Genomic DNA, 69,897 nt, shown 5'->3' on the forward strand with positions numbered 1-69,897 from the left:
ATGATCATATTGAATTCATTTATATGATCCGCAACACGTCCACCTTCAGACATCTGTAGATTGAACAATCTACGCATCAAATACACCTTGTTCATAGCCGACGGTTTTTCATACATATTTGACAGCGCCTTCATCAGATCTGACGTTGTCTTCTCCTTGATGATGTTAAACGCCACGTTTCTGGATAGCGTCAACCGGATCATCCCTAAGGCTTGTCGATCCTTGAGCTTCCACTGTTCCGTGGTCATGGTATCCGGCTTCACCCCCAACAGAGGTTCGTGAAGATCTTTCTGGTACAGATAATCTTCAATCTGCATCTTCCAGAAACCGAAATCGGATCCATCGAACTTCTCAATTCCAATCTTTGAACTTTCCATCTTCACAGATCGTGGTGAGTTTCGCCTGGCTCTGACTTTCGCCTGGCTCTGATACCAGTTGTTAGGATCGATACCAGTTGTTAGCTCTTATATCAATTGTTAGGATCGCACAACAACGCACACACTCGATCTAGATGAACACAAAGAATGGGATAGTGAAATTGCAAGGAGAACTCTGGCTAAAAGGATTTTTCTTTTTATTGATTACTTCAGGTATGTACAACAAGAAAGAGTACATTTTCAAAGCTCTACCGGACCAGATATATATGGTATAGTTTACTTACTATATATAGCTTTATCAGATTTAGCCATCTACTATATATAGCTATTTACCATATATAGCTTTACCGGATATAGTTTTACCAAATATAGCTTTACCGGATATAACCGTTAACCAAGCTATAAATAAGTATCAGACTCCATAACCTAACATTATACACATAATCAAAGAAGAGTTGATTTAGTGTCTAAGATATCTGTTTATGGGAAGTCTCGTGATTTTATGGTATGTGTCACAATCTGTTTATGGCTCTTTCCTTTTGAATCATTATTGACAACAAGTTCCAACAAGGTGTATTTAATTATGGCTTGTAACCCTGAGGTGTTTGAAAACATTTTTCTAAGTTTCTCAATATTTTAGATATTATGAAACTACATTTCTTTTATTTAGAGTGACTTTATAGATTTGAGTGGTGGTTGATGTTGATGTTAATAGTTTTGATATTGTGATACAACCGACTTGTCTCTACACTAGGTAGAGTCATTTGGCACGACCTTGCCTCTACTCGAGGTCAAAGTCTCTCAATTCAACGTTGCACTATACTAGGTAGAGTCAGGCTTGACCTTGTCTCTACTCGAGGTCAAGGTCTCTCAATGCAACGTTGCATCTTATCTTCTCATCATATATAATTCATGCAAAATAAATATACATGTAACGATCCAGGCCCACCGCTAGCAGATATTGTCTTCTTTGGGCTTTCCCTTAAGGCTTTAAAACGCGTCTCCTAGGGAAAGGTTTCCACACCCTTATAAGGGGCGGTTTTTTCTCCTCCCCAACCAATATGGGACATCACAATCCACCCCTTTCGGGNAAGTTCGAGATGGGTTGAATTGGTAACCCAACCCAACCCGATTGGGTTGCGAGTTGTCAAAAAATAAAATTAAGTTTTATTCATCAAGAATTTATAATTATTCAGATACAATTTAACTAAAATANAGCGTCATCGCTGACACTCATTTCTTCCTCCAATTCGATGTGGGACCACCCCCAAATCCACCCCCCTTTTGGGGCCAGCGTCCGTCATCGCTGACACTCTTTTCTTCCTCCAATCGATGTGGGACCTCCCCCCCCCTCAAATCCACCCCCTTTGGGGCCAGCGTCCTTACTGGCACACCGCCTCGTATCTACCCCCCTTCGGGGAACAGCGAGAAGGCTGGCACATCGTCCGGTGTTTGGCTCTGATACCATTTGTAACGACCCAGGCCCAACACTAGCAGATATTGTCTCTTTGGACTTTTCCCTTCGGGCTTCCCCTCAAGGCTTTAAAATGCGTTTGGTAGGCGAAGGTTTCTACACCCTTAATAAGTGGTGGTTTGTTCTCCTCCCCAACCAATGTGGGAATCACAATACATGATCAACATGGCGATAACTTCCAGCAAGCACCTAGAGCACAGAGCTCACAAATTCGTGCTCACAAATTCTCTTTCTCCTTTTCGCATGAATTAAACCCATAGGTATATAGCTGAAGGTTAAAGCATAATTGCAAAACTCTATAATTTTCATAATGCTTCATATTATGCATCTTGATAACCATATATCCTAAAATCATTTCATGCGAAAGCTAATCTATACACTAGCATGCATGCAACAAAGCTAATCCTATAAGCGTTTCTTCCTAATTCCGTGCAGTGAATTATGTGATTGACGTGTGCACTTTCGCTTATGCCTCATCTTATCTTTTATGCCCACTCTGTGTAGTGTGTTAGATGATCCATTGTCCTCCTTAGTTGCATCATGACACTGTTCTAGGTTCTCGCGTGGTCGGATGGACGCCACTTGAGGGTTGTCGCTTTGCTTGTAGCAACGTAAAAGTCACAATCTATTCTCTTCATAGTAAGGTTGTGACATTGTGCAGTCATAGAGCGGGTCTTCCGAAGCATTAGTCTGTCTTCCTATTTGAGTTTTTTATATCTTGTTTTGTAGTTGTATCTCAAACTCATTTTCCCATTCGTAATTAATTTGAATATGGTCCTCCTACAATTCAATCTTAATTCAATTTTAATTTTAATTTTACTCCATTTTTTCTTAATTTCAAACAACAAAAAGGGAGTCCAAAAAAATCTGTTGAGATATATTATTTATGGAATATATCTTAGATATTATATCTTAATATTCTTCCATTTATGATTTGATTTAGAGTATATTTTATTTTATTATCAGTATTTAATTATTTTATATTTTCCTCATTTGTACTTTTTGTATCCTATTTAAAGGATATCAATATCAATGATAATACACACCTTCCCAATTATATTTTCTATCTCATTCTTAACACAATCAAATCAAGCGGAATGCGCCGAGAGAAACCGCTAGACCCCAAATCCCAAGCTGAGCCGAAGTTAGAGATGTTGTGCGCCAAAAGCGGAACAAATGTACTCACAACACCAATGAATGGAATTACACAAAGAGACACTAAGATATTTACGTGGTTTGGAGAGAAGAAGTTCCCCTACATCCAGGGGTAGCAACCAATCACTAATAATCAAAGTGTTACGAGTGAATACCTCACTATCACACTACAAAAACTCTCACCAATATGTTACTCAAGAAATACAATGTGACACACAAAACTCTCTCAAACTTTGATATCAAATTCCCATATCAACAACCTTCTAGACACCCCCTTAATATAGGGATAATTCATATAGAATATTAATAAAAATAACTGTTGCATTAAAAGACGATTTATAATCAAAATAAATAAGATATTAATTAAAATGGTTATAAATTAAACCACCAAATTAATATTCTTATTTAATAAAAAATAGTTATATTTTGAATGAATTTAATTACTAAATTAAATAAAAAAAAAACTAGGTGTGGATCAGGACTAGGTAGACTGGCCAACCAGGGTAAGGGGAGTCTTCGAGTAGGATTATGGGTCAGTTTGTGGATTCGTTATGGGTCAGTTACAAGATCAAATCGTGTATTGGGTCATTTTAGTACTCGATCAGGTCGTGGATCAGGCCCTTTGGGTACGATGTGTGGATAGTAGGTTGGGCGGTGGATAAGTTCTACGTGTATGAAATTGATACAAAACTTGAAATGAAAGCGTACTTTTGTATATGTATGCATTTTTCGATCCCGACAATAGTCACTTATGGACTATTTTGAATAATTAAACTATTTTTAGTACACCATTTATTCACCTAATAACATTTCCATAGAGTTATGATAATGTTGATAATGTGTGAATTATTTCTTTTGATCACTAGTGTGTATATATAGCGAAAGAAGGAATCATTTAATATCTAAAAAAATTGGTGTAAGATACTACGCATCGGTTAGAGAGAGGAGCTTATCTCTAGTAGATGCATTTTAAAATCGTGAGACTAACAACGATACGTAATGAGCTAAAGTGGACAATATCTTCTAGTGGTGGGTTTGAGCTGTTATAAAGGGTATCAGAGTCAAACACCTGGGTGTGTGCCAACAAAAATGCTGACCTCCAAGATGGTAGATTGTGAGATCTCACAGAAGGAAACGAAACATTTCTTATAATGGTGTGGAAGTCTTTCTCTAGTAAACGCGTTTTAAAACTGTGAGGTTGATGACAATACGTAACGGATTAAAGTGGACAAATATCTGCTAGCGGTGGGTTTGGGCGGTTACAAATGGTATCAAAGTCAAACATTTAGCAATGTGCCAGCGACAACGTTAGGCCCCCAAGGGGGTGGATTGTGAGATCTCAGGTCGGTTGAAAAGAGGAACGAAACATTTCTTATAAGGGTATGGAAATCTCTCCCTAATAGACTCGTTTTAAAACTGTGAGGCACAATACATAACGAACCAAAACAAATAATATATACCAGCAGTGGGTTTGAACCGTTACATTTGGTACAGATATTAGAATATTTAATCATTTGGTTTTTATTATTAATAGCTCTTCCCTTTTGGAATCTATTATTCCATATAAGAAAATTGATAGTAACAACCACAATTTCCATTCAAAGAAACTTGATTAAGGCTTGTAACCACACAAGTTCTCTAATTCTTATCTTGTAACGTAAAGTATTCAAATAGCCCATAAAGAAAATGATGTTTGGAAATAATTTCTCTTTGCTTTTTTGGTCAAATTTCGAACTTTCAAAATATATATATTTTCTAGGGGTTTACATGGTCCGAATTGGGTTGAAAGATTTTTTTTTTTATCCAACCTAAAAGTTCGGGATTGGTTGGATTGGTAACCCAACCCAACCTGGTTGGGTGGCCAGTTGTCAAAAAAATAAAATTAAGTTTTATTTATCAAGAATTTATAATTATTCAGATACAATTTAACTAAAATATATTAAAAGTTCACCAACAAACACATATCAATATATAATTATTCACAAAAAAAAAAAAAAAAAAAAAANATCAAATCAAGCGGAATGCGCCGAGAGAAACCGCTAGACCCCAAATCCCAAGCTGAGCCGAAGTTAGAGATGTTGTGCGCCAAAAGCGGAACAAATGTACTCACAACACCAATGAATGGAATTACACAAAGAGACACTAAGATATTTACGTGGTTTGGAGAGAAGAAGTTCCCCTACATCCAGGGGTAGCAACCAATCACTAATAATCAAAGTGTTACGAGTGAATACCTCACTATCACACTACAAAAACTCTCACCAATATGTTACTCAAGAAATACAATGTGACACACAAAACTCTCTCAAACTTTGATATCAAATTCCCATATCAACAACCTTCTAGACACCCCCTTAATATAGGGATAATTCATATAGAATATTAATAAAAATAACTGTTGCATTAAAAGACGATTTATAATCAAAATAAATAAGATATTAATTAAAATGGTTATAAATTAAACCACCAAATTAATATTCTTATTTAATAAAAAATAGTTATATTTTGAATGAATTTAATTACTAAATTAAATAAAAAAAAAACTAGGTGTGGATCAGGACTAGGTAGACTGGCCAACCAGGGTAAGGGGAGTCTTCGAGTAGGATTATGGGTCAGTTTGTGGATTCGTTATGGGTCAGTTACAAGATCAAATCGTGTATTGGGTCATTTTAGTACTCGATCAGGTCGTGGATCAGGCCCTTTGGGTACGATGTGTGGATAGTAGGTTGGGCGGTGGATAAGTTCTACGTGTATGAAATTGATACAAAACTTGAAATGAAAGCGTACTTTTGTATATGTATGCATTTTTCGATCCCGACAATAGTCACTTATGGACTATTTTGAATAATTAAACTATTTTTAGTACACCATTTATTCACCTAATAACATTTCCATAGAGTTATGATAATGTTGATAATGTGTGAATTATTTCTTTTGATCACTAGTGTGTATATATAGCGAAAGAAGGAATCATTTAATATCTAAAAAAATTGGTGTAAGATACTACGCATCGGTTAGAGAGAGGAGCTTATCTCTAGTAGATGCATTTTAAAATCGTGAGACTAACAACGATACGTAATGAGCTAAAGTGGACAATATCTTCTAGTGGTGGGTTTGAGCTGTTATAAAGGGTATCAGAGTCAAACACCTGGGTGTGTGCCAACAAAAATGCTGACCTCCAAGATGGTAGATTGTGAGATCTCACAGAAGGAAACGAAACATTTCTTATAATGGTGTGGAAGTCTTTCTCTAGTAAACGCGTTTTAAAACTGTGAGGTTGATGACAATACGTAACGGATTAAAGTGGACAAATATCTGCTAGCGGTGGGTTTGGGCGGTTACAAATGGTATCAAAGTCAAACATTTAGCAATGTGCCAGCGACAACGTTAGGCCCCCAAGGGGGTGGATTGTGAGATCTCAGGTCGGTTGAAAAGAGGAACGAAACATTTCTTATAAGGGTATGGAAATCTCTCCCTAATAGACTCGTTTTAAAACTGTGAGGCACAATACATAACGAACCAAAACAAATAATATATACCAGCAGTGGGTTTGAACCGTTACATTTGGTACAGATATTAGAATATTTAATCATTTGGTTTTTATTATTAATAGCTCTTCCCTTTTGGAATCTATTATTCCATATAAGAAAATTGATAGTAACAACCACAATTTCCATTCAAAGAAACTTGATTAAGGCTTGTAACCACACAAGTTCTCTAATTCTTATCTTGTAACGTAAAGTATTCAAATAGCCCATAAAGAAAATGATGTTTGGAAATAATTTCTCTTTGCTTTTTTGGTCAAATTTCGAACTTTCAAAATATATATATTTTCTAGGGGTTTACATGGTCCGAATTGGGTTGAAAGATTTTTTTTTTTATCCAACCTAAAAGTTTAAAAAAAAAAAAAAAAAAAAAAAAAAAAAAAAAAAAAAATTAATGACTCTAGCATGGGCCAATGACTCTAGCTTGGGCCCATTCAGTTGAGGTTTAAGAGCGAGCCCATGGGCCATAATTAAGATTAAGGAGGCCCAATATAGGAGCTGGCACGGCAATACGTGTGAAGAAGCTATGGAGAGGGAAGAAAAAGTCTGGTAAACGTGGGTTCCTTGATCAGCGACGGAGAATACACAGCGTTGTCTCCGCTGCAAGACACCAATCTCGGGACACAGCTTAGACCAATTCCCTTGTCCTTCACTCCTTGCCCTATGGGCTTGTTGAGAGAGAGAATCCTCAACTATGATCTGCATATATACCTCGAATGACAACCCCTCCTTCCCTCTTGTCCCTCACAATCCATTCCNGTAAACGCGTTTTAAAACTGTGAGGTTGATGACAATACGTAACGGATTAAAGTGGACAAATATCTGCTAGCGGTGGGTTTGGGCGGTTACAAATGGTATCNCTGATCACGTCGTCCTTGATCTTTTCCTGGTACTTATTTCTCTCTCTCTCTCTCTCTCTCTCTCTCTGATTTTACAGATATGGTATAATTCATCGTCGTCTTGTTTTGGATTTGAGTGCGTATTTGTAAATTTCCCACTTACCCTTCAGTTTGATGCTTTTTTTCTTCTGGGTTCTTCTATTTTTGAATCTTGGGCTGTGTTTGATCGTGGTGCTTGTTTAAATTTGGGAGTTGGGGTTTGTTGATTGTTTAATACGATTGGTCAACGCTATCTATAATCTTGTTTTTATCAAGATTATGATTTCTGGTCTAAAATTGGTAGGAGAAAGGTTGTGTAAGTGGAGGGTGGAGTTTTGTTTTGTGGGAATGTCATTGGATGTTTAGATGATAATGTTTTTACATTTCTTTGTGATTATATAAACGCTTGAGCTATCTTATCCGTCATGGAATGTTGCGACACTTGTAATATTTTGATCCTCTCCATAATTTATGTCCTTTTTTCTTGCTAGAATGTGAAGATTCTAGCCTACTTCTGCTATTTTGTTTATTGTATTCGGGTATTTGTTTGCTTCTCATTAAACAAATGAAAAAGTTATTTGGGAAAACAAAGTTGTAACGTGTATGTACAAGCTTTGAATGAGCTTTGTACTTAATGGATCTATGTGTCATTTTATGTTCATGAGTTTGTTTACCTTTCTTTCCCGTAATTCATGTTGTTGTTCCTGTCTTGGTTGCTTGCTCGTCAGGTGAATGAGCTTACCTTTGCTTTCCGCTTACCTTTGCTTTGCTTTCCTGTAATTAAACTAATGTTGTTGTCTTGCTAGAGGTTAATGAGCAGCTTGAGCTTGACCTTCTTTCCTGTAATTAATTCATCTTGTTGTCTGGTTCCATTAATTTTTTTTGTATCTAGATGACTGTAAAAGCTGATTTTGATTTGTGTTGAATTCTTGCCTTCCTAACTAAGTTTTAGATTTTAGGTAATGTATGCTTGCTAAACTCGGATTGGTTCTCGTCCCGGTCGGATTAACTCTGGTTATTTGTGAATGTTTTTCTGTTGTATTTTATTCTACACTTTCAAACTAGAAGAAGAATTTGTTGGTTTAGCTGTGAAATTGGCGTTTGGAAATTTTGGTGTTTAGTTGTGCAAACTAGAAGGAAGAAATGACTGGAAGTTAAACTCAGGCTTAGGCTAGTGAGGATCGAAAATTTTCAGGCAGCCTTGTTACATATGAAACTCTTAAGACTGTTCTTTTTAATGGATCATTGGTTTATTAGGTCCTTTTCTTTAGCTGTCATCTGTATGAAATATGGAAGAAATAATGATTGCGTGTGGAAATGAAGGCCAAATGATTGAAGTGATACCCCATTGGTTCCTGTGGTTAGACCTTTGTGCACAATGTTCAAATCTATGCTGAAAATAGCCGATTAGCTCGCAACTTTTTGAATGTGTAATGCAGCAAATGATCCTTAATGTTATATTAGAGCAATACAGAACTGACATTTTTGCTTCACTGTTAGATAACTTTTTTATGTATATTTGATGTTGAGCCTTCTTACTGACTAGTACTTGCGAGTTACTGAGTAGATGACTTACTTTCGTGAAGCAGGAAACATTAAGGGCTGGAAAGTTAAACGAGAGGGTTTTAAAGTTGTTCGTGGCAACTGGAAAAGATGAAGTTCTTTCGCTCATCGAGGCATTCAATATCCAGCAAATTGTCACCCCTGTTCTTCCTACCAGTAAGAAAAATCTAGATATTACCGATGTTCTGTTGCTCGATTTTGTGATCGGTTTATCCATTTATCTTCCTTACACTGAATACTTGATGCAGGGTGTTCAGAAAAATTCTAGGATTCAGTGATAAAACTTCTGCTGGTTCTTTTAAGGAGACTTGCCAATCTTTTCTTATCTTTTTTTAATTATTATCACAAATCATTGTTTTTATTTTCTTGAGAAGTTTTAAAGATGTCCCAGCTTAATATTATGGATAGCGAGGTCGACATTGTGGTCGGAGCGCTCCACTCTGATCTGACTTCATTTATGAATGAATGGAAGCCTATTTTCTCCCAATACCACTTGATTATTGTCAAGGATCCTGAACTCAAAGAGGACCTCATAATTCCAGATGGCTTTGACCTGGATGTCTATTCTCAACAAGATATAGATAGAATTGTTGGTGCTTCTAATTCAATTAAATTCTCTGGTTACTCTTGCCGATACTTTGGTTACCTAATGTCCAGAAAAAAGTATATCATCTCAATTGATGATGACTGTGTTCCAGCCAAAGATGATAAGGGCTTGTTAGTAGAATTTGTAGCGCAGCACATATCGAACCTTTCGACTCCAGCCACTCCTTTCTTCTTCAACACACTGTATGATCCATTTAGGAAAGGAGCGGATTTCGTCCGTGGTTACCCATTTAGTTTAAGGAGTGGGGTTGCTTGTAGTCTGTCATGTGGACTGTGGTTGAATCTAGCAGATTATGATGCACCAACACAAGCCCTCAAGCCAAGTCTGAGGAACACACGCTATGTCGATGCAGTCCTCACTATTCCAGCAGGAGCCATGTTGCCTGTGAGTGGAATCAACATTGCGTTCGATCGAGAGGTGGTTGGTCCTGCTTTATGTCCAGCTTTGAGATTGGCCGGGGAAGGAAAGTTTCGGTGGGAAACCATGGAAGATATATGGTGCGGATTATGCGTTAAGGTAACATGTGATCACCTGAAGCTTGGTGTGAAAAGTGGGCTGCCATATGTTTGGAGAAATGAAAGAGGAAGTGCAGTAGAGAGCCTGAAGAAAGAGTGGGAAGGGGTGAAGCTAATGGAAGAAGTTGTTCCCTTCTTTCAAACTCTTAGGTTACCAGAAGCAGCAGTTACAGCTGAAGCCTGTTTCCTCGAGATAGCGAAGGCAGTGAAGGAGAAGCTCGGTCGCTCGAACCAAATGTTTGCTCGTGCTGCTGATGCCATGGTCGAATGGGTCGAGATTTGGAAGAACGCTGGATCGGGTCCTTTGCCTGTGGACAATTAGGAGTTGATGAGTGAGTTTGGCCTCCTTCACTTCCCCCCCACCCCTTCCCTTCAATGAATAACAGAAAGCTCCCTCTATTTTCTTGCTGTAACAATGATTTGAGAAGACTGTTGAAATTTCGTAATGGCGAAGAGAGAACTGTTTCACAGTTATTTTACTTTCATGTTTGATATATCTCAGCATCACTGAAGGCTGTTGTTTTGTTGTTTGATTGGCTGTGGACAATGGATGCTTCGTATGAAATGCTTGTGATTGAATACGGTTCTGGCCATACTAATTTCTTCTAATATGGTTCTTAATCAATTTTTGCGTCGAGTCCAAGCTTTTTGCTAGCCGACATTGTCCTTTTTGAACTGTCCTCTTTAAACAGTCTATTTTGAACTGTCCTCTTTGAACAGTCTATCCCTAGTAGGGACGCATTGTCCTATTGTCCTCTTTGAACAGTCTGTTGCTAGTAAGCATTGTCCTCTTTGAACAGACTATTGCTAGTAAGGGCGCATTGTCCTCTTTGAACAATCTGCGCATTGTCCTCTTTGAACAATCTATTGCTAGTAGGGACGCATTGTCCTCTTTGAATCGTCTATTGCTAGGAAGGACGCATTGTCCTCTTTGAATCGTCTATTGCTAGGAAGGACGCATTGTCCTCTTGTCTATTGCTAGTAGACATTGTTCTCTTTAAACCGACTATTGCTAGTAGACATTGTCCTCTTTAAGCAGTCTATTGCTAGTAGACATTGTCCTATTTGAGCAGTCTATTGCTCGTAGACATTGTCTTTGAGCAGTCTATTGCTAGTAGACATTGTCTTCTTTTGTCCTCTTTGAGCAGTCTATTGCTAGTAGACATTGTCTTCTTTGAGTAGCTTATTGGTAGCAGACATTAGCTTCTTTGAGCAGTTTATTACTAACAGATATTGTCCTCACTTTATTGCTAGTAGACATTGTCCTCTTTGAACAGCAGATATTGTCCTCTTTACGCAGCCTATTGCCTATGCTAGTAGACATTGTCCTCTTTGAGCAGCAGATATTGTCCTCTTTACGCAGCCTATTGCCTAGCAGATATTGTTCTCTTTGGACAGCCTATTGCTAGCATATATTGTCGTCTTTGGACCGCTTATTACTAATAAATATTGTCCTCTCTAGGCTTTCCCTTCAAAGCTATAAAATGCTAGGAATATGTTTCTACACTCTTTATGAATAATGTTTCGTTCTCTTCTCCAATCGACGTAAGATCTCACAATCCACTTCTTCCTCTTCGTTCTTGGGTTCTCGGGAGACTGCTCAATGTCTATAGAATCCCAAACTTTAAATTTGTAGGCATAAATTATAGTTTAAATGTTAATTACTTCCACGTCACATGAGCAGAAGTTGGAAAAGGGTCTATTTTCGTAATTGTATTTTCCACAAAAGTAATAAAACGACGTTATTATTATTTTTTTTTTAATTTTAAAATTTCTAATTTCCTCGGTGTTTCTTCGTGGGCTTCTCAGGCGGAATCTTTCGAGTAATCGTTGCCGCCCAGAACCACCAAGATACCATCAGCCGTTCCTTAGTGGTTCGCACAGCGGAAAACGCCAACCAAATTGTCCGGCATTTTATCTTTTTCACTCATTTTAGCTTCCTCTCTCTCTCTCTCTCTCTCTCTCTGTTTACAACTTAGCTTGCTCGGCATCTTCCACGAATTTCTTCTTCTCTTCATTTCCGATTCTGATATCTTAATTTTATCCAAAAACAAAGCAACCCATCTTCCATGGCTGCCAATTTCGCCATGCTTAAACCTTGTTCCTCATTTTCAACCCCATCATTTGTTCAGACCAAATTTCGTACACATAGATTGTTATGCACTGGCCCATCTTCCTCTTATTATCCACGATGTCAAGGAGGTTTGTTGTCAGCTACCTTTCGTTTCCTGAAGTAATTTTTGGGTTTTTCCTTGTGGGATTTCTTTTTTGTCCTTCCTTATCTTGTTTGGCTTCTGGGTTCTTAGGAGCTTATGGTTTACGCCTCGTTAAATGTGCTTCTTCTAATGGTAAGGAGCCTGATTCGTTGGATGATGGAGTTAAAAGTGTGGAGCAGTTACTTAAAGAGAAACAGCGAGCAGAATTGTCTGCTCGGATCGCTTCTGGAGAATTCACAGTGGAAAAAGCTGGGTATACAAGTATTTGTGTACTAGATCCTACGAATTGATAGCTCTTTCTTAATATATGGACTGACATAATGCTTGATTATTATGTGTTTTTGTTTTGGGAATCAAGTTTTCCATCTGTGTTGAGGAGTGGGTTGTCAAAGATGGGTGTTCCTAGTGATATTCTGGATTTACTATTTGGTTTCATCAATGCTCAAGAACAATATCCCAAGATTCCTGAAGCTAAAGGATCATTAGATGCAGTTCGTAGTGAGGCTTTCTTCATACCTCTGTATGAGCTTTATCTCACGTATGGTGGGATATTTAGATTGAGTTTTGGGCCAAAGGTTTGTTCCTATTTAGTTCTGTAAGTTGCAGTAACTTATTCCACATTGTTATTACTTGTAAGGTATCCCTTAATGTATGATATCTTGGTCTTCTTGCAGTCGTTCTTGATTGTTTCTGATCCTTCCATTGCTAAACATATACTGAAGAATAATCCAAAGAATTATTCTAAGGTACTCCTGTTTGTCAAGTTAGTAAAATTTGTTGGTTCCTTCTTTGTATGCTGATGATAGTTGGATGCACAGGGTATCTTAGCTGAAATTCTTGACTTTGTCATGGGGAAGGGACTTATACCAGCTGATGGAGAGATATGGCGTGTACGAAGACGGGCTATAGTCCCATCTTTGCATATGAAGGTAGGGTAACTCTTACTTGCCCTTTCCGCGTGTACTTACTCTTTTGCGTAGATATTTGCTCATAAGAATGACTGCAAGTAATAAAGCAAATCATTTGTGAGATCCCACATTAGTTGGAGAGGGAAACGAAACATTCCTTATAAGGATGTGGAAACCTCTCACTAGTAGATGCGTTTTAAAACCGTGAGGCTAACGGCGATACGTAACGGATCAAAGCAGACAATATCTATTAGCGGTAGTCTCGGGCTGTTACAAATAGTATCAAAGTCAGACATTGAACGGTGTGCCAGCGAGGACGCTGGCTCCCAAGGAGGGTGGATTGTGAGATCCCACAGTGGTTGGAGAGGGGAACGAAGCATTCCTGATAAGAGTGTGGAAATCTCCCTAATAGACATGTTTTAAAACTTAGAGGCTGACGACGATACGTAACGAGTCAAAGCGGACAATATTTACTAGCAGTGGCCTCAGGCTGTTACATCATCTCAACCGCGTGTGTGTTCAATTGATGTAAGTGTAACGATTGAAGCTCACCGCTAGCAGATATTGTTCTTTAGGCTTTCCCTTTTGGGCTTCTCCTCAAGGTTTTTAAAACGTGTTTGATAGGAAGAGGTTTCCGCACCTTTATAAAGAATGTTTTGTTCCCCTCTTCAACCAATGCGGGATCTCACAATCCACCCTCCTTCGGGGCCCAACATCCTCCTTGGCACTCGTTCCTCTCTCCAATCGATGTGGGATCTCACAATCCACCCCCCTTCAGGGCCCAGTGTCCTTGTTGGCACACCGCCCAGTGTCCACCCCCTTCGGGGCCCAGTGTTCTTGTTGGCACATTGTCCGGTGTCCACCCTTCGGGGCCCAGCATCCTTGCTGGCACACCGCTTGGTGTCCATCTCCCTTTGGGGCCCAGCGCCCTCGCTGACACACCACCCAGTGTCCACCCCCCTTTGGGGTTCAGTGTCCTCATTGGCATACCGTCCAGTGTAAAATTAAACTAAATGGAGTCTCGATTATTCATTACAGTAACTGTGAGGATGGTATGAGATGCTATTGCTTATCTAGAATGCTCTCTGTACAGAGGGAGGTACATTGGAATCTAGGTGTTGGGAGAGTAAGGGGAGGTCTCGAATCTTTTCTCCGATGTGTACTCTGTTTACAGTTGATACTAGCGAAATCTTTCGTCTTCCTAGCCCTTAAGAAACCCTTTTCATGTAGCACTTAAAAATTAAGCCATCCATTCATAACATATACACTTCTGTTGATCTTTTCATGTAGTATGTAGGAGCTATGATTAATGTTTTTGGAGAAGCTGCAGATAGGCTTTGCAATAAGCTAGATGATGCAGCATCTAATGGTATAGATGTGGAAATGGAGTCCCTCTTCTCCCGTCTGACTTTAGATATCATTGGCAAAGCAGTTTTTAACTATGACTTTGATTCACTTACAAACGACACTGGCATAGTTGAGGTATCTCTTTCCATTTCTTTTTCCTTTTGTGAATCCTGATGTTCTTTGACATCAGTATGTCAAATTATTCTGGTTTTTGTAATGCTTATATTCCATTTAGAACAGGCTGTTTACACTGTTCTAAGAGAAGCCGAAGATCGCAGCGTTGCACCAATTCCGGTATGGGAAATTCCGATTTGGAAGGATATTTCTCCACGGCAAAAAAAGGTCTCTAAAGCCCTTAAATTGATCAATGAAACCCTCGATCAACTAATTGCTATATGCAAGGTAAGGTAGCAATTGCAGGCCTCAAAGTTGATCAGGATCTGAACTCTCATTTGACTCTAATGTTTCTCACTCATTTTCAGAGGATGGTTGATGAGGAAGAGCTGCAGTTTCATGAAGAATACATGAACGAGCAAGATCCTAGCATACTTCATTTCCTCTTGGCATCGGGAGACGATGTACGTTCCTTATAGTTGACTAGTCGATGAAAATTGGAGACCCAACTAATTGACAACTTTCTGGGCTATTATGTGTAGGTTTCAAGCAAGCAGCTTCGTGATGACTTGATGACTATGCTCATAGCTGGGCATGAAACAACTGCTGCAGTTTTAACATGGACCTTTTATCTTCTTTCCAAGGTAATCGATTTCTTCGCATTTAAGAGGCACTATGTATATGTCCCTCTCTCGGTCTGTACATCAAATTTTATCCAACACATAAACACATAAGATATATTCTGTTAGTATATTTGCTAACGACCCAGATCCACCACTAGTATATATTGTCCTCTTTAGGCTTTCCCTTTCGGGCTTCCCCTCAAGGCTTTAAAACGCGTTTGCTAGGGGAAGGTTTCCACACCCTTATAAATGGTGATTTGTTCTCCTCCCCAACCAATGTGGGACATCAAATATTCCAGAAGTACATTGTGTTACAATCCAATTCAAATTGTTCACCATGAAATCATCTCAACTTTAGCCGTGATTTTTGGTTGCAGGAGCCTAGGATCATGGCCAAGCTCCAAGAGGAGGTAATGACGTCTTCTTCTATACATTATTGTAGATAAAGAACAAAAATCCTTATCTTTCATACTGGTGTAATTTTGTTAGGTTGATTCGGTCCTCGGGGATCGGTTTCCAACTATCGAAGATATGAAGAACCTCAAATATGCCACACGAATAATTAACGAAGTGAGGTTTCATAGCTGTTCAATTTAATATATTATTGTGAATGTATTCCATATTGTTGAGTGACTTTCTCCTTCTGCAATTACAGTCCTTGAGGCTTTACCCACAGCCACCAGTTTTAATACGTCGATCTCTTGACAACGATACGCTCGGAAAGTACCCAATAAAGAAGTAAATAGCAAATCAACTGTTCATTCTCTACTCATAGCTTTAGTATTACATGAAGTTTTATTTATCTTCAATATAAACTTTGTTCTATTTCTAAAATCACATAACTAGCTGTTTTGATGTTAGCATTAAGAGGATAATGGGAAGTAATGGCTTATATTTGCAGGGGTGAAGACATATTCATATCTGTTTGGAACTTACATCGCAGTCCAGAACTTTGGGAGGATGCAGATAAATTTAATCCCGAAAGGTGGCCTTTGGATGGACCCAATCCGAATGAGACCAATCAAAATTTCAGGTTCGATACGTACGTATTTATGGTGTATTAGTCAAGGGAGGTAGATTGTGAGATCCCACATCGGTTGGAGAGGAGAACAGAGCATTCCTTATAAGGGTGTGAAAAACTTTCCCTAGTAGACACGTTTTAAAACCTTGAGGAGAAGCCCAGAAGGGGACAATATCTACTAGCGGTGGACTTGGGCTGTTACATCTACCGCCCTCCATTTAGGTCACACGGAAGAATATCCCAAATTTGCATCGATTATTAATGGAGTGCAATTACTATTCAAGCTGACAAACGAATGATACAAGTTGGTAGATAAGAATAGTAATTTATATCTCAAGCCAATCTATTGATTTATTCCTAAACTTGTGAAACAAAACAGCAGATAGGATGATTCAATTAGATGGCTTAGCATTAACGATAGTTTTGCTATGCATCTATTGTCTTTTATGAGTACTAATACCTACAACGATCGATATTATAGGTACTTGCCGTTCGGTGGTGGACCACGGAAATGTGTGGGAGACATGTTTGCTTTGTACGAGGTATTTGTTCTAAATAGGATTTAAAAGGTTGTTCATTTGCAGCAGCAACAAAAAGAACAGAAAAACAACAGCTAAATATTCGTTTTCCAATATACAGGCTGTTGTAGCACTTGCCATGCTTGTTCGGCGATTTGACTTCCAAATGGCACTTGGAGCACCTCCTGTATGTTTCTGCCTGATATGTTTTTTTCCTTTACTCGTGTTCTTCAAGTCTTCCTTTATGTTGTACGAATGGTGTTCTGGACTCGTATAGCTTCATTCTCCGTAAGAGAACGTAGAGCATTCTTTGTAAGGATGTGCAAATCTCTCTCTAGTAGACGTGTTTTAAAAATTTTGGGGGAAGCCCGAAAGGAAAAACGTAAAGAAGACAATATCTATTAGCCGTGAGCTTGGACTAGCTTGTTTTTGAGTTAGGATGTGAAGTCTTAAACCATCACTAGTTTCCTTTTTAGGAACAGTTGAATGTAGGAGAGTAACAAGATCTGTTCTGGGTCTTACCACTGTGTTCTTGAGTTGTTTGATGGTTCATGAAACTAAGATCATCCCTACAGGTAAAAATGACAACTGGAGCTACGATTCATACGACAGATGGATTGAAGATGACGGTTACACGAAGAATGAAACCTCCAATCATACCCACATTAGAGAAGATGCCTGCAATGGTCGGTGATTCATCGGTCGGTTTCTTGAAAGATGAAACAGAAATTGTTCAGGAAGGAGAAGTTTCTTCTGCTCATTCCTGATAATACTAGCAGTGTCTCTCCATGGTTGAAGTTACTCTACTCAAGTAAGAAGATGCAGGAACAGAGGAACCCGAAAACCGATGACTAGTTAGCGAATCATCGATTGTATATTGAATGATTTGTATATGTAAAAAAATGAGAGAAAGAAACTGTTCTTATTATACTTCTTGAATGTTATAAATATAGATGTATTTCCCTGTCTAAATCCAGTGATTTGGCTACAAACTCTGAACCAAACTCTGAACCAAACCAAACCCAGTGTTATCAGATATGATCTGTTTTAGTCCGTTACGTATCGTTATCAGCCTCGCAGTTGCGTGTACTAGGGAGAGGTTTTCCAACTGACGTAAGATTTCACAATCCACCCTCATGCAATCTAGCGTCCTTGCTAACACATCGTCCAGTATCATCCACCCTCATGCGATCTAGCGTTCTCACTGGCACACCGTCCCAGTATTATACACCCTCATGCGATTTAGCGGTAGCGTCCTCACTAGCACACCGTCATCTCTGGCTCAAGATCTCCAAGCTCTTGGGCGAAAAATTGCTTTGACTATTATTATACAAATTATAGCATTTTTTTTTATATTAAAATAATGTAATTTGGAAACCATTTTAAAGTTAAGAATAGAAACAAAAAAAATTTGAAATTTTGGGACGGTTTTTTTTTCCCTAATTTTCTGGAAGCGCACGTGCGAAGCTACACGCTTGGGATTATTCTAGCGAAAGAGTTTCAATCTAAAATGCAAGGGTTTGGTCATTACAATCATCTCGGTAATTGGTGTGAGAGAGTCAGAGAAAATGGCAATGGCGACGATCCGATCCAATCTTCTTCGCGCCGCCTTACGCGGTGCCTCACGAAACTCCGCTCAGCCTAAACGCGGCTTCGCTTCCTCTGCTCACGACGATGCTCGTAAGTCTCTTTCTCTCTCTCGGCATTTCGGATTATGATCGTGTTTGCGCTACAAACACGTCTCCCTCAATTTTCTTTTCTTTATTGACGGAATTTTTGCTTGTTGCTTTTGGAAACTTTGTTTAACCCGTTATATGTTTGATTTCATTCATTTGCCTGCGCTATTTTTATCTGACGAAATGGTGGAAAACAAGGATGATGTTGATTATTGAATCATGTTAAGAAATTTAGTCCAAAATGATTTGATCCGATGTTTTTTGTTCCTTTATGATTGGAAGTCTCGCGGAAGGAGGTGTTTTGAAATTTGAATTCTGATTTAAATGTTGGTATTCTATAGTGTTGTTAAATCATCGAGCGGGAGTATATACATGACACATTTGAGAATTAACGTGGATTAGGTTTCCAGTCGCTAAGAAGTTAATTTGATTTAAAGCTGATGGGAAAGAAGAAAACAAGAGGGGCAAACATATTTCTTGATCCATTACTGAGTGGCAGCAGCATAATTCTTGATTTCTATGATTGCATTAAAAAAAGAAAAGAAAAGACATGAACGAAAGTCTTGGATGTGGCTTGTGGTAGGCTTAATTACTTCTGATTTCGCATAAATAAGACATGAACGAAAGGAAACGTAAACTCAGTAAATTTATTAGAGGGTTTAGGGCTTTTTAATAAAACAATTCTTCCCCAGGATGAAGGTCGTGGAAGTTTCTCCACCTCTAACGTTACGCCTGCTTTTTTTTTGTTCTTTTGATAACCGGGAGTCAGAACTGTGTTCCTCTTAGCCAGGCACCCACATCCACCTCAAGGCCCAGACTTAAGGAGACATCGAGGGTTTTTTAGCATTATGCTAACCCGAAGGTTCGAACTTGGGACCTCTAAGTTGGTGTGCTCCTTGTGGGCTTTCCCGCTTCTTTGTTTTCTACCATTTTTTTCTCTCTTTTCTCACGTTTCTGGGTGTGGTTGGGGGAGGGGGACAGATATTCTTCTGTTTTTGGGGTGGGTTTTTGTAAACTGTTTGAGCTAAGCTAATTCAGTGTTGTGAATTTATTTTCTAGTAACCCACCATAACATATACTTGATAGCTCTTTACGTTGTTTGGGTACAATTACTTATTGTTATTTCTAAATACTATTGCAGAAGGAAAAACAGTATGCAGGAGTGCAATGATGCTTGTGCTCCCTATATTTTATCTCTCATACAAACTTTCTTTCTTTATGTCAGGTGAAACGGCAAAGTGGGAGAAGATTACTTATGCAGGCATTGTATCCTGCTCTATCTTAGCATTCTATAATCTATCAAAGGGCCACCCCCACTATGAAGAGCCCCCTGTGAGCTATAGCTTCAGTCAATTTATAATTTTTCCTCCACTTCTCAATATATTAGTTGCGTTATGCATTGTTTCTCATTTGTGGCCCATTTTGTTTGGGTTTTCATCGTTTGCAGGCATATCCATATTTGCACATTCGCAATAAAGAGTTCCCATGGGGTAAGCTTCCACGTCATTACTAGTTCTATTACATCTTTTAGATCCCTTTGAAGTTGCAATTTGGGTTTTGAAGAGGAAACTAGAACTGAATACTGCAGTGATGACATGTAGTGTTATTTTCTTCCTATTAAAGATGATGCTATATTATATTATCTTTTCAATTATTTTTATACTTTCTAGAAATAACAAACTCTATTTTCTACATGCATTTCAAAATTCATTTTGTTAAAAAAGGAAATGCCCAAAATGTATAATGTGATGTCCCACATTGGTGGGGGAGGAGAACAAACCACCATTTATAAGGGTGTGGAAACCTTCCCTTAGCAGACGCGTTTTAAAGCCTTGAGGGGAAGCCTGAAAGGGAAAGCCCAAAGAGGACAATATCTGCAAGTGGTGGATCTGGGTCGTTACATATAATTTCCAAGTAGTGGTGAATTTTCTGAGTTGATTTATGGTGCTAGTCGTTTTCTTAAAATAAATTATTGTTTTTATGAAAGTAACATTAAACATAATGTAGATTTTACAAATAATTAGTGATTATGCCTCTATGCTTTTGGTCCACATACATAATTATGGACGTTTTTCTTTGTTTGGATTGGACAGTGTTTGTAGTAATCAGAAACAAAAATTGATTAGCAGTCATTATCTCTGTTTACAGTTTACGTTGCTTGAGCATAATGTTGAAAGTTGAACTTAGGCCATTGATAATGTTGGCATCTGGAAGCTGAACCATCTAACATAGTTTCCCAAGCAAACTTACAGCTATTATGTAACTAATAGATTTGCTACCAACGGCCGCTAGTAACTCATAATTACCTCGTTCAGCTTGCCAACAGTTTTCTGATCTATTTTACAACCTCCTCCTTTCATTTACCGAACCCTCACTTAACTTTGAGCTGCCCCATCGTCAAATATCAAATGGTAGTTCAATGGATACCACTTTCTGTTGTTGATCATCTCTAGGTTTTATGGATACTTCTGGGATTGAACTGTTCGGAAGCTGTTTTCAGAAGTAGTTCCACTTTTATTTTTTGGTAACTCTGTTTGTGCAGTTTCTTCTCTCGTTATATTTTAGAACAACTGCAGTTGAAACTGGTCTTTAAAAGCTTTACAAGCAAAAAATTCATAGCATCATTGTAGGAAGTAGAGCTAGAAATGTACTGCAGCATTTATCAAAACTGGCTGAATTTGATGGATTTTGGTCTCTGTTCGTTTCTCGATTGGTCCTTTTGCGTTTATTATTTGTTGTGAAAATAATTGTTTCACTTCTTCAAATAATAATTTGTTTTTTTTAATTCTCAACCCTTTGTTTGTGCATCAGGTCCCGATGGTCTCTTTGAAGTGAAGCATCACTAAGGACTTGGTTTGGTTCGAGGGGACATCGAGCATAGGAATTCTACTTCACTTTGTTCCATATCAGAAAGACTTCATCGACTGGTTCGGTTGAAATTTTCTTTACAAAGGATGCATGGTCATTTTTCATTTGTTAAATGCTATCAGGGTCTGATATCTTTTTTGTGTTGTCAAAACTATCCTTCCTGATTAATAAAATTAACTTTCCATCATTCTAAAGCTGAGTTTGTAATTAGTGGTACTAATGGTGGTAATGGTTACTTGGTAAACTGAAGCAATTGTTAGGTTTATCAACACAATAGTTGGATCACAAGAACTAGAACAAGAACTTCAATTGTTTTATAAGCCACTGATGAGTCCTTGGATGTATGTATGTATAAATCTCAAATCTGTTGATAATATTCAAGCTTATCAGTGGATCAGAATTACCAAATTGTAGTTCATCTAGCTGTGAGTCTCAAATTGTGTAAGTTTGCCAGAATAAAGCAGCTCTGATTTATGAGCTTCGATAAGAAAGGGAAAAACAGAAGTGTACAGTGTGTGTAATGATAGAACAAAGAATTTGACATCTCATTGACGTCAGAAATGTATGAAAAAGCATTAGGCTATATGTTCATAGGTAGGAGTATCATCAAGCTTCTATACAATCAAATTGAGAATAAAAGTAGAAGCTCTTCAATAAAATGAAAGAAACTTTTAAGGGAGCGAGTGGAAACGCATTTTAGAAGCTCGAAAGGAAAAGCCAAATAGGACAAAAATGGCTGTTACATTGAGATTCAAAACTCGAACTTCTTAAATTTTTAATATTTCCTATGACTAATGGCCGGTATCGCTCAGTTATCAGTTAGTAGAGCCTCGTATTACCGGTTCAAATCCGCTATTGACAATAAGGATAATGTGTAGGAAAAGAAATGGCCGGTATAGCTCAGTTAGTAGAGCAGATGACTCAAAATCATCTCAAACAAAGACCGCTTTCCTTTGATTCTACATTTATGTCCCGAAGATGAAGGGGAATCCGTAGACAACTGGTCGTTACTAGAAGATGAGAAAGATGCTGGCTTAATTGATTAGATTATAAGAAGAGCGAGGCGCAAGTGCTGGCTGCTCAATAGAGGGCTGCGACCCTTCGGACTCTGACTCCCCGCACGGGAGGCGTAGGAAGATTGAAATTCGAACCTCTAACTAAACTTTTAAATTAGTTATAATTACTGTAATGTATTATATTATATGGATATGAAAATTTGAACACAAAATAATAAAGATCACTATACTGTATATATATTCTTTTTAAGCACTGGTAGTTCAAATTTTAAAAGAATTATTGTTTGAAGTTGATGAACAAATAAATAATTGAAAAGTTGAGTTGAAATATTGAATCCAATTGATATTTTAATATATTATTATTATTATTATTATTATTATTATTATAAAGATTAAAAAAATTATAGTTAAAAGCAAAATGCTTTAACAGGCATGTTGCTTTATTTGCTGTCTGTCCCATTCCACTTTTTTTGATGTGTTGAATTGTCAAAAAGTTCACAACTAAAGCTTTTTTCTACTTTCTATATTATTAATAAATTCATCCCAACATTTTTTTTTTTTTTAATTTAAACCATTTTGGTTACCCAATAATAATAATAATAATAATAATAATAATAATAACAATTAAAGATTCCTCCTTCCACTTTTGTATTTTCAAGGCAAAATAATTAGGTTCATTTCAAAGAATGTTTTTAAGTTCAATTATAAATTAAACCTTTTTAAAATATTAATAGATTAATTTTATTTTTTTTAAAAAGAAAACCATTACTTTTGATTTTTAATTTAAAGTACACATTTATTAATACTTTTGAAGTATAAATTATGAGAATATACATACAAAAAAGAATCAAATCAAAGAATTCTTTGTCTCATTTTATGCCTGTCCTTCCATTTTCTCTGTCTTTCTTTTTCTTTGTCTTTGAATTTTTCGAGAAATAGAGGCATGATTGTTTCTCGAATAAACACTTCTACGATATAATGCTCTCGATATTTTCCTTCATTTAATGTGATATAGTCACGTTCGTTACTATTCCCACATACCATTACAAGTCATTTCAGTATGTTTTGTCTCAATTGCATGCTTTTTAAGAAAATCTTCCCGTCAAGCAATTTTATATTAGTGACCTCTAGAATGTTCTTTTAAGATGTATGTGAGTAAAGACGAAACATATTGAAAGAATTCGTGTTGGTCTGTGGAAATAGTGTTCGCTCTTAGAAGTGAAAAGTAAATAATGTGAACATGTTGCATAGGATGTAGGAAAATGTCCGAGTTTCAAATTTTCAATAATGGGTATTATTTTTTTTTTTAAATAATGTCGTTTAACATTATCGTGGGAAGATTCGTGACGACGATATTCTCTTTTTTTTTTTAATAAAAATAGACAAAAGTTATAAAAAAAAATAAATAAAAAAAAAAAGAAAGGGGGTTAAATGAAAAGAAGTAGCATAAGGTAATAATAGAGATGCAAAATTGAATGTCCAAACTCTAAAGTGGTCAGTATTTGGTAGATTTTGTTGAAAAGTAGTTTGTCATTTAGAGGACAAAATTGTCCTTTCCCTCTGGACACACATTTTTTCAACGATCTAACCCTAATAACCTTCCCGTCCCAATTAGAGATCTTTCTGTATCGAAATTTCAGTTGAAAAAATCATCGAAGAATTTCTATTTCTTTGAAATTTTAATATTTAGAGAGTGAAAAAATGAACGAACGATATTAAAAAAGTATTAACGAAATTAAAAAGGACAAAATACGAGAAATAGAAAACGTTAGATTGGAGATTGAATTATAGAAGTGGAAGAAAAATGAAAGAGGAAGGATGATGGGGTATGAAACAGTGTTCGTCCACGTACAAACAGAATGTTCATATGATCTAATAACTCGACAAACTTGGACTAACCAATCCAAATCATAAAAATTGAGTTGGAAACTCATTTAGCTTGTCGGTTAACATTTTTCAGTCTGAAAAAGAATATTTGTAGCTAATATTAACGATGAATTATGACCTGTTATGTACACTATATAAGATTTTAATTATTAATATAACATGATCGAGATAAATATAATTTTTTTAAAAACCATGAAAAAAGAACCAAAATCCAACCACCTTAAAGTTTGAAAAAAAAAACATTAACCTATTTGGTTGGCACCGGACGATAAAAGTTGAAAGAGTTGGTAACGTAAAGAATAATGTTTTCTAAAAAAAAAAAATAATAATAATAATAATATTTTTTAAAGAGGGAATCTAGGACTGTGAAAATGGATGGGACGTGCCACATCATTGATTGGATTTTGGAACATTATGCCAATATTAATAATATAATAAAGTTTCCGTTTGCGACCGATGAGTCTCGGGTCGCCTTGTTAGGTAATTCCCACTACACAATCGGTAAAATCATGTGTTAGATGAACACGACTCTCCGCAATAGTATAATATTGTCTACCTTTCAGCATAAGCACTCATGTCATCCTCTAAATTAGCAGATATGACGACTTAAATATGCAACAGGGTGTTGTAAGTGGTCTTGCTGCTACGATGTACTAAGATTCAGCCCTTTGTCACTCTCATTAATACTCTTATCTTTGGGCTAGTTGTGAACGGAGACGGTTAATACTCAGATTTTCATTAATATGCTTGAGCAATTCAAGAAAAAAAACCATGGAAACAGAAAAGAATAGAGACTATATTAAGCTTGAAAAATGGCTGATTGATCCATATAAAGGGCATCATCTTCTTCTTCCTCCTTGACATAACAACACACTGTTTCCATTACTACTAACACACTAAAAACCAGAGAGCACCATTAACACTGACCTCTCTATTGCTACTCTAACTCTACTGTTCCACTAAATGATGATGATGGTGAATGACATGACTGACACCCATCTCACTCTCACCACCACCACGCCACCACCGCCACCACAATCCCCAATCCCATCTCCCTAAACTGTACACAAACTCCGTACTATAATTTTCAAATGCTCAGAAGATCAGGCGGTGGCTGTGTTGTTTTCTTTGGTGAATCCAACGCCACCGTTGTTCCAGGTGGTGACATTGCCGATGTTGCTTCGCCTTCTTTACAGCTTGGTGCCCTCGACAGCTCTGTCAGGATTTGAACTACTTCTCTCATTGTTGGCCTCTCCACTGCCTGCTCTTCCACACACAGCATTGCTACATAGAACATATGACTCACTTCATTCAGCGGCACCGACGACAGCCGTGGATCGATGATTTTCACCACCCCTTCGTTGTTGGGGCTCGTCATTTTTCTAACCCATTGAACTATGTCGACCCCGTCACCGAATTCCCCGACGGGCTTTCGCCCGCTCACCAATTCTAAAAGTACTACTCCAAAGCTATAAACATCGCTCTTCTCGTCCACTCGTAGTGTATAAGCGTATTCTGCATAACATATATAAGTTCAATTTATAATCACATTTTTCAGCCACAACCATATTCGAGTAATACGACATTAAATTGTTACCTGGAGCTATGTATCCGTAAGAACCAGCTATGGCGGACATACACTCTGATGTACCTGAATCCTGAAGAAACTTGGCAAGCCCAAAATCAGCAACATGAGCTTCGTAATCAGAATCCAGAAGAATGTTGTTTGATTTCACATCTCGATGAACAATCAATGGCGAACAGTCATGATGTAAATAGCATAGACCTTTAGCAGCTTCAATGGCGATTTTATACCTTGTGTCCCACTGCAAATGGCCGCCCTTCTTACCGTGAAGAACTTCCCCTAAACTCCCATTAGGCATGTATTCATAAACCAGAAGATTGGTTTCGTGATTTGAACAGAAACCCAATAATCTAACGATGTGGCGATGTTTAATTCTCCCCAGAGTCTGTATCTCAGCGTTGAATCCATGATCATGGGACGACCCACGGCTCATTGCCGGAAGCCTTTTCACGGCGACATGATCACCGCTCGGCATAAAACCTTTGTAAACAATCCCTGCGCCTCCTTTTCCGATTATGTTGTCTTCTTTCAAGGAGTTCAAAATGTCATCGACTGTGAAATCTAGTCTTTGGAATGCGGTTAGTTTCCAAGCTCGAGAGCCGCTCGCTCGTTTTAGCGATCTAGCTTTGATGATTGCTGCGATTGCGAAGGCGATGGAGCAGACGAGTAAGACGATGACGAGCAGAAGCTTAACAGAGGCAGAGAGTGAGGGTTTTAAATGAGGGGGGTGAGTGCCATTGTCGACGCCATTTCTGCAAGGTCCTAAGTATGGACCGCAGAGATCTGGGTTGCCTAGGAATGAGGTGTAGTTGAAGTAGCTAAACTGGCCGGTGCCCGGAACTAAACCGGAGAGATTGTTATATGAAAAATCAACGGATGTTAAGCTCTGCATTGAGGATATTGAAGCAGGGACGCTTCCGATTAAGTGATTTCTTGAGAGATTCAGATAGTTCAATATTCTCATTGTGGTGATTTCATTCGGAATCTCACCGGAGAGTTCGTTGCGACTGAGATCGACGAAGGTTAAGAGCTTACATTGGCTGATTTCAGGGGCGATTTGGCCGGAGAATTTGTTGTGGCTGAAATCGATCTTTGATAACTGCTGTAATCGTCCGATTTCAGGTGGGATTTGGCCGGAGAATTTATTCCCATCGAGTAGAAGCTTCTGGACACCGGAGAAATTTCCAACCATCGGTGGAAGGGATCCCGAGAGGCGATTGTTTGAGAGACTAATTTGGCCGAGATTCGCTGAGACAGAATCAGTGACCGGAAACTCTCCGGTGAGGAAATTGTTCTGCAACTCAACTTGGGAAAGATTTGGCAGACTGAACAGACCCTTCGGAATCGAACCATTGAGAAAATTTTCCCCCATTCGAATACGGCTCAATGATTCGCATCGACCGAGAGATTCAGGGATTGGACCGAACAAGAAATTCCCGAGGGTAATCAGAGTTTGAAGCCGGTTTCCATGGCACATATCGGGAGGTAAAGTTCCAGTCAACTTGTTCGACGAAATGTCAAGAACAACAAGCTTGCCATTCTTCCCCAAATTATAAGGAATAGAGCCGGTGAAGTTATTTTCCCACAACTGCAACACTTCCAGCTCCGTTAACTCACCGATGAACTGTGGAATAGCTCCATGAAGCTTATTCCTGAACAGATGCAAAAGCGTCAAGTTCTTGAGTTGAGAGAACGAGTCCGGAATCTCCCCAACAAGAATGTTGTTAGACAAATCCATGGATTTCAACTCGGTTAAGCTCCCAAGCTCTGGAATCAAAGGCCCAGAAAACCCATTCACCTGAAGAAACAGAGTATCCAATTTCCGAAGTTTTCCAAGTTCGCGAGGAATCTCACCCATTAACCCACAGTTTGCCGCATCCAATCGAACCAGCTCCGATAAGTTTCCGATCTCCGGCGGCAAACCGCCATCGTAGGTATTGTAATACCCAATGTAAAGTTCACGAAGCCTCGTTAAATTACCAATCTCCGGCGGAATCGGACCTTGAAGCTCATTTCCAGAAACAGCCAAGTACTCCATGAACTGCCAGGTTCCATACTCCGGCGGAATCACACCGGAGAAGAAGTTCCCACCGAGATGCAAATGGCGAAGATTCGGCAACTCAATGACCACAAGCGGCAAGTTCCCAGACATATTATTGTTATACAAATCAAGAACCTCCAGATTCTTAAGCAAGGAGAGTTGCAAAGGAAATGTGCCATTAATCAGATTGTTCGAGAGGTTAAGGTATTTAAGCGGAGAGATAGCAGAGATCTCCGGCGGAATGGGGCCGGAAATCTGATTAGCAGCAAGAGATAGATTCGCGAGAAACCGAAGACTACCCAGGTCAGGAGAAAGAGTGCCGGAGAGATTCAATCCGGCAAGGTCAAGGCCGACGACATGGCGGCGGAAATCGCAGACGACTCCAGTCCAAGTACAGTGGGGCGTAGCAGGATCCCAGTTGGAAAGCGGCGAGTGAGAGTCATCGGAGAGGGAGGTTTTGAGAGATAGAAGAGCACGAAATTCAGGCAAGTGAGAAGAATGGGAGAGATGGGTATGAAGGTGAAGAAGGAGAAAGAGGAGCAGAAGAAGCTTCATTTCAATGGCGATTTCAGTCCGAAAATGGGAGAGAATTTGAGAGAGAAAGCGTTGGTTAGGAAGTAGGGTGGGAGTAGAAGAAGAGATGTGAGCTGTTGGTCATTTTATCTTCCAAATTTATTATTATTATTATTATTTTAATAAAAATTAAAATGAAATTCTCTTTTGCAATTATTAATATTTATTTTCTTGCAATTTAATTACAAAAGGTGGTTTATGATAACTATCCCCAGAAAGAGTTCCATTTAATTTATATATATATATATATATATATACATATTTTTATTTATGTATTATATTGATTTATGAGTTTTTTTAAATCTGTTACATCCCTGCTTCTAATTTAGTTTTTAAATTATTGGTATGATTGAATTTGAAATATAAAATTTTAATTAAATATTTATTGAAATCATGATTCAAATTAAACAAACTACAAATTTTGGGCAAGAATGCAAGAATTCACGACATGAACGCACTTTTATTGAATCAGGCATAAATAAATGTCTATGTGATGACAGATAAACCTCTATTTTGGTGGTATACACAAACTATTGCGATTCAAGTGTATTTGGTTTGGTTGGGCTGAGTCGGGTTTTCCTTCTTCTTAAAGAGAGACAAAAACGTTCCAATCATTAATAATAAAAAAAAAATTGAAGTAATTGAACGAACCCGATCGAATTTGTAAAGTTTACACGAGAGTTTGATTGATTGATACGAGGCTTTTCTAAGAAATAGAAGAAAAACTACGTAACTTTTCTCAACAAAAAACCAAAAACATTGAATCAAGTGGACAAATCGAGCAGAAAAATTAAAAATAAGATTTGAATAACCGCTTTTCAAACCCAAAAAAACAATAATAAAAACTTTAATTAAAAAAAAAATAATAATTAAAAGTTTATAATTAATATTAGTAACGCTGTCTTCTTATACGTGGCTATGGATGATTGAAATTTTTATTATTTTTAATATATACGTCGTATTTAGGAAAATGAAAATTAATTAAAATAAGTATAATAATTGAATTTATATTAGTTAGGAACCGAAATGATCACATTTAAATGATTTAAATGATATTGCTCATATGTTGGCATAATTCATGGATATTGTTTACTAAAAAGAATTATTAATTTTTAACAATTATTAATTTTTAATAACTATAAATGTAATATTATAATAATATTTAAAATAGTAGGAAGAAAAGTGGGGACCATTTAAAACTGAAATTATGGTACCAAATGGATGAGTATATGGTGGGGCCCACCCACCCAAAATTGGCAATTAAATGACCAAAAAGCCCTCATCTTTAAAGGGCAACTCTCCTACCGCTCTCAATTCAATTTCTCTTTCCAATTTCATGCATAAATTATTGAGCTCAATTTAGGGTTTATATTATTTTTTTAAAAAAATATTAATTGATTTATATTATCCTATTCAGTTACATTTTTAAAAAAATAAAAAAAATAAAAATATTTTACACAAATAGTTAAGAAGAGTTAAATTTAATTTTAATTTCATAACTAAAATTTACTGAATTGCCCTGGGTGCCACGTGCAACAAACCTCACCTTACTGGGGACCACAAACACAACAAACCTTAACCTTCTACCCCCTCCATCCATGACCGATCACGTGGGTCCCCACGTGAGATGAAAATGACGGAGCAGCCAAAACTAACCCCACAATTACCACACTACCCCTTCCCTTCCACCTTTACTTTACTCAAGAGAACGTGTCCTACGCCTGATCGGAGTTGGACCCTATTGTCATTTTCCTTACAATCCGACTGTTTGGTAAGGTTTTGCAATAAGTTTTGAGACACATATTTAATATTCTTATTTGTATTTTTACAATTTAAGATATTATTATTATTTACAGAACTTTTCCGTCTTTCCTCAAGGTTTTTAAGATTTTTAAAACGCGTTTATTAGGGAGAGATTTTCACACCCTTATAAAGTGTTTTGTTTCCTCTCGTATCTCAAAATTCATCCATTTTGAGGTTCAGCATCCTAGTTAGCACACTGTCTGGTGTCCACCACTGTCTAGTGTCTATAAAGGAAACCAAACATGTTTTTATAACGGTGTGAAAACATCTCCCTATTTTAAAAGCCTTAACAATATCTACTAACAGTGAGCTTAGACTGTTACCAACACAAATATTAGGGTTTCTAAAAATGCAATCTAAATTTAAATCATAAAAAGAAAAAAACTCAACCCAACCTAACCCAATCCAATCGTTATAGTTTGGGTTGAGTAGTTTGGATCGGTCGGGTTATTAGGTCATTTAAACAAATTAGTAAAATGAAAAAAAAAAAAGTATAAATTTAACTAAAATAAATTAAATAAGTTCAATTAATTATTACAGCTTTCAAAAGTTAAAAATAAAAATGTCAACATTACCAATGTATTAGAGTAGTAATTAAATAATTAGCTAATTAATATTTTCAATTAATTAAATTAATAAAAAAAGAATCCATTAGTGAGAAATCCAAGAACATCCAGCTATGATCAACTTAAAAAGAAAAAGAAAATATCAATAATAATTAAAAATAAAAGAATAAGCCCACTAATCAAGGTTTAGGGAATCATTTAGTGAGGTTAATTAAAGATTTAGGAGGGAGCTCTGTTAAAATTTAAAAATCTCTCCTCCTTTTCCTCTTCCCAACCACTTCCTAATTTTAATCCATATTTTTTTATTTTTTTATTTTTTAAAAATAAATTATAATAATAATTTTGATTTGTGTTTTCCCACAATTGGGACTCACCCATCAATGCGCTGTCGTTTCCCTCCCTCTCTCATTTTCTTAATAATTCATATGATATCAAATAATAATAATAACAATAATAATGCTACTAATTAGGGATATAACTTATAAGATAAACTACCAACTTAGTACTATAGTTTAAATATATCTCATAAACTTTATAAACTATACCCGTTAACAATGATATAACTGAATAGTTTATTATTATTATACTCGGTGTCTTAAATACAGTTTTAATAATATTGATGTATCAGTAGTGTAATGACCCAGATCCACCACTAGTAGATATTGTCATCTTTTGGCTTTCTGTCAAGGCTTTAAAACGCGTATGCTAGGGGAAGGTTTCCACACCCTTATAAATGGTGGTTTGTTCTCCTCCCTAACCAATGTGGAACATCACAATCCACCTCCCTTCGAGGCCTAGCGTCCTTGTTGACACTCTTTCCTTCCTCTAATCGATGTGGGACTGCCCCCAAATCCACCCCCATTTGGGGCCTAGCGTTCTTACTAGCACACCGTCTCGTGTCTACCCCATTTTGGGGAATAGTGAGAAGGCTGGCATATCGTCCGATGTCTGGCTCTGATACCAATTGTGATGTCTCACATTGGTTGGGGAGGAGAACAAACCACCATTTATAAGGGTGTGGAAACCTTCCCCTAACAGACGTGTTTTAAAGCCTTGAGGGGGAAAGCCCAAAGAGGACAATATCTACTAGCGGTGGATTTGGGTAGTTACAAGTAGTCTCAATTCATTTATATACTCATGTGTTCATTTTGGCCCGTTACATATCGTTGTCAGCCTCACGATTTTAAAACGCATCTACTAGAGAGAGGTTTCTCCACAACCCTTATAAGAAAATGTCTCGTTTCTCTCTCCAACCAACGTGGAATCTCACAATCCATCCCTTTGAGGGCCAGAGCGCGAGTATCATCGCTAGCACACCTCTCGGTGTCTAGCTTTGATATCATTTATATCCGCTCAAGCCCATGAGAGGGAGGAAAGAGAATGAAAGGTGATGAAAGGAAATGATTAAAGGCAATGAGAATCCAACATGATTTTAGGTTTAACCAATGGGTATGGAAAGGAGAGAAGTTTATGAGTACAAACTCAAACACTCTCCCTTTAAACATTATATACAATAATGAATTATTATGAATTATGAATGCCCTCTTCACTTTGTTGTTCGTGTTTTAGATAAAAAGATGCAAAAAAAGTTCACTTTCAACCCCTTTTCCCTTACTCCAAAACAATAAAGATAAAACCACCTTTTCCCAACTTTTTAGGGGATCACCCTTTCCATTATGTTTGACCACTTTTATTATTGTTTATTTACCCTTTCTTTTTTATAACAGTTGTCATAGATTCCAAAAATATTACTGTGATGTTGGTAAATAAATGATACATGAATGAATCGAGATCACAATGTACACCTTTCTTTTCGGTGGCTCTTCATAGAAACTTTCATACTTGAACGTGTTTCCGTTACAATAATTCTATATTAGGTGATTTTTTAGAATTTTTTTTCTAAAAACAACATGAATGAGAACAAAACATGGTCAAAGAATATGTTTAGTAGGTTATTTTAATATATATGTTAGATGAACTCGACCCTCCACAATGGTATGATAGTGTCAATTTTGAGCATAATCTCTCATGGCTCTGTTTTGGGCTTCCCCAAAATGTCTCATTCCAATGGCGAATGTATTTTTTGATTATAAACTCATGATCATTCCCTAAATTAACCCATGTGAGACACTTTTATCAAACAATATAGACTCAAAAAAATAAATGGAGAATTTTGTAAGAACGAAGAATGAACTAAGAAATGAGAATAGGGATAAAGATGTCTATCTAACCCACCGGGATCCACCTTGAATGGAATAAGAAATACTCATTTAAATGAGAACTAAACGGAGACGGGGATTATATTCACCGTCTCCGCACCACCCCTCACTTACTTAGGTCAAGCCAAGCCAAGCCTGTGAGAATGAGAACAAGTCGGCTCGGGTGCTTCGGCTTAAATATACTTTTTTTTTTTTTCCCACAAATACTACCGTAATATATAATCTCCTGAATATATTATTCAACACCTAAATAATATTACATTTTTTTTATTTTTTATTTTTAAAAAATAAGTTTATAAACCCAACTCATTAATTACTAAAATAAAATTAGATTTAACATAGATGTATTAACAAGGTACTCAATCTATAAAATAATAATATTCAAAATAAAAATCAACGTATTAAAAGTTACATCGTATTAACAAAACCCTTTATTCATATTTAATTTAAATTACTCATTTTAAGATAATATATTTTGTTTTTGACAACGTCAATTTTCTCAAAAACCTTTCTTATTATATTTTTATTTTAAAATAAGTCATTTTCTTTACAAAAACTAAGTTAATGAATTTAAAATAATAAAATAAAATAAACCATTTTTTTTTAATTATTATATTTCAATAGTAATAAAAATATTTTATTTTTAACTTACCTCAATGGTTGAAACGAAGGGTCCGCCTGGAATATAATTCTCTCTCAAGTTTTTTTTTTTTTTTTTTTTTTTTTTTTTTTTAAATATTTTTAAAAATATATTCAACAAAATTAATAATATTTTATAAATAAAAAATATAAAATAATATTCTACGTAATTTCTAAAAATTCAAAATTTCAAGAAAACAACGTAATTTTTTCACGGATGTATATATATCCACACATTAAGTAAGTAAGGTGGTACGGGACGATAAATATAATTTATATCTATGTTTAGTCTTCATTTAAATAAGGATTTTTCATTCGGTTCGGGATGGATTTCCGCTGATTATATAAATATCTCTATTTCATCTCAATTTTCTAATTCATTTTCCATTCCCTATTTATTTTTGCTCGTATGTATGTGTACAAATATACATATATATTTAAAAAATATTTATTTTAAATAATTTTAATGAATAATTTCTATTTTAAATATAACTTCTTAAAAAAAAGAAAATAAGTATGAGTAGGTTCTGGTACTGGAAAGGGGTGGTGTTTCATACAGAAAGCCTAATCTAATGACCTAATCAGGCTTTCTCACCACTCTCATGGAGGTCAATGCTTTCGATTCTCCAGTGCAGGCCTAAACCACCGAAGACGGCGTCTCCAATTTCCGAGGCTAGGTTCTTGACGGCAGTAGTGCTATCAATGTCGGATTCTATAGTGGAGCGGATCAATATATATATCTCTTTTCACTCTATTCTCCTTTTAGACTCTCGATCTAAACAAAACTTCTATTTGAATCGGGTCGGTCGAAAAAGACATATTTCAGGCAAATAATTGGGGAGAAATTAATTAAGAACAAAATCTTGAAAGAAGTGGACTTTGGCACACGAACAATGACATGCGAAATAAAAAAGTGGGTGTAGACGGTGGCGAGACCACTCCCATTTCCTACAACTCAACTCTCTTTGACAAAATGAAAGCGACTTCACCAAATATGAACACCCAAATATATATATATATATATATATATATATATAGAAGGCATTGTAGGCAGTTCACATTCACACGTGCGACTCAGACATATTAATATTCATTCAACTAAGGCACTCATAGAAGAAGGTAAAAGATTTGGCAATCGTGAACGATGGAAGGAGAACAAGATTCATCGTTGCTATTTCATGATCAGTATCAATTATTCAACGCCACCCCCACCTCCGATTCACCTCCATTGTTCAACCACTGGCGGTCTTGCGGTGGCTCGGCGGCCGTGGCGTCTTCATCGTCTCAGATGATCTTATTTCAGGAGGGTAAGTTTTGTCCGGCGGCGGCGGCGGCGGCGGAGATTTGGCCGTTGGTTAATGTTGGTAGAAATCCACCGCGTGCTAAAGATCACGTTCTGGCTGAGAGGAAACGCCGGGAGAAACTCAGCCAGAGATTCATTGCTCTTTCAGCCCTCTTACCTGGCCTTAAGAAGGTACCCAAATTATACTAATTTTACCTTTAATTTGAGTTTTTCTCAAAAGTCCTCGTATCCATAGAGATTCTTTATAAACTCATGAACCTCCTTTAAATTAGCTTAAGCTTAAAGTGAATAATCATATCATTGTAGAGAGTCGGGGATTCTTTACTTATAAACTCACGATCATACCTTTACGTTAGCCATGTCGATAGAATTCTCAAGTTTTGAACAAAGAATTGTGAGCCTCGAAGGTGTAGTCAAAAGTGACTAAAATATCGAACAAAAGGTGTACTTTGTTTGAGGGCTCAAGAGAAGGAGTCGAGCCTCGATTAAGGGGAGACTGTTCTAGGGCTCCATAGACCTCGGAGGAGGGTACTTTGTTCGAGAGGAGAATTGGTGAGACGGAGTCCCACATTCATTAATTAAGAGGATGAACCATAAGCAAAGAGGTCTACCTAATGCTAGATGTAGAGGCGCATAATAGATCGATATAAACATCATGAGCTGTCCCGTAATAAAACCTGACACCACCCGTATATTAAATGAATGGAATTGGGATACGGATGGAATACAATGAAATAGAGCCATTTTGAGGTTCTCTATGAAACGGGGCATGAAACGGAGCCACTACGAAGAAATACATCTTCATTGGTATGAGCCAGTTTGGGAAAGCCCAAAAGCAAAGTAACGAAAGTTTATTGCTCAAAATGGACAATATCATATTATTACGAGAGTCATGATTGACCCATATCCATGATAGATTCAATATTATAAGTTGTTTTACAGATGGATAAAGCCTCAATTCTAGGAGATGCAATCAAGTACATAAAACAGCTACAAGAACGTGTGGAATCACTAGAGGAAATGGGCAAGAACAGCAACATTGAAGCAGCCATTTTGATAAAGAAATCCCATTTATGTAACAACATGAATGATTGTTGTGATGACATTGATGGGGAAGAACACAATCACAAAACTGGATTTTCCGACCAAAAACTAGTGGAAATCGAAGCCAAAATCTCAGACAAACATGTTCTTGTTCGAATCCACTGTGAGAAACATGAGGGTTTGTTGGCCAAGTTATTAGAGGAAATGGAGAAGCTCAATTTTAAGATCATTAATGTCAATGTCTTCCCCTTTGGCAGCTCAACCCAATATATGGTTTTTCTTCTTCAGGTTCCTTCTAACACCATCTCTTATTCAATTAATTCCATCAATTTATGCATTGAATTACCATTTTTTCGATCTAATTATGAATATATTCTCTTTCGTCGCAGAGAAATTCGGACTTAAATATAGAATCAAAAGAGCTGGTACGAAAGTTAGAAGATGAATTGTTCAAGTTCATAACAGCATAACAATCCCTTGATCGATCCAGACATTAATAAAAATTTTTAAATTATAGCATTAAATCTTTATCGGTAAACGAGTTAAAATAATATTCTAGATCATCCCTTCACTTCACTTGTTCATATCGATACGTTCTAGTTGTTTCTGCATCGATGATGTTTGTTCTAATAATTAGAAATTATTAGTCACTTTTTTTAAATAATGCATATAATAATTAAATAATCGGTGTATGTTTATTATTATTATTTTTTTTAAATTATCGGACATATTATAAAACCTTTCCATAGATACATATAAATTTTTAATTTCATGTCCAATATGTTCTTAGTACTTACATTATTCTAAACTTACCCAAAATTAACTCACCATGTAATCTTTATATAAGTGGGGACGGGGACGGAAAATATATTTATATTAAACGGGTCCCATTTATCTAACGAGAAAAAAAATGTTCCCTCCTCCCTCCCTTATTCTTCATCTAAACAAGAAATTTATTTCGGGTTCAGGACGGATCCCTACCGATAAAATGGATATCTCTATCAAACCGTACATAAGTTTAGGTCAAGCTTTATCCTAATGAATTTAACGAGTTTATTAAGATTTTTACCGCGTTGAACGAGTGAGTTATAGAGATTAAAGTTTAGAGTCCAAAATGGTTGGAGGGAAGTCAAAATCAAATGCCCCCACCAACCAATTTGGATCCAGTTAGGTGGACAAGAACATGATGGCTCAGATGGTTGTTGCCGACCCCTAATGTAATATAGGTCGCATGAATTTGTGTTCAAGATTTAATTGAACTTAATTCCAATGCTGATAGAGACTGGCTTTGATTTTGGTAATCACTAGGAAAGGGATCTTTGAACCACAAACAAACAATATAAAACTCTGTTTTTTGTTTTATTTTAAACTCAAATATGAATTACTCGTTGCTAATATCTACTCGATCTTCTCAAACTCAATTCATCGCACATCTACTCCGTAACTGAACTTCAAGTTTAGAATCGGATCTTGACAAGCAAGATCAAAGGAACATAATTTAACGACTTCAGCTTCGGCCAACAAGGTAAAAAGTAAGGCTATCATGTATGGATGACGGCATCGGTTGAGGAGGCCATTGAAACAAAGTCACGATAGTTAGATTTTCGCATTTAAGTCATAGTCCTTGTGTTAGGACAAGTCAACATCATTATTTTTAAAATTTGGACAAGAGATGTTAATTTTCAACGCTATTATTACGTTTCAAATAAATTTATGGACATTTAAAGTCCATGTAAAGTGAGTTTATTTTTAAATGATTTTACGCGTACACACAAGTATGTCAGTAATAACCCAAAATTTAAAAAAAAAAATGAAAGTTGTCCCACTTAGCCTGAAGAATACATTTTTTTGACGACTCCAGAAAATGATGTACTGTGATATGATACGTTAGTCCATGATATGTATAGCATGTCATGTGTACTGTGATATGTTATGTTAGGTGATGATATACCATGACATGCCATGATATGTTTTGATCAAAAGATCTATGATGCATCACCTCCTTCTGCTATGAAATGATGTATAAGAACAAAGAACGGAGGTTATCTTGCATTATTTATTACGCCATGATGAAAAGTATGGGGACCTCATGCATAATTGTATGTTCACGTGCATTGGGATACTTCCTTATTATGATGTGTACAGACTCGTACACTATGAGACTAAAATGATCATCATGTTTACCATGATTCTATGACGATCGCTATTCCCTGCGAGTGTCTAGCAACCGCCTGTCAGTTAGTGTTAGCCCAACCAGTAGACCCAGAGGTGTGCGAACCCACTTGGTGAGCTCACGTTCGCACATGTGAGTCGTGTGTAGAGAAGTACTACATATCCAACTTAGCCCAACCAATAGACCCAGAGGTGTGCGAACCCACTTGGTGGACCCACGTTTGCACGTGTGGGTCCTGTGTAGAGAAGTACTACATATTCAACTTATCCTGGACTGGAAAGCCGCCAAAGAGTATTATAAATGATAAGTCCCACCATGTTGCATGTGTTTGCATTTCAATGACCTAATAGTAGGGTAAAGACAAGACACCCCTATATGGATGACGGAAGTGACACGTAAAGATCATGAAACCGGTATTAAAATAGTTGCGTTTCATCTTATTTTATGGTCCTAGGTTTTATTAGAGCAATATTTTGTTTTCTAGTTTTTGAATATATCGTTTATTCTCGTTTCTTATATGTTTTTTTTATTAATTTAAAGATTTTATTTTTAACGTGCAAGTCTTATGACATCATTTTTAAAATATTTTAAAGTAATATTTGCATTTAACAGTCAAATCATGCATGAAGTAGCGGTGGGCTTAAAATCCAAAAGCGCCATAAAATCCACGAGAGACCGGTCTTGAACAATCAACATCAGAGGATAAGTTTCAAAGAAAATGTAGGAAGCACGAGAGATGGAAATCCAAAAGCAATGGGATGGATGACACTTACATGCATATGGGGTCACCGAAAGGGAAAGCACAAAGAGGACAATATCCACTAGTGGTGCGCTTGAGCCGTTACATTTGGACTCACCTATAAAGCACATGAATGATTATGATCCTCGATGCTTAGGATTTGATATTATAAAGTATTATTGATGCACGTAGCTTTGTGGATTCAGTATCCATTCGTCAACACAAGATTTACAAGTTTATCTTTGCTGATTGCAGGTCCCCGACAATCTTGGCACATTAACCAGGTTTGCTTTAGCCTACAAATGTGCAAGAAAAGAATTCCATAGACGGTTCTTCTGCTTAGCCCAAGTCCACCGTTAGCAGTCGTTTGTGAGTTTTTCTTTTCGGGTTTTTTCTCAAAGTTTTTAAAACGCGTCTACTAAAGAGAGGTTTCTACACTCTTATAAAGAATGCTTCGTTCTCCTCTCCAACAAATGTGAGATATGTTGCTCGAGAATCGAAAGTATATCATTCTTACCGTTATTATCTTTATTTTGAAACAAGTGTATGGTATAATGCATCCAAAACTAGGAATGGAACAAAAGAAGAAAGTTATTCAAAATAAGGTTGTTATTCATTAGAACATAGAGAGGGAAGACTAAGAAGGTGGTGACATAATAAGTGGAAGTAGTAGGAGTATGAGTAGGAGTGGTGATAGATATCATTTTGGAACACATGTAGAATAGACAAAGGGTGAAGTGGAGACTATTCTGCATTGGCAGGAGCGGCCACAGAAAGAATCCCTGGTGCAAAAGCCGGAGGGACACTTTCCCATACTCGATCTCAGGCCTTTAAACATTTTTCTGGACACGCCATCCAACAACCTTTCTACACCTTCATTTTGTTCCAATTCTTAAGGAAGTTGAATGAGTTCATCTTCAATGCCACTCACTGATACCATTATAAGCATCATGGCTACCATTGCCAGCACCAAACCACTCTTCTTCCGCCCCATATCTATCACTTCTCTCTCTCGCTTGATATGTTTCTTCTCATGCCTTTCCTCTGCTCTGCTTCTTATATATCACAATGGGAGTACCGAGTGGAGTAGATAAGAATACACGAAAAACGAGATATTAAGAAAGATGTTCACGCGGGTTAATAGAAAAGGAATCTAAGGAAGAAAGTGTCGAGGATTACCGAGAGAGAGTCCCAAGTTGGCTAAAATTTAGGGAATGATCATAAGTTTATAAGTAATTAATACATCTATATTAGTTTGAGGCTATTTGGAGGAAGTCTAGAAGCAAAGCTACGAGAATTTATATTTAAAGTAGATAATATCATACAATTGAGGCCTGGGTTCTTTTTGCATGTGAAAAACACTGCCACCCGACAAGGGCTTACTAATTGGTACTGCCTCTCTTACTCTAACTTGTGCCATCCACACAATGCCTATCCTCATCCATCCCTTCTATCTTCTATCTTATATTTTATCTTTTCACTGCACCACACACGCAGTAAATAAGATTGGGGTACAATTTTGAAGAAAATATAAAAGACCCCAAAATTTATAGACTAGATTGACTCTCCACGTCAACCCTCTTATGTAGTTCCTGAACGCTCCTCCGCCTGAATCGACAATCATGGAACACGTAAAAAGAAAGGTAAATTGGACGAGTATAAAAATATTTAGTATGGAGTCTCCTCGTAGGTTTTCATTGCATCAAATCTCTATCTGATAGGTTACCATATACTTGAAGGTTTTTATTGCATCCAATCCTTAATAGGTTACCACATACTTTTCTTCAAACTCTAGTAAGTTAGGACCTAATTCTAGTGCTATCTAAACTTTTAGGAAGGTTTTGAGTCGGACCATCACAAACCCATTATTGAAAAGGCCTCGACTCTGACCGATACAAACTCATGGGTCTAGAGGTGGTTCACCTATTTTTTGTACCACTGGTGTTGTAGTTCTAATGGACTTTGTATCTCAGTTTGGAGTTGTTGAAAAAAAGGGATATAGGAATAGACATGAATAGATGAGAATAGATAGAAGCTGCAGTGCTTTATTAATGTCTACTAACTTAATGCTCAAAGGTTACACAATTCCAGTATTTATAGCTTATACACTGGACCAGAAATAATAAATCTATCGAAATCTAGAAAAATTCAAATCTACTAACAATCTCCTAAAATCTTGGTAGTTTGAATATTTGAATCATATCTCAACTACTTTGAATCATATCTTCATTTTGAATACTTTGAATCATATCTCAACACTCCCCCTTGATTCAAAGTTGCAGATGTCAAGTACAAAACTTTTCTTTTGACAAGGCCTTCGTAAGTATGTCTGCTTTTTAACCCGTACAATGTCTGTCTCAGCCTGTATACCTTTGTTTCTTTGTCTTCCTCTATGAATCCCTCTGGCGGTGTTACATAAACCTCTTCTTGTAAATCTCCATAAAACTTTTCGTTTGGTAGGTCAACCATATCCCATGTTCCATCTTTCTTAACGGACTGCATCTCTACTGCCATGGCTTTCTTCCCGTCTTCTTTTTCAGTTGCTTCTTCATAATTCATAGGGTCTGAAATAGTAAGAGCAAACTGACATGATGCATATATGTTAGCTAAAGATTTATACTTCCTTGGAGGTGTCTCATCCAAAATTCTTTAACAGAAGAATTACTGTTTGGTGATGCTGAAGATGATGAATTTGACACACTTTGTGTTGCAGTGGATGCACTGGGAGATGCACTGGAGTTGACCCCTGTCTCTTCATTTGGGGAAACTTCAAGTGTAATCTTTTGCTGCTCCTGTTCTTTACTCCAATCCCAACTCATGTTTTCATTAAATATTACATCCCTTCTAACTAAAATCTTTTCACTAACGAGGTTGTATAATTTATATACCTTTGATTGAGTACAATAGCCAATGAAAATGCATTTTTCAGATTTTTCATCAAGCTTTTGACGAGTCTGAGGGTGTTTCAAAGCATAAGCAACACAACCAAAGATTCGTAAATGACTTACAGATGGTTTCCTTCCATGTCATGCTTCATAAGGAGTTCGATTCATAACTGCCTTTGTTGGTGAGATGTTTAATAGATAAAACAGATGTTGCTACGGCTTCTGCCCAAAATTGGTTTGGAAGTCTCCTTGCTTGTAACATACTTCTTGCCATCTTCACAATAGTTCGATTTTTTCGTTCAGCGATTCCATTTTGTTCCGGAGTGTAGGGAGCTATTAATTCCCTTTGGATGCCCTCTTCTTCACAAAATAGATTGAACTCTTTAGATATGAACTCGCCACCTCTATCTGTGCGAAGAACTTTAATGTGACAGCCAGTTTGGTTCTCTTTAAAAATCTGGAACTTCTGAAAAGTTTTTGACTTATGTTGTAGGAAGTAAACCCAGCTCATGCAACTATAATCATCAATGAATAGTAAAAAATATATACTCCCACCTAATAACTTCGTTTGCATTAGCCCACATAAATCAGCATGAATTAGTTCTAGATAATGTGAAGCTCTTTTAGTTTTTCCAACACGAAAGGACTTCCTAATCTGCTTGCCATAAATGCATCATTCACATAAATTTGTTGAGTCAATTCTTGGTAATTCGAAAACCATACCTTTATCCCTGAGTATTTTCAGGTCGGTTCATATGAAGATGTCCATATCTGAGATGCCATAATGTTGAGTCATCTTTCATGCTAGGACCAATTTGAACTTTATGGCCTGATTTCTTATGTGTAATGACACATGTGTCATCAATTGTCCAACACTCAATAAATTGTACCCTACATCAGGTACAAATTGAACATTATCTAATTGTTTTATCTTACCATGACTATTTTCGACTTTCACCGTACATTTTTCTTCAACTTGCATCTCTTTTGTATTTCCAAGTTGCACCTTAATCTTTTGCGTCTCATCAAGCTCTTTGAATAAGGATTTGGTGTCTGTCATATGGTTCGAGCATTTGCTATCAACAAACCATAAGTCACCTTTTTTCGGATTAGTATCCATGCACGCCACAAACAGCTTTTCTTCTTCTTCTTCATTCTCTGCTGCAAAATTCATTCGTTGATTTTTATACCAACAATCAGATTTTGTGTGCCCATACCTTCTACAATGGTAACATTGTATGACATTTCTTTGTTCATTGAATTGTCTCTGTCCATCACTTCTCCATCTACCCCTGTTATCACGACCACCATGGAAGCGGCGAAATCTTCCTCTTCCACGACTTCTACCAGCTAAATGAATATTTTCTCTTTCGTTGTTTTTGTTGTTAGTTGTCTCCTTCACTTGTAGTGCCTTTTCTTCGTTCCTTTCTAATGCTCTATTGATTCTTGCCTCATGAGCCTGAAGCGAGCCCATCAGTTCATCAATGGAGAGTATGGATAGATCCTTAGCTTCTTCTATGGCGGCCACCACATGGTCAAACTTTGGAGTCAAGCTTCTCAACACCTTTGCAACAATTGTTTCGTTTGAAATTTTCTCTCCATAGGTATGCATCTGACTGACTATTGCCATTGATCTTGACAAAAAAATCAGTAATTGATTCGCCATTCGTCATGAGTAGAGTTTCAAAATCACGTCTTAGATATTGCAATTTCACTGTCATGACCTTTGAATCTCCTAGAGTAGAGTTTCAAAATCACGTCTTAGATATTGCAATTTCACTGTCATGACCTTTGAATCTCCTAGAAACTCCTTCGGTAGAATTGACCATGCCTGCTTTGATGTGGTTGCTGGTGCAATTCGTGAAAAGATAGTCTCATGAACTGCTTGCTGAATAATGAATAGAGCCTTGGCATCGTTTTTCTTGGTTTCTCTTAGTCTCTCCTTTTCTTCTATTGTGGGTTCTAATACATCAACAAACTCGTGCTCCACCAAGTCCCATAGCTCCAGCGATCTGAGCAAGGTCTTCATCTTGATGCTCCACCACTCATATTTCTCACCATTAAAGATTGGTAACAACGGTGCAGAGGAAGAAAAACCAGCTACTGCCATTTTTGTTTTGTGAAAGAAAATAATCACTCGCCCTCTTGTGGAACGAACTTGGCTTTGATACCAAAATTGTTGGAAAAAAGGATATAGGAATAGACAGGAATAGATGAGAATAGATAGAAGCTGCAGTGCTTTATTAATGTCTACTGACTTAATACTCAAAGGTTACACAATTCCAGTATTTATAGCTTATACACTGGACCAGAAATAGTAAATCATCGAAATCTAGAAAAATTCAAATCTACTACCAATCTCCTAAAATCTTGGTAGTTTGAATATTTGAATCATATCTCAACTACTTTCAATCATATCTTCAGAATACTTTGAATCATATCTCAAGAGGGGTGAACTAAATTTAATGTTCTTTTGATTTAATTAGCTATCATATATATACAGTACTTGATGATCAATATCTTAGATTGAGACACTACCTTATAGAATCTATTAGGATAATATGATATGATATTTGTTGGTTGAACATCATTTGTGAACTGGCATACCTTCCCACAGAACCATAGTATGGCTATAAGTTTGGAGGAACAACTCCATATGCTTGCCAGCTACGGGGCTACGGGGCTACCTACCTGGCGTAGGTGGCTTTGGGTATCACTTTATCTACACTCGTGTAGAATCTTTACTCAAACAACTAGAATTTCTACATTTGTTATTATGAATGAGTTATCTTCTAGTTTAGAATTTAGGGTTTAGGGTTTAATTTTTAAGTGAGGACTGAGGAGGGTTTTTTTTTTTCTTTTTTTTTTCTAAATTTAAAGTTAATGTATACTTGTTTAATCAATTTAATTGTTTAATGTTGATGACTCTTGACCCAAATTATTCACATGTATTGGAATACTTTCTCATTATGATGTGTACAGACTCGTACACTATAAACTAAAATGACCATCATGTTTACCATGATGCTATGAAGGTCGCTATTCTCTTAGGGTGTCCGACAACAACCCATCAATGAGTGCTAGCTTGACCAACAGGCTCAGGGGTGTGTGAACCCGATTGGTAAGCCCACGTTCGCACGTGTAGGTCGTGTGTAGAGAATTATTACACCTCCAACTTAGCTCGGACTAGAAAACCACATAAGAGAATAAAAAATGATGTTTTAAATGATAGGTCTTATCATGTTACATGTGTTTGCATTTCACAACCTAATAGTTGGGTTTACTGAATATTTCTTAAATTACTCAAGATATGTGTTACTCTTATATTTCAGGTAAAGGCAAGGCACCCCTATACGAATGAGGGAGACGATGCGTGAAGATTATGAAACCGGTGTTAGGATAGTTACGTTTCATCTTATTTTACCGTCCTAGATTTGATCAGGGCAATGTTTTGTTTTCTAGTTTTTGTTATCTGAAAAGGTGGCTGAAGGGTTGCGGCCGAGTTTTCGCCTCCAACCCTTTTACCTTCCACTCAGACGCCCTTAGCTATTCTTATAACTTCGACGACGGCTGCCATTATCCTCTCTTTGTCTCTCTGTCTTTGGGGGGTTTCTCTATTTCTCGTTTTGGTTTGTATTCAACAATGTCTCCCCATGTGACCGCACAGTTTTAGAACACTCCTCCACCTCTACTGACAGCTTACAAACATTGGAAAAGAGAATGCAGAAGCGGATGAGTATATAAATATACTAGAAAGCAATCTACTTGTTCATGAGAGGTAGCTGACATACTCATCCTACATGCCATGTAGTCGCTTAAGGTCAAGGGCACTACCCCCTATACTTGCCAACTCTGCTGACTACCTGCATGATCATCAGCCACCCACAGAGCAAATCCACTGTTTAGGGATGTGGAAGCTCCGCAGACACTGTATTGACTGTTATCAACCTAGGAAGTTATCTTAACTTTTTCTAGGGTTGTTGTGGCAGTCTTCTAGATCTTTAGGGTAGTTTGATTGTCTTGACATGGATTTATGTCTCCAAGTTCCTTAGTTCCGACTCTTCTAGTCTAGATCGGTCAGGCACATAAGGACCACATTCTCTGATCGTCTCTCAAAATTCTAATGTGCTCGGTCTATTAGAGGCGTTCCATCCTAGGCTATAGTCTAGCCAAACAAACACTTTCACTCTAGTCTTAAACTGTTTCTACTACTTATTCTACTTATTCTCTATATGGAGAATCACACCTTCAATTACTTGGAGTCTATGTACAAGCAATCATGCATATAGTTACACATGTTCAAAGGGATGATAACATCCATCAAACACTCGGAGCGAAGATACACAAATTTTCGTCCTTCATATCAACACGATTATGTAGAAGCAGTAGTAAACAATCAATTGCATCATGCGAGGAGTAATTTAATCATGCCAATACCAAGTGTGACTATTTGTCTATCCAATCGTCCTAGGCTCAGGCCATATTGAATCTAATCGCCTAAGGTTTGGTTTTACTAGCATGATGAGTTACCAAACGATCACTACAAGTATTACTTCCTAAAATTCGTGTAGTTACTTACTTGGATGATGTGTGTCTTTCCAAACTAGCTTTTTGCGTGTTAAAGACTCTAAAATTTATGAAAATTCTTTGATAGGTCCTAATTCAAGGCATAATAAAGTTAGTATCGAAATCGGAACGAAAAACAGTCGAACAGGCCGAAAACTAACCTCATGCACCACCATGCGTGCCTTCACGCGTTCATCCGAATATTTATGTAAAGAAGTGTTTAGAGACCGTCTAACTAAGGGGCTGGTTAGCAGATTGATCTGAAACTGATATCTAGATTAAACCCTATACATGATAAATGATAGCCATAGACTAATTCAATACAAATAGAATTGCATCAATTTAAATTTCTATAGTAGTAGGGCTGTAAGGAAATAGAAGAATGCAATGCTCCTTCTGCTAGATGAAGTTGAGGTTCCTGAAGAACTAGTTGATATATCTGTTCGTATTGTGCGGGTGAGCCCAACTGTGATGAAAAAGAAGCCAATTTTCCTCTTTGAGCTTTTCCTCTCGAGCTTCCCTTCAAAGTTTTAAAATGCGTCTATTAAGGAAAAGTTTCCACACCCTTATAAGAACTATTTCGTTTCCTCTCCAATCAATGTGAGATCTTGCAACGAGAGAAAATTCAAAAGGGAAAGCCCAAAGAGAACAATATCTGATAGCAGTGGGCTTGGACCGTTACATCTGGACTCACCTATAAAGCACGAATGAGTATGATCCTCTTAACCCGTATTTAGTGCTTGAATGATGACCTTTATGCTTAGGATTTAATGTTGTAAAGTGTTACCGATGCAGATAGCTTTGTGGATTCAGTATTGTTTATAAAGAATGTTTCGTTCTCTTCCCCAACCAGTGTGAGATATCTCACACTATCGCATAAGTTCAAGGACGGAAAGTATATCATTGTTTCCGTTATATCTTAGTTTATGATATGATGCATAAGAAAGTGAGTGAAATAAGGTTGTTATTCCTTAGAACATAGAGAAGGAAAACTAAGAATAGATATGATATTCAAACACATTTAGCATAGAGAAAGGGTGTAGTGGAGACTACTTTGCATCTGCAGGAGCCACAATCAGCATGCGAGCTGCAAGAGCCGGAGGGACACCTTCCTCCTGCACCTTCATTTTGTTCCAATTCTGAAGGAAGTTGAATGAGTTCATCTTCAATGCCACTCACTGATACCATTATAAGCATCATGGCTACCATTGCCAGCACCAAACCAGCCCTCTTCCTCCCCATCTATGACTTGATATGTTTCTTCTCATACCTTTCCTATGCTCTGCTTGTTATATAGCACAAGTGGGAGAGTAGATAAGAATACATGTGCGTTAATAAAAAGGAATCCAAGGAAGAAAGCACTCCAAAAGCAATGGGATGAATGGCATTTAATGTATTTGGGGTCATGTGACAAACACTGCCACCTACAAGGGCTTATCTCATTGGTATTGCCCCTAATACTCTTAACTTGTGTGGCTTCTACTCAATGACTATCCTCATCCATCCCTTCTATCTTCTATGTTCTATCTTTTCACCACACCACACGATCCTACCGTCGGTGTTATTCGAGTTTACTATAAATAGAAATAGGTTCGGGATACAATTTTGAACAAAATATAAAAGACTTCAAAATAAATAGACTAAATTGGCCTCAAAACGACCCATTGTGTGATCGCGTAGCTCTTGAACACTCTCCTTTCTGAACCGACAGTCATGGAACACATGAAAAGAATGTAAAATTGGACGAGCTACTCATAGGTTTTCATTGCATCAAATTCCTAATGGGTTAACACAACCTTTTACTTGTAGTTTTCGTTGCATCCAATTCCTAAAAGGTTACTACATACTTTTCTTTGAGCTCTACTAAGTTGGGACCTAATTCTACGGTTATCTACTTTTAGGAAGGCTTTTAACTCTGACTATCACAAACCCACTCTTGAAAAGGGACTCTAACCCTCACAAACTCACTACGAGTCCAGAGATGGTTCACCTATTTTTGGTGTCGTAATTCTAATGAACTTTGTATCTTAGCTAACGTCCAATATCTTGAGTTGAGACGCCACATCATAGAATCTATTTGAATAATTATTGGACACATATTCTTGATTATTAACAAGACTATGCCTTATGTCTTAACACAATGGATTGAAACTTTCAAAGCAGACATTCATAAACTCTGATTTAATTCAAAAGAGGTATACACGTGGAAGTGTTTTAGGTTTGGGAAATGTATATATATATATATATATATATATATTCATTTAGTTGAAGAGTCAATTGATTCAAAAAATACTTTTTAGTTTTTAAATTCTTCTAGTCTTGAACGATAGATTTTTGGTTTAGATGTGACATTATCTGTCTCGGTGTAGAATCCTGTCTAAATTAGAAATAGAGAAAAAATAGAATTTTTTTCTTTTAATTATTTAAACAAAACCCGAGATGAAATTATATTTTCTTTCAGTATTCACGCCTACTATACTTTTTATATATAATTAATATCGGTATAATATGAATTAATCTTATAACATTAGATATTTTGCAAAATTAAATTGAATATAAGAAGAAATATTAATTTAAATAAAGCTAAAACTATATATTAAAAAAAAATTAACAAAGCCATCTATATATTCTTGAATATGCATACAAATGGAAAGAGCTCTTTGGCCGGCCATATTAAAATCCCACATATATTTAACACAAAACAAACTAATTAGTATTTTTATTTATTTATTTATTTATTTGCTCATTCCTTTTAGTTAAATCCAACGACAAGACAACATATTATAAAAAACAAAATACTTAAAAACATTTAAGAAAATGTCACATTTTTCGTACCTATTGTTAGCCACGAAGGTCCATAATGATATGATATTGTCCACTATACTGAAGCTTGTGATTAATATGATATTGTTCTCTCGACCTTGACTCCACGTGTAATCTTCGGAAGTTTTATATTTGAACAATGGGTCGATTCCAAAGGCACCATTTTGGTTAACCCACTGCCCCAAAATCCTGTCTTTTGCTCTCTGTGAATCATGGCCATCTTCTTCTACTCAACCTCCTTCTTTCTTGGAGCTCTGCAATTCTTGATCTTTACTGCAATTCTTCTCTTCAAAGTTGATTCACTTTCCTTTACCTTCCCCAACTTCCAACAAAACAATCCCAACTTGTTCTTTGAAGGCGATAGCTTCATCAGCAATGGCGTTATTCAACTCACGAAGAACCAAGCCGATGGCCCGCTTACTGAGAGCTCCGGTCGAGCTTCCTATACACAGCCGGTGCGTCTATGGGATGCCTCCACAGGACAGGTGATGTAGGATCAATAACATATAACTATAAGTTGAGAATAAGAAACATAGGTGGGATTGAAAGTTCCATTTTCATTAGTGTTCACAACGTTTAAATAGGACAGCATCAGTAGTCTTTTGTTCCGATCTCTGTTTTTTTTTCTTCTTCTCTTTCGCTTCTCCTGCTCTGATATCATCTTTAAAATGAGAAACAGAGAGTTGAAAGTCCGAATTGGGATGAATTAGGATTAAAAATGAGAAACAAAGATCGAAACCGATGAATTAGGATCACCTTCCACAGATATATCATCTCAAAAGTTTTAATTTCTGGTCTTTATAGCTGTTGTGTTTCGTTGGGTACCGCAAATTATCAATATTTTTCCTCTCAACAATAAAATCAAGAACGTATTCATTATCACTACCCAGATTCTGTCACCAACAAGTAGCCTTCTAATTTCAATGTGGTCCTGAATTGAGTATATAGATTCTCAATCATTGTCCTAAACTGAGAATTGTAGTTGACAAACTGTTCTCGATCGTCCAATATCAAGACTATGTTATAAGTATCTTCAAATTTCTCAACTAACGATCTGATACCAGAATGCTATCCGTTGTGAACATTAATGAAGATCGGACTTTCAATTTTACTTCGGTTTCTCGTTCATAACGTTATATTTGAAGTTGGGTCTAGCTTAATCACAAACACAAATCCCCCTGCATGACAGGTTACAGATTTCACCACCCATTTCTCCTTCAGAATCAACACACTTAATGAATCTTTATTTGGCGATGGAATCGCCTTCTTCATCGTCCCTTACGAGGCCACAATACCCACTAACTCAACAGGGGGATTTCTTGGATTATTCAGCTCGTCTTCTGCTTTCGATCCCTCTAAAAATCAAGTTTTTGGCGTTGAATTTGACAGCAAACAGGATAATTGGGACCCAAGTGACAATCATATAGGAATCAATATCAATTCCATTCAATCTGCTACTCATCTCGTGTGGAACACAAGCATGAAAGACAACAGAACAGCCAATGCATGGATAACTTACAATTCCGCCACTAAAAACCTGTCTGTGTTTCTAACTTACATTAAAGATCCAATTTTTACAGGAAATTTCAGCATCTCAACTTTTATTGACTTGAAAACCTTGTTGCCTGAAAGGGTCAGAATTGGTTTCTCCGCTGCCACAGGTAAATGGTTCCAAATTCATAACATGATTTCTTGGTCATTCAACTCCACATTGGACGATGATAAGAACAAGAACAAGAACGTTGGCTTGGCAATTGGCCTAGGTGTCGGGCTTGGCTTTTTGATATGTGGGTTGAGCTTGTTGGGGGCTGTTTGGTGGAGCAAACACTCAAGTGGGCAAATGGAAGACATGGATGATTCTATAAATGATGAGTTTGAGCGAGGAACAGGCCCAAAAAGGTTCACTTATAGGGAATTAACTCAAGCGACAAAGAATTTTGATGAGGCCGGCAAGCTTGGAGAAGGAGGGTTTGGAGGTGTCTACAAGGGTTTGTTGACAGAATCCAATATAGAAATAGCGGTGAAGAGGGTATCAAGAGGCTCAAAACAGGGGAAAAAAGAGTATATTTCTGAAGTGAAGATCATTAGTCGTTTGAGACATAGGAATCTTGTTCAATTATTTGGTTGGTGTCATGAAAAAGGTGAGTTTCTATTGGTTTATGAGTTCATGCCTAATGGTAGCTTGGATACTCATCTCTTTAGAGGTAAAACCATGCTAAGTTGGTCAATTAGGAACAAAATTGCATTAGGATTGGCTTCTGCTCTGCTTTATCTTCATGAAGAATGGGAACAATGTGTGGTGCATAGAGATATCAAGTCGAGCAATGTAATGTTGGACTCGAGTTTCAATGCCAAGCTCGGCGATTTCGGCCTTGCGAGGTTTGTCGACCATGAGCTTGGCTCACAGACAACGGTTCTGGCTGGGACAATGGGATATCTTGCACCTGAATGTGTGACGGATGGTAAGGCTAGTAAGGAATCAGATGTTTATAGCTTTGGTGTGGTGGCTCTTGAGATTGCGTGTGGGCGGCGGCCCGTGGAGTCGAGGGCGGGACCGGATCAGGTGAGGCTTGTAGAGTGGGTGTGGGAGATGTATGGCAGAGGACAAGGCTTGGAAACTGTAGACAAGAGGCTGGGAATGGAGTTTGATGAGCAGCAAATGGAGGCTTTGATAGTTGTGGGATTATGGTGTTGCCATCCTGACTTCAAGTTCCGGCCCTCCATAAGACAGGTGATTAATGTTCTAAACTTTGAAGCTCCATTGCCTGCATTGCCCTCCAAGTTGCCCGTGCCGATGTACTTTGCACCGCCAATGACTTTGTGTAAGTTCTCGTATACATCGACGGGAACGTCCGTGGATAGAAGTAAGTGTTCGTGTAGTAACTGTTCGGCTTACACTACGCAATCTTCAGGATCAGGTGTGTCACTTTTGAAACTACCAAAACCAGAATAATAGTATTTACGTTACTAACAGTTATTGTAATGTTCTCTTTTATCGTTATGTAAAGAAATAAAAAAAAAATGCTTAAAATGGTGTTTTGTACTGTTCTATATAATTTGATTGACTTGATTTTCTTCGGAAATTATTGATTTAAGAGATACGCTTGTAAACACTTTTGGTTATAGTTTTGTACTGTTCTATTTATTTTTGTTCGTAAATGTATGAGTGCAATCGATATTGTTTTCGCTTCTGCTGCAACAAGATCTAGATATAAACATCATTAACAGACTATAGATAACATAAAGCGATTGCCGATAGAATCTAAAGAGTCATAGTCATTCATCTACGTTAATACAAAAAACTAATAATTATTAGAAGTAAGGGTGGAAATCAAATAAAAATATGATTTTATTTATATGGAATTCTAATAGCATCGGCATCAAATATAGTAATATGACTTTTTTAAGTAATTTATCGATATTCTATTTCCGTATATTTTATTCTCAAACATAAAAATTACGGGTAAAGTTTATAGTCTATTTGTCTCTTGTATTCTTTTCCTATATCGATCCGGTATCATGTCAATATAGAAGGTGTCCAATATCATTGGATGTGACCTCTTTTTTTGTTTAGAACCCTATTCGATTTATTTTCAGTGTTTCACTACAACCTTTGGACTAGGTTTCTTCTCGTGATCTCTCAGAGTGACGATTCACTCTTGCTACCATATCGATAACTCCCCTTGCTACATATATTCGAGTAAAGAAAATGTACATAAATGAATCAGAATCATATTAGAAAGAAAGTGATTATGAGAATAGACTAACTAAAAAAAAGTTTAAAAGAATTTAAAATTATTACTTATATGATCGCGCCTAGCAAATATTGTCCGATTTGGGCTTTCGAGGCTTCCCCTCAAGGTTTTAAAACGAGTGGGTATTTCAGCTTTCCCTCGAGGTTTTAAAACACGTATGTGGGTAGAGGTTTCCACACTCTTATAAGGAATGTTTCGTTCTCCTCTCCAATCGACGTGAGACCTCACAATTCACCCCCCTTGAGGCCAGCGTCCTCACTAGCACATTGCCAGGTTTTTGGCTTTGATATCATTTGTAACAGCTCAAGCTCGCCGCTAACAGATATTGTTCGCTTTGGCCTATTACGTATCCCTATAAGCCTCATAATTTTAAAACACATCTACTAGAGAGAGATTTCTACCCCTTATAAGGAATTATTTATACCAACAAACTTATTCGGTGGTTCAAATACCAATACGGTGCACCTTCTTACTTGTTGGCTCAATTATAGAAACTTCAAAATTAAGTCGATTATCCTTATAACAATTCTAAGTTGGATGATCTCGAGAGAATTTTCGTAACAAGCTTATAAGTAGTAACTAAATATGCAAAAAGGATTTGTGTTAGTTTGTAGGAATAGTTTCCACTCTCACAAACGAGAAGTACGTAACGTGTCATGTCATAGTAGATACAAAGGAACATCGAAGCCATCATTAGGCATCGAATCTATATTCCGAATTTGAATCCGAAACTTCGGCACATATCGTTAAAGTTCATAGTATGAAAAACGGGTGAGAAGCGTGGGAGGTGGGGGAAAGGATGAAAAACTCGTGAGGTAAGAAGTTAAGAACAACTCTCACGAGAATGCACACACCTCTATCACATGTTTCTCTTCATATATCTCTATTTCATCCAACAAATCCCACACACTTACCTAGCTGTTCTTAGCAACAGTGGCTGCATTCTTACGCCATTCCACGTTTCTCCACCACCCCCATCCCATTCTTTTCATACTTACCTTTACATTATTTCTTGTTTTCATTCAACTTTAATATCTATAAATGATGTGTTAAGTAATGTGAAGACAGACAACAATGAGTAATGAAGAACAAAACAAGCCAACACAACACAACACAACAAAAGCAAAACAAAACAAAAAAACAGCAACCGTTAAAGGTAATTGCATGAAAGGTATCTTTCCAGTTTTTGAGCAAAACGTTACTTCCTAGTAAACATATCCATCTCCTCAATCCTTCCTCCACAAGTAAAAGAGCTTTAAAACGCAATCCATTATCGTTACTCGGTATCTGTATCGGACGTGGATTCTAAAATTTGTATACAGATATAAATTTGAAGTATTTTGATAGTTTTTCTCTCGTATTTTTTAGGATACAGAATTGTTAGATATTTTGTAATAATCTATGCCCAGGATTCAGAATCTGGGTTCGATAGAGATGTGTCACGTAATTGAGAATATGATGGCTAAGAAAGACTTGAAAGAAGAAAAAGTTACTACCTATATCAACAAGATTCTGAATCTATATTAGGTTGGAATGTGTCACATCATTGAAACGAGACCAAATCATACGAGTGAGAACAAAACATGCTGAAAGAATCCGTATTATCTTGTGAGGATAAACTCTTATCTCTTAGAAGCGACAAGTAAGTAATGCAAGGAGAGTGTCATTGCACATAGTGGCTGAATCTGAATTTTCAATCGTGGGCATGGAGCGTTACAAATTGTAACAGCCCAAGTCCACCGTTAGTAGATACTGACTACTTTTTGGTCCGTTACGTATCTCCTCAGTCTCACAGTTTTAAAACGCATCTATTAGAGAAAGGTTTCCACATCCTTATAAGGATAATCGATGTGCGATCTCACAATCTACCCCCTTAGGAGTCTAGCGTCCTCGCTAGCACACCATCCAGTGTCAAACTCTAATACCATTTGTAACAACTCAAGCTCACTGCTAGCAAATATTGTCCGCTTTGACCCATTACATATCATCGTTAGTCTCACAATTTTAAAACGCATTTATTAAAGAAATGTTTCTACACCCTTATCGATATGGCATCTCACACAAATTGTTAACGGATTCGAGGATTATAGTGTCAAAAGGGACCAGAGGCAACAAAAAAGAGACAAAGGAAAGGTCTTTTTTGCAGGCAGTATGGCAGACTTCTGTGTTCCTGCTCTGAGTTATTACTGATCAGCTCCCACACTGAGCACACATAAGTCTTCTAACTTCTGCCAATGAATACAGATCATATAGGCTTACATATATGCCAATTGCCATGCATGGGGCTATCTTAACACTGCTATTAATGCTTACCCACCCCCAATGTATTCTTATTTCTACCGCGTTTTCATACACTCTTGTGTCTGTTTATCGTCTACGCAACGGCTGGCTACGTGATCAAACAAAATCTCTCCAAATATTGTTCTCTTTAGATTTTTCTTTCGAGCTATCCTTCAAGGTCTTTTAAGAGCGTCGGTTAGAGAGAGGGGTTTCTATACCCTAATGTTTAGTTTCCCCTACAACCGATCTCACAATTCACCTCGAGGGCACAGCTTCTTCAATGGCACTCATTCCTCTCTCCAATCGAAGTGGGATCTCACAGAAAATTTTATATCTTAAACTTGTAATATAGTTCAGTCTCGAAAATTTAAACCTTGTTCATTTTTGGTATTTGAATTTCGGAATTGTTTAACACAGGATAAAAAATTTTATTTTTGTGTCCAACCAGTACTTAATAAATTTTAATTTTATATCTAATAAAATCTTGAACTTTCCATTTAAAGATTAAAAGAATTACCAAAAATTCCAAAGCACGTTGTTTATGGTGGCATGACAGATATCCCAATCTTGCTTATTCGAGTCGGATGATAGGGATGTTACGGTCATACTTGTCCAAAGCATGTTGGCTATGGTTGCATACCCGTTTCAAACCCCTTTTTCTTACTTTCATCTTAGATAGGCCTTTACTATTTCACATCAAGTCAATACAAGGGTGTATAACCATCCATCAAAATCGTCTATACCCGCCTCGACAAAAATGCCCCAAAATATACTATAAGGGGATATGACTAGTTGTACTAAGTATATACAAGAACTAGACACATTAAATCTCGAGATTTTTTTTATAATTTCTTTCTAACTTCCGACGTTAAATTAAGGTAAGTAGTTTAGTCAATTTGAATATACGTCACCACTTATTACGTTCTCGAAAGTCGATATATATACATACAAACATATATATATATATATATATATATGAAAGGTGTATTTGATGAAAATCACAAGCATCTATTCATAATGCCCCTGCCTGCATGAAGACATTGAATTGAGTATATATTTGGTTGTGGAAAAGGGACAAAGGTTTTTAGTCTTTTCCTCTCTCCCTTTTGCTTCTCTTTCTCTGTTTTGCAGCTTTCCGCCATTGAAGACACCAATATGAAGGCCCCATTGCAGCAGCAACCAATTACCCAAAACGACCCTGATTCTCAGCGCTCACAACCACCTCTCAAATGCCCTCGCTGTAATTCCACCAACACCAAATTTTGCTACTACAACAATTACAATCTCACTCAGCCCCGCCACTTTTGCAAGACCTGCCGTCGATATTGGACCAAAGGTGGCGCCTTGAGAAACATTCCCATCGGTGGCGGCTGCCGGAAAAACAAAAAGCTCAAATCTTCTTCCTCTAATTCCAATTTCCTCACCGGAATCTCACCCTCCATTGATTTTAGTGCCATCGGATCAGGAGGATCGTTGTTTCCATGTTCTTGCTTCTCTCTTGGTCAAACGCCGGCGACAATTCCCGCCGCCAATTACTCATCCATGGGGCTCTACAATTTAAACGACAACACCCAGCAGCTTGCTTCTTCAATTGAGTCTTTGAGCTATTTAAATCAAGACCTCCATTGGAGATTACAGCAACAGAGGTTGGGTATGATATATGGAGATCATGATCAAAATCAAAAATTTTTGCAACCCATTTCGTTTCAGAGTCTAGAGACTCCAAAGCAGGAAGCTTTTTTCGATAATAATCATCCTAGAAAAGATTCAACACCCGCTACCGCCACCGCCACCGCCACCGCCGCCGCTACAGGTACAACAACTACTGCTACTACTGAATGGACCTTTGGAAATAATGATTCTTATCATCATCATCAAATGAGTATTACAAGCAACAGTTCAAGAAATATAGGCAGCAATGCTGGTGGGAGTGGGTATAATAATAATAATAATAATAATGGAGTTGAAGCTAATTGGGATGATTTGGTTCATTTCACTACCTAACCGGATAGAGATCTCTCTATACCCGTCTATCGCTAGTAGATATTGTCTGTGTTACAAACGTGTGCTTGTGTGCTTGTTTTTGTTTGATAGGATGAATGTGGATGAGAGGGACTTAATGTGAGGGTTACTGAACAATATGTCAGGGCATAGGGTTGGTTAGGGTGCACCTTTTTTTTTAGACACAGTGTGGTTTGTGGGTTTGGGTTGGTTGATGTGTGCAAGAACTGGTGGGTTTGGGATTGCATTAAATGAAGAATGAAGTGTCAATTTTAGAGTTGGATCATCACTGCAAAGAGAAGCGAAGGAGTGGGAGAGTGAGCCACTCTTTTTAAGGCCTACTTCTCAGTTAACTCACCATCTCTGTACTAATACTGCCTCTCTCTCTCAGAGCAACATGTTTTGGCTTTCTTTTTTTATCACTTTCTCCTTTAATCTCCATGTATTGAATCATTGGTTTCGTGATTGAAATGAAACATTCACAAAACGCACTTTGTATCGCTAAATTTTTCAATCATTGATCTTACAGAACCAAAAACACTAATAATTCTTCTCTTATAAATGCTCTGTACATTCAGCCTGATTAATAACTTATCTTAGAAATGTTCTACGGTTCATTATTTCTCAATGTATGATTGTCACATCCCATTATTCGATCAGTTGGATAGGGGAACTAAGCGTTTCTTAGTGTGTGAAAACTTCTCCCTAGTAGACGCGTCTTAATACAATGAGGCTGATGACGATTCATAACAGGTTAAAGTGGACGATATCTGCTAGTGATGTCTCGAGCTGTTACAAATGATATCAGAGTCAGACACTAAGCAATATGCAAACGAGAACGTCGGGTCTTCCAAGGTGTGGATTGTGAGATCCCCACGTTGGAGAGGGAGGCAAAACAAACTTCTCTCTAACAGACATGTTTTAAAACCGTGAGACTAACAGTGATACGTAACGAGCTGAAATGGACATTATCTACTACTGGTGGCTTGGGTGATGCTTAAGGTTCGGTTTTGAACAATTGGAGCTTATTGACTCGCATTTTTACAATTTGGTTAAAAGGGTTGGTCTACACTACAATCTTCGTCACAAAGCTTTTGAAGTTCGTGTTTCTTTCTCATAAATCCCTCGATCTAGCGTTTATATAAACACATTACGATTAAGTATTTGATGATAAACTTATAGAATTGACGATTTCATAAATTTAACATACACGATCTTGAAACTTCGTGGTCGATTAGGTTTCATCGAACACAAANAGAGATAATGGTTGTGCATGCATTGCATAGGCGTTAGAAAGAGAGGGATAGAGAAGAAACGTGATAGAAGTGAGGGAAAGCTCTTGTAAGCATTGCAAATTGTCGTTTTAGAGAGCATGCAAGCACCTCATGACCTTACCATATGCTCTACATACATATTAATGGATCAAACTTCAAAACCCACAAATTAAAAATAACAACTTTGGTTTGATTGCCACCAATACAATTATGATATCGTTATGAAGGATACTAATTGCGTTGAATGAGTAATCAAAGACGGTGTCGTTATCTGGAAATGAATGGCGTTACATTGGTTTCTTTAAAGATGTTTTTAAATTTTGTTGGGTCGGTTTTGATTGTCAGGTTTGAATAGAGAGAGAGAAAGAAGAGAATGTGAGGACTTTGCTTTATAACGTGAAGAGTTTGAGGTAGGTTAATATGAACGTCGGAATGTTATCTTGTGAAAAGTTTGACCCTGCTGAAGAGCATATCTCGGACAATGAGATCTCTCACTTTCCCGAGACAGTAACGAAACTTTCTTTCAACTAGTATAAAATATGTTGTGGGCAAAGCTAAAGAAGAAGAGGAATGGTTCGTTTTTAGATTTAAGAGTTATTAAGTTTTCTCTCAAATATTTTCTATATAAAACACATATTTTTCCTTTAACGATGATAATAATTTTTCATTAAATTTGAGATAACATGTTTGTTTTTCTCAAATTTTCTTTATTTATTTAGAAAAAATTTACGCGATCACGGCTCCATTTGCATTTTGGGCAGGTTTTATGGTTTCATCGGATCTTATGCGTAGTTTGTCTTTGTCAACCGAATACCACTTGTGCAGAATTCAAGTTTGTTCGGCCACACACGTGCATATTCAATTGTCTGTGCACAATAATGTTGCATTTCATCGTCATTTTGGTTTCCAATAATACGACCCATGCATTGTGGTATCATCCCATGTCTCGAAACAGTTCAGTCATCTTGGTTTACTCAGACACATTCGTCGGGAACTGACCCATGTGTCGGTCATCTCAATGGGACATCTTGAACATCCATTCATTGAATTTTCTCGAGCATGTGACTCTCCCGTGCTCATGCCTAAACCATTTACAGCATACGTTCCGAATAGCGGGTGCATAATCCAACCTCCAACACACGGGCTAGGACACAATATCGGCACACCCATGTCGTCCAGTAGTGTCCTTGAAAAACTCATTTCAAAATAAGTCACTCGAAATATTCATCTCGAAACGCTCGCTCTCACTGTGTGTCACTCGTTGATTCTAAACCGAATCAAGTAAAATTAAGATTAAAGTACAAGCAGAGAATTTAAATTAACCCAATTATTAGTTTCATATATTGAAAAGAAAATTAATGATTAGCAAAAATATGGTTGTTGAGTAGAGAAAGACATGGTCGCCGACAAAATCCTTAATATGTGGACATTTAAGTGTTGAGCAACAAAGGAAAGAAAAGAACCAATGGAAAATAGTCTTCGTTAATAAATTATAAGCTTCACCAACCAAACATTTAAAGACTAAATTTAAAAATAAAAAAATACTTCGGTACTATTTAAAAATGTTTCAACAATGTCCTTATAACATTCAAACGTGTTTAAAAATGTTTCAACAATGTCCTTATAACATTCAAGCGTGTAAAAATATTTCAACAATGTTCTTATAACATTCAAACGTGTTTAAAAAATATGGTTGAATTTTAAAAAATTTCACTAAAAATGTAAAAGTTATCTTATTTATAATTAAATAAATTACAAGAATAAGGAAAAAATAATAAATTGAAAGATACTGTCGGAGTAATTTTTTAATTGATGATGAGGCAAATCACAAAATTCTCATCCTACAAAGTTTAATCGACAAAATTCTCTTCCCTACAAAGAAAAGTAATCATCAAATAGTTGCCTCCATGTAGAATTCTATAGTTACATTCATCATCAAACTCAAACTTGGGCGTTTCCCAAGTTTCTTACAAATTCGTTAAAATAGATCGAAAGAAACTTAAGTTATTAACATCAAACTTAAGCGTTTCTTATAGATTCGTTGAAAAAAATCGAAAGAAACTTAGGTTATTAACATAATGATTTAAGTTCCTCTGTGAAGATCTTCTCAACACAGTTGAGGTTGTGAAGTCTTATCGACACGACTAAAGATTTTTTTTCTCCAATATTTTAAGCTAAGGACAATATTTAGTGGATATGACATGATATTAAAACGAGAAAACAACTTTTCAGATCAAGTTAACGGGGAAAAATTTCTACAGACACATATATGCACCTGATTCTGCTTTCGCTGAACCTCAAGACACTAACAAGAAGAACAAAACATTACTGAACAGGGGATAAAACATGTAATCTCCATCGCCAAAAATGTAGGCATTTCAAAGAACATTAATTGCTGGACTCCAAATAGACACCTTGACGGGGGCATTACAGCCCCTAAGGCTGCCTCCCTTACAATTCTTTGTTTTATCACATAAATCTTACAGATACAAAGTTTCAACAAACAAATATATCCAACATGAATATCAGAGTTCAGCTGTTGTGACAAATTACCACAAAAATAATGAATTTCGGCGTATGAAGTTTATTTCCATCAAAAACGAGGAACTCAGACACTTGCAGGTCATTCACTGCAAATCAACTATGATTCAAAAAAGAAATTGCTTCGTAAGAAACATTACATTCTAACAGATAATTATTGCCAATTCATTTCTTCTTCCCAGAAGCAAAATAATAGACGCAACTCACAGTCAGCTAGCTAATTGACCACATCAAGAACCAGCTTGCGGGACTTCAAAACTGACCACTTCAATCGGCGATAATATGCGGCCTGAAGTAGAGCCAGAGATAGCACGAAGATCCATTTGAATCCCATCTGGCATTCAAGAGCACACATAAAACATCAAAAAGGAGAGCTAGAAATGTGTTAACAAGACATCTGATTTAGCATGCAAATTACCAGTTTCCTTTCTTCCATTTCTGGTTCAGCAGCCCATGACAAGAACGAGACAACATCTTTACCCATCTGTATTACACAGGGACATGGAACTTATCAGTCAAGGTACACAAGATCAATACTCCGAGAAAGATGATGCTCAGTCAGCCCAGGCGGATTTGTGCATTATCCTTGTATTCTATACAACTTACAAACTTTACATATTTAGCAGACGAACCTGTGCTTCCGTCGCCGGGGTACCATCTTCGTACTCAACAGCTCCATCATTAAGCATCTTAGGCATCGCAATTGCTCCCCCAGGGAAATAAGGGTTATAGTGCAGACCCTCTCGGATCTACAAAACCATTCACAGGGTTTTCAGGATTGAGAAGAGTTACCGGAAGCTGGAAAAAATAATCCATGATTGCTTATTGGTTGGAAATATTTGAGTTGTGTCCAATCCTAAGTTTTGAATAACTGTAACTCAATTCCTATCTTAATAAGTAACACTAAGAAGATCACAAGAATAAAAGGCTATTTCATATTCATTAAAAATTATAATACTCATTTGAAAAGCAAAACAAATCAAACTCGAATAAAAGATACTCCATCAGACTCCAACAGGGGAGTGGAGTAGCAAACAAAACAAAACCAGAATAAATATGCAAGACATCCGATGATTCGAAAACAATGAAATGTACTTCAAAATATAGGCTACCTAAGTTCTAACTAATTGACCACGGAGGAGAGTTACAACTTTCTACTATTAAATAAGCAACATTTGACATTCCGCTTGCTGTTTCAGAAGCCACATGAAATGTACATCTTCCATGTTAAAAACAAACAAATATTACTGTTACATTAATTTCACCCTACAGATATTGAGGTGCAACAAGCAGATATCTACTCCATGTGAACTGTGCCCACACATTATACCACAATTGACAGGAAATAGAAGACATCCTCAACTAATCCCACTAAAGTAAGCTCACATGAAATAATGTAACATAGCAGGAATGCAGAATAACGACAATTTTCTACACACACAAGTCCCATAATATACAATTGCACATGTACAACAACTCTTTTTAGCAAGATATACTGTAGAACATCCTTTGGAATTCAGTAGAAGTACAGTGGCTTAAAATTTACCGAAACGCCAGCAGGTGGATCACGATAACCAGTAAGAAGGGCAAATACATAATTCTGACCATTATGACGAGCCTGAGAGGGAAAAAGGGAAAATAGCTTCAGGACAAAGTTTATTCTCAAATACTTTACAATCTATTTAAATACATATATGTGATTTCTTTTTGTATCTCCAAAGGGGAAAACAATATACATCAAATGAAAAAAAAGGTTGGAACAAAACCCATGATTGGATATATATAATCTTACTTTATGAAATTATAAGAATGATAAAGAAGAATTACTTTTGTGATAAGGCTCAGATCCGGAGGGTATGCTCCCCCATTAGCGAATCTAGCAGCTTGTTCATTTGCATATGGTTCAGGAAACCGGTCACTGAGTTTACCTGGACGAGTGAACATCTCACCTTCATCATTGGGCCCATCAACTACCTCAATTTCAGCAGCCATTGCTTTTGTCTCCTCTTCAGTATATGCAACACCAACCAAATCACGGTATGATATCAAAGACATGGAATGACAGGATGCACAAACTTGTTGGTAAACCTGATGGCCACGACGAATCCTGCACAAGCAAAATCAGCTTTAGAGCATCAACAAGTTGCTGGATAAGAAAATATGAACCACTGTTCTCGGTTTGATGCACCTTCTCAATGAAATATTGGCGGAGACATTGAAAAATTCCAGTCTCACCTGGTGTTTTCCAGGGAATTCTTTAGCCCTTTGGAACCTTTTTATATGGAAGCAAATATCTTATGGGAGGATGTTGTTCTGGCCAACACTGCCTTGATAGGGTTGTTTTTATATTGAGTTTTGCCTTGATAGGCTTAAATGGAAAGAAATCGTAGAACCATTGCTAACTTGTGTAGAGATGAGGAAGAGTTTTAGGATCTCATTAAAATATGGGCTCCCAAAAGAGGTTTTCTTACCAATTCCTTTTGTATTTACAACTTCTTGATATGAACCAAATGAGATAACTTCTTGTAATCCTTTCAAGAGACAATTCTTTATCTCCACCTTCTTAGACATTGTCTGGGATCAATAATGAATGTAATTGGAAGAATTTTCTATAATTTCTCCTCCCAATCTTTGAAATTTGGGACATAATCAAGTTGGGGGCTCACTTCGGTGTTTTTTTCCCCTGTCGGCAATTACAGTTTCTTCATGATATACACCAAATGAAAGAATTATTAATCTCTCTTGCTTTGGGACAAATCTTTGTAATTGGCTTTTCCAGTAAGAATAACCTTTTGTAATCCTTCCCTGCTGAAGGATTGTTCTTTTTTCTTTTCTTTTTTTCTTTTTTTGGATAAGAAACAACATTCATTCCTTAGTTGTTGGAATCTTATTTAAATAAGGGCTACCTTTGAAGTTCTCCATCAAGTTTTGTTTCTTTTTCATTTTTTATGTCATAACAATTCCTTCTTGATAAATGCAAATTGATTTTTTTTTTTTTTTTTTTACCATTTCACTATAAGGAAGAAGATGATGATAACGATAAAAGCAAAAACAACAATAAGGGTAAGGGTAACATGATGATGATGATCAAATATGCACAGTCTAAGGCTGGGATGTCCAGTAATGTAAAGTTTCCAAATAGTTTAATGACCAAGGACAGGCATGGATGAGCCCATCTACTTCAAGACGACATAAGAAGGCCATCAATTTGTTATGACATGAGCCATCTATCTATTTCCAGATAGATCAATCATCAATGACTAGCATGAATGAGAAGTCAACTTCATGTCAAACATGGGAAAGATATAATAACTGCTGTACCTATAATACAATCCATCTAGATGAACTGAATAAGAAAGAAATTCATTAATAAAATGTGTATAGCAGGGGTAAAACACTCAGGAAACAATTGTGAGACTGCTGATTTAGTAAATGTGGGCTCAAAAATTCAGACGGTTTTATAAAGCAAGGAAAAAGTGAAAAGTCGTCATATCTTACGAAGCATGATCATATGAACTCAAGATGCCCTGGTGAGGCCAGGGATAGTTTGGGCACTCCAAGCCATGTTCTGCCTCATCAGCAGATGCTATAGTTGCGAAACTGAAAAACCCAGAAATGCCTGCTCCAAGGAGAGCAAGCCTTCTAAAGGAGTTCATCCCAGCAAAGCCAGCTTCCTCATTCTTTGAAATAAGGGATGAGGTCAGTGGAGGGGTCTGCACAAGTAAGCAACAACCACAACTAATTATCAGCTAATCTAAACATGCTAAAAATGGTGTCACTGATCAAAGTCTATGGAAATGGTTCTCTCATAATTACGCCTAATTCACCTCCTAGACATAAATACTGGTGACACCAAGACTGTTCCCAAGGTCAAGCATTATAAAAACTATTTATATAAATTCTCTAACATCTATTAAGTGCTGGAAAAATAGCAAACTTAGTTAAAATGCTTATCCCTTTGTTTTTTTTTTTTTTTAGTACAACAAATGTGGGGTGTGAGGATTTGACCTCCAAGCTTAATGGAAGAAGTATATGTCATTTAATGTTGATTCTCATGGTTTCAAAGCCGATCCTTATTGTTTAAGACAAGTAATAACAAGCTTAAAATGCTTACTGAAGATTGAGATGGAAATTTCCTCAGCAACTGCCGGATCATTCCTCCCCCAGCCATTTCAGTTACGAGTTCTACAAATTATTCACAAAGAAATGAAGACAAAATTAGTAAGAATGGAGAACCTAAAAAACATATACACTGTTCCAGTAATTACAGAGAGTGAGAAGAGAGAATCAATAAACAAGAGTATCGACCACAAATTACATAACTGATAACTTCAAAAGGAAAATAAAGGAAGAAAGTGTATACACAACTACTTCAAATAAAAAATTTCTACTAATTACAGAATAAATGCCGCCAAATATGTTTGTAGAAATATAACGGAATTATCAATTTCAGAGTAAGAAAAAATCCAATTTTTTTAACAATCTTGACAAACTATTAAAGCTTAGAACCCAATCTTATACGTATCAACATTCAAAACAAATCAAAACCCCTTGTCATGGAACATACACTTTCACACGAAAGAATTGCCAAAATTATCCTATCACAAAGGTGTAGAGAGAATCACAAAAAATGAAAGCTACAGACTAAATCTAAAACATGTCATTGGAGGCATATAAAACCTAGCCCGAAAAGTGAAAACAAAGAGGAGGAGAAAGCTTAGATCCATGGAGAAAATCAGATAACGAAGAAGGAACAAAAAGTACATAAGAAAAAGATTAATAACGTGATTCAATGGGGATTATCGGCGCTGGAAATACAGGAGGTGTGCGCAGAAGGGTCAAATAACCTGTCGAAGCTCAGAGATCCGAGTAGAAGTCCTTAGAAATTTGCAGCTGAGACGAAGAAAAAAATGAGGGGGTGATGCCTATGGGTTAAAAGTCAGAGGTGCCTGCTTGGCCCAACAGTGTTGGATGGGCTCCCATGGCAAGTAGCCTTTGCTTGGCCCAATTGGTTCGAGATTTCATATTACATTAAACTAGCTGAACCGATCGGTAAGGTGAAATATGACGGACACTTGCACAGTGAGAGACGGTAATATTCAATCAGGATTCTTCCAAATTCAGACCGAATTTCAACGGGGAAATCAAAATCATTCGGTGAACAGAAACATACACTGGCAGCCATCGCCATGATCGAACCATAAGCAAAAAGACGAACAGAAACTTACACTCGCAGGATAAAAATAATAAAAACAGATCAAAGAGAGGAGCGCTAAATGCGTTCACATGATTTCTCAAAAACTGATGAAAAGCAAAGATGCAGAAACTAGATACAGAGTGAGAAAGAAACTTACCCAATGCAAATCGAACAGACCGACGAGAGAAGCGCCACTGCAAGAACTGGAAAGGGACAGAGAAACGAAACGCAGAAAATCTCCAAGTGAGAGAGCGAGAAACCAGATCTCGGGTGAGTAAGGGAGAAATTTGTGAAGAACAAGAAGAAGAAGAAGAAGAAGAAGGTGAAATGAAAGCCCTAGTTTTTTTTTTTTTTTTTTTTTTTTTTTTTTTNTGTTTCGTGGCTACAGTTGATTTGTTCAGAATATCAATTTCTTTTTCTTTTTCTTTTTTCTTTTTTAAATATTTACTAAATACTTTTATTGTATTAATAAAATGTTTATATTGAATAACAAAAAATAAAATGTCGGGGTAAAAATAAAATTGGATAAAACCAACCAGATATCACATATAGACATCGTCGAAAACCTAACCGTTCCTCCGCAAGGTTCGTCCACGAAGGGTGAGTCAGGGCCTAAGATCAGGTTGAAAGGCGTAGTCTATAGACAACGGGTGAATATTCCTCTACTACCCCTTGTTGGTCCCAAGGGATGGAGGAAGCTAAGTTAGCCGAAAGATGGTTATCGGTTCAAGGACGCAAGGTGCCCCTATTTTTTCAGGGTAAAAACGGGTAGAGAAAATACCTCGAGTCAATGTTTGAGTATCAGGCGTTACGATTTATTACGTACTTGAGTCGCTAACTATTTTTCTCCCATAATTCACTTATAGTACGACAACTGTGTCCATGCGTTTACATGCACACATGTGCCCATGCTTCTTCAACCTCACGCTGTTTACGAATTTTAAAACCTTTACGGAAACTTCCGCTATGTTCTAAGCTCGACTTTTCCTTTTTACCATGATTATTTGTTCGTGGTTTCTTTTTGATAAGTGTAGTTCTACTCCTAACAAATCTATAGAATCAAGATATCGAAGTATCAAAAGCAACAGGGTACCACACGAAATTTACCTTCAATTTCAAACCTAAACCCTCGTTTTGACCCTTTTTCTCTCGAGTCAACGCTGCAACGTATTGCTCTGATTCCTCTTAGCCTCTAACACCTTCTATCTCAAGCCAAGCTCGTCTAACTCAATAGATTATCGAATTTTTACTCGACTTCGATATAGGTTTGGTGTGTTCTTGCTTGAACTTGCCTATGCTCGAGGGTTCTTGACTGAACCTAATTAACCACCGTTTATTTCCTCCACAAACGTCAATAATATTCTCTCAGGGTCGATAATGAATATTTATTTATCAATTTTAAAATTGTAAAAATAATAATAAAAAAAAAGAGCAAAAAATAACTGGTAATGATATAAAATTAGAATGGAATATCTAACGAATCACATGTGTAATATTGATGTGCTTGATTTTTATGAACTTTACTCAGATGTATAAGAAAACAATTATCAATGCCATCCCCAATCGTCCCTACCCAAACCCGAATCGGAACCCCATTCGCTTTCTCCGCCTTCTCCGTCGTCTCCGCCGTCTCCGCTACCGCCGGCCACACATTCTCGCCGCCGGTCTCCTCCACAGCCTCACGCTTCCACTGCGCTTCTCTCTTTCTCCAGTAATGTCAGCTATCAAGCACCCCTTTCAACTCACCTCCTCTTCTTCTCGTCTCTGCTCTCTCCGGGCCTCTCTCCTTACTCTCGCCGTTCTCACCTTCCTCTCCCTCACTTATCTCTCATTCACTTCCCTTCACTCGTCCGCTTCCTCCTCTCCCTCTCAGGTACGCCATTCTCTCCATTTCGCATTGTTCACCTCTTGTTTTCCCTCTGATTTATGCTTATGGATTTCGGATTTTCATTCCGAAGCTGCCCGTTAAGTTGGGAGGCATTGAGGATGCTGCAGATGATGAGATCTCGGATGTGTATCACTCTCCTGAGGTTTTTCGGTTGAATTACGCGGAGATGGAGAGGAAATTCAAGGTTTATATATACCCAGATGGCGATCCCAATACTTTTTACCAGACTCCCAGGAAGCTCACTGGCAAGTATGCAAGTGAGGGTTACTTCTTTCAGAATATTAGAGAGAGTCGCTTCCGCACTGAAGATCCGGATCAGGCACACCTCTTTTTCATTCCGATCTCATGCCATAAGATGCGAGGCAAGGTATGATTCTCATCCCATCTTTTTTGGGCTGTTCTTATCAACCAGAAATTTGGTTACTAGTGGCGAGTGTTGATTTGTTGCTTCTTGCTTGTTTACTTGTGTTGCTACAACTATTGGGTTTGGAGGAATGTGAGTTGTGAAATGGACTTTTTAATTTCCCCTTTGGCTTATAAATTATGGTGTTTATGGATACAATGAAGGGCACATCCTACGAGAATATGACGATAATTGTCCAAAATTATGTCGAAAGCTTGATGTCCAAGTATCCTTACTGGAACAGAACCTTGGGTGCGGATCACTTTTTTGTCACTTGTCATGATGTTGGTGTGAGAGCTTCTGAAGGATTGCCTTTTCTTATAAAGAACGCAATTCGAGTTGTTTGCTCTCCTAGCTATGACGTTGGATTCATTCCCCACAAGGACGTTGCTCTTCCTCAAGTCTTGCAGCCATTTGCTCTTCCAGCTGGAGGAAATGATACAGAAAATAGGTAAAAGATTTCATACGTTTCAGTTATACTCTCCATTTGCTTCCCTTCAAAGAAGTGGATAGTGACAGAACACTATTTTGTTGGGCATTACAACCTAAATCTGGCTTTAGTTATTACTACTTGTTTGAACTTTGATCTTTATCCTCAATGCATGGATCTCGTTTCTATATTTTTGGTTTATACTGCCTTTAGAATCAGAAGTCGGATGGAAAGAAAAAATTATGACTATCTTTTGTATAATTTTGCTCGAGGACATAGGGCTTAACAATTTATTCATGACAAGGGATAATATGCAATAATTAACCACGCATTTTTTCTCTACCCGGGTGTACCATTGCCTTTTCTTGGATCCTTGGTATTCCAATCCTACAAAAGGATCTGAAAAGTAACCCCGCAACCTACGCAAATTTAAATTCGGCTGTTTATAGAATTTTATGCTCTCTCTCTAAATAAAACGTCCTCCCATATAATTAGTTAATTTTTTCAGGTTAGAACGTAGAAGCTAAGCATAATTTCTTCAACCTTCGAGAAACTAGTTCTCATTTCATATATTGTTGGGTGATATTAGTTGAACATAATAATGAATTAGAATGTTCATTGACAGGATAGAGTATTAACTTCATTGGAGGAGGGATGTACTTAGATTAATCCTGGATTAAGCCAGTTCTGTTACCATTGATTCTTCTCGTAACTGATAGACCTGGTGGTGAACTATTTGGATAATCTGCGAGGTGATAATTCCTGAAAAACATAGTTATTTAGGTTACCTGCTAGGTAGTTATTCAAGAAAAAAGCTGAGTTGTGGAACTTATTGACGGTAAACTGCTGGTGAAGCAAAAA

At 37.1% G+C, this 69,897-nt stretch overlaps 10 protein-coding genes across 14 annotated transcripts in view; 8 read left to right on the forward strand and 2 right to left on the reverse strand.

Annotated features, from left to right (window-relative positions):
* Window positions 1–7,389: 7,389 nt before the first annotated feature.
* Window positions 7,390–9,484, forward strand: LOC111810418 (the record flags this gene model as incomplete). The annotated part of the gene is made up of 3 exons (XM_023697125.1): window positions 7,390–7,440; window positions 9,019–9,148; window positions 9,241–9,484. Coding segments are annotated over 3 exons (201 nt in total), but the record flags the coding sequence as incomplete, so codon positions are not given.
* LOC111810247 (probable UDP-arabinopyranose mutase 5) lies at window positions 9,339–10,695 on the forward strand. The gene has a single exon (XM_023696900.1). It carries the CDS (start codon window positions 9,375–9,377, stop codon window positions 10,434–10,436), a length of 1,062 nt encoding a protein of 353 aa, XP_023552668.1. The 5' UTR covers window positions 9,339–9,374; the 3' UTR covers window positions 10,437–10,695.
* Window positions 10,696–11,916: 1,221 nt separating this feature from the next.
* On the forward strand, window positions 11,917–17,849 carry LOC111810321 (protein LUTEIN DEFICIENT 5, chloroplastic). The gene is made up of 16 exons (XM_023697021.1): window positions 11,917–12,316; window positions 12,421–12,583; window positions 12,689–12,905; window positions 13,005–13,076; window positions 13,149–13,259; window positions 14,529–14,720; window positions 14,826–14,987; window positions 15,068–15,163; window positions 15,242–15,343; window positions 15,700–15,732; window positions 15,812–15,892; window positions 15,978–16,060; window positions 16,224–16,355; window positions 16,825–16,885; window positions 16,983–17,048; window positions 17,437–17,849. Exons 1-16 carry the CDS (start codon window positions 12,184–12,186, stop codon window positions 17,626–17,628), a joined length of 1,896 nt encoding a protein of 631 aa, XP_023552789.1. The 5' UTR covers window positions 11,917–12,183; the 3' UTR covers window positions 17,629–17,849.
* Window positions 17,850–18,382: 533 nt separating this feature from the next.
* On the forward strand, window positions 18,383–21,599 carry LOC111809707 (cytochrome c oxidase subunit 6a, mitochondrial-like). The gene is made up of 4 exons (XM_023696098.1): window positions 18,383–18,541; window positions 19,763–19,869; window positions 19,985–20,027; window positions 21,349–21,599. Exons 1-4 carry the CDS (start codon window positions 18,430–18,432, stop codon window positions 21,381–21,383), a joined length of 297 nt encoding a protein of 98 aa, XP_023551866.1. The 5' UTR covers window positions 18,383–18,429; the 3' UTR covers window positions 21,384–21,599.
* A 3,483-nt stretch (window positions 21,600–25,082) lies between these two features.
* Window positions 25,083–28,582, reverse strand: LOC111810093 (leucine-rich repeat receptor-like serine/threonine-protein kinase BAM1). Its single transcript, XM_023696665.1, has 2 exons — window positions 25,906–28,582; window positions 25,083–25,823 (listed from the first exon to the last, which is right to left on the reverse strand). The coding sequence occupies exons 1-2, from the start codon at window positions 28,487–28,489 to the stop codon at window positions 25,396–25,398; spliced, it is 3,012 nt and encodes a 1,003-aa protein (XP_023552433.1). The 5' UTR covers window positions 28,490–28,582; the 3' UTR covers window positions 25,083–25,395.
* A 6,270-nt stretch (window positions 28,583–34,852) lies between these two features.
* On the forward strand, window positions 34,853–36,551 carry LOC111810419 (transcription factor bHLH25-like). The gene is made up of 3 exons (XM_023697126.1): window positions 34,853–35,208; window positions 35,980–36,369; window positions 36,471–36,551. Exons 1-3 carry the CDS (start codon window positions 34,879–34,881, stop codon window positions 36,549–36,551), a joined length of 801 nt encoding a protein of 266 aa, XP_023552894.1. The 5' UTR covers window positions 34,853–34,878.
* A 12,903-nt stretch (window positions 36,552–49,454) lies between these two features.
* Window positions 49,455–52,220, forward strand: LOC111810891 (L-type lectin-domain containing receptor kinase IX.1-like). Its single transcript, XM_023697722.1, has 2 exons — window positions 49,455–49,752; window positions 50,457–52,220. The coding sequence occupies exons 1-2, from the start codon at window positions 49,480–49,482 to the stop codon at window positions 52,218–52,220; spliced, it is 2,037 nt and encodes a 678-aa protein (XP_023553490.1). The 5' UTR covers window positions 49,455–49,479.
* A 4,076-nt stretch (window positions 52,221–56,296) lies between these two features.
* Window positions 56,297–57,722, forward strand: LOC111810472 (dof zinc finger protein DOF5.7-like). The gene has a single exon (XM_023697179.1). It carries the CDS (start codon window positions 56,458–56,460, stop codon window positions 57,304–57,306), a length of 849 nt encoding a protein of 282 aa, XP_023552947.1. The 5' UTR covers window positions 56,297–56,457; the 3' UTR covers window positions 57,307–57,722.
* A 3,270-nt stretch (window positions 57,723–60,992) lies between these two features.
* LOC111810287 (cytochrome c1-2, heme protein, mitochondrial) lies at window positions 60,993–66,651 on the reverse strand. 4 transcript variants are annotated; one of them, XM_023696973.1, is made up of 8 exons: window positions 66,473–66,651; window positions 65,233–65,303; window positions 64,617–64,831; window positions 62,946–63,225; window positions 62,665–62,736; window positions 61,751–61,867; window positions 61,537–61,602; window positions 60,993–61,452 (listed from the first exon to the last, which is right to left on the reverse strand). In XM_023696973.1, exons 2-8 carry the CDS (start codon window positions 65,287–65,289, stop codon window positions 61,336–61,338), a joined length of 924 nt encoding a protein of 307 aa, XP_023552741.1. In that variant the 5' UTR covers window positions 65,290–65,303; window positions 66,473–66,651; the 3' UTR covers window positions 60,993–61,335. The 4 variants fall into 4 exon arrangements, with proteins under 4 accessions (XP_023552741.1, XP_023552742.1, XP_023552743.1 ...); XM_023696974.1 differs by lacking the exon at window positions 66,473–66,651 and adding an exon at window positions 65,966–66,116; XM_023696975.1 differs by lacking the exon at window positions 66,473–66,651 and adding an exon at window positions 65,903–65,925.
* A 1,184-nt stretch (window positions 66,652–67,835) lies between these two features.
* Window positions 67,836–69,897, forward strand: part of LOC111809634 (probable glycosyltransferase At5g03795) — a 9,585-nt gene continuing 7,523 nt past the window's right edge. Inside the window, exons 1-3 of one of the 2 annotated variants that reach the window (XM_023696006.1) lie at window positions 67,836–68,188; window positions 68,286–68,570; window positions 68,771–69,057. In XM_023696006.1, coding sequence (XP_023551774.1) covers window positions 67,844–68,188; window positions 68,286–68,570; window positions 68,771–69,057 — 917 coding nt within the window. In that variant the 5' untranslated portion in view covers window positions 67,836–67,843. Of the gene's footprint in view, window positions 68,189–68,273; window positions 68,571–68,770; window positions 69,058–69,897 lie in introns of both variants that reach the window. The other variant, XM_023696005.1, reaches the window with a different exon arrangement.

The sequence above is a fragment of the Cucurbita pepo genome, chromosome LG14 (genome assembly GCF_002806865.2).
Source record: "Cucurbita pepo subsp. pepo cultivar mu-cu-16 chromosome LG14, ASM280686v2, whole genome shotgun sequence".
In the NCBI taxonomy this organism is placed as follows: Eukaryota; Viridiplantae; Streptophyta; class Magnoliopsida; order Cucurbitales; family Cucurbitaceae; genus Cucurbita; species Cucurbita pepo.

Excerpts from the sequence above, each read along its gene's own strand:
- LOC111810247 (XM_023696900.1), top strand. The coding sequence starts at position 9,375 with ATGTCCCAGCTTAATATTATGGATAGCGAGGTCGACATTGTGGTCGGA.
- LOC111810321 (XM_023697021.1), top strand. The coding sequence starts at position 12,184 with ATGGCTGCCAATTTCGCCATGCTTAAACCTTGTTCCTCATTTTCAACC. Across the intron at positions 14,721-14,825 it reads ACGACACTGGCATAGTTGAG|GCTGTTTACACTGTTCTAAG; the intron begins GTATCTCTTTCC and ends CATTTAGAACAG. Across the intron at positions 16,061-16,223 it reads GGAAAGTACCCAATAAAGAA|GGGTGAAGACATATTCATAT; the intron begins GTAAATAGCAAA and ends TTATATTTGCAG.
- LOC111809707 (XM_023696098.1), top strand. The coding sequence starts at position 18,430 with ATGGCAATGGCGACGATCCGATCCAATCTTCTTCGCGCCGCCTTACGC. Across the intron at positions 19,870-19,984 it reads CCCACTATGAAGAGCCCCCT|GCATATCCATATTTGCACAT; the intron begins GTGAGCTATAGC and ends CATCGTTTGCAG. Across the intron at positions 20,028-21,348 it reads CAATAAAGAGTTCCCATGGG|GTCCCGATGGTCTCTTTGAA; the intron begins GTAAGCTTCCAC and ends TTTGTGCATCAG.
- LOC111810093 (XM_023696665.1), bottom strand. The coding sequence starts at position 28,489 with ATGAAGCTTCTTCTGCTCCTCTTTCTCCTTCTTCACCTTCATACCCAT. Across the intron at positions 25,824-25,905 it reads TTACGGATACATAGCTCCAG|AATACGCTTATACACTACGA; the intron begins GTAACAATTTAA and ends TATGTTATGCAG.
- LOC111810419 (XM_023697126.1), top strand. The coding sequence starts at position 34,879 with ATGGAAGGAGAACAAGATTCATCGTTGCTATTTCATGATCAGTATCAA. Across the intron at positions 35,209-35,979 it reads TCTTACCTGGCCTTAAGAAG|ATGGATAAAGCCTCAATTCT; the intron begins GTACCCAAATTA and ends GTTGTTTTACAG. Across the intron at positions 36,370-36,470 it reads ATATGGTTTTTCTTCTTCAG|AGAAATTCGGACTTAAATAT; the intron begins GTTCCTTCTAAC and ends CTTTCGTCGCAG.
- LOC111810891 (XM_023697722.1), top strand. The coding sequence starts at position 49,480 with ATGGCCATCTTCTTCTACTCAACCTCCTTCTTTCTTGGAGCTCTGCAA. Across the intron at positions 49,753-50,456 it reads GGGATGCCTCCACAGGACAG|GTTACAGATTTCACCACCCA; the intron begins GTGATGTAGGAT and ends CCTGCATGACAG.
- LOC111810472 (XM_023697179.1), top strand. The coding sequence starts at position 56,458 with ATGAAGGCCCCATTGCAGCAGCAACCAATTACCCAAAACGACCCTGAT.
- LOC111810287 (XM_023696973.1), bottom strand. The coding sequence starts at position 65,289 with ATGGCTGGGGGAGGAATGATCCGGCAGTTGCTGAGGAAATTTCCATCT. Across the intron at positions 64,832-65,232 it reads AATTTCCATCTCAATCTTCA|ACCCCTCCACTGACCTCATC; the intron begins GTAAGCATTTTA and ends TTACTTGTGCAG. Across the intron at positions 63,226-64,616 it reads AGTTCATATGATCATGCTTC|GATTCGTCGTGGCCATCAGG; the intron begins GTAAGATATGAC and ends TTGCTTGTGCAG.